Raw genomic sequence first — 72089 nt, forward strand, 5'->3', positions numbered from 1 at the left:
TCTACTTCTGTCCTAGCTGACCTCTCACTGTATTAACTAATCTACATCTGTCCTAGCTGACCTCCCACTGTATTAACTAATCTACTACTGTCTTAGCTGACCTCCCACTGTATTAACTAATCTACTACTGTCCTAGCTGACCTCCCACTGTATTAACTTATCTACTACTGTCCTAGCTGACCTCTCACTGTAGTAACTAATGTACCACTGTCCTAGCTGACCTCCCACTGTATTAACTTATCTACATCTGTCCTAGCTGACCTCCCACTGTATTAACTAATCTACATCTGTCCTAGCTGACCTCCCACTGTAATAACTAATCTATTACTGTCCTAGCTGACCTCCCACTGTATTAACTAATCTACCACTGTCCTAGCTGACCTCCCACTGTATTAACTAATCTACTTCTGTCCTAGCTGACCTCCCACTGTATTAACTAATCTACTACTGTCCTAGCTGACCTCTCACTGTATTAACTAATCTACTTCTGTCCTAGCTGACCTCCCACTGTATTAACTAATCTACTACTGTCCTAGCTGACCTCCCACTGTATTAACTAATCTACCACTGTCCTAGCTGACCTCCCACTGTATTAACTAATCTACTTCTGTCCTAGCTGACCTCCCACTGTATTAACTAATCTACTACTGTCCTAGCTGACCTCCCACTGTATTAACTAATCTACTACTGTCCTAGCTGACCTCCCACTGTATTAACTAATCTACCACTGTCCTAGCTGACCTCCAACTGTATTAACTAATCTATTACTGTCCTAGCTGACCTCCCACTGTATTAACTAATCTACTACTGTCCTAGCTGACCTCCCACTGTATTAACTAATCTACATCTGTCCTAGCTGACCTCCAACTGTATTAACTAATCTATTACTGTCCTAGCTGACCTCTCACTGTATTAACTAATCTACTACTGTCCTAGCTGACCTCCCACTGTATTAACTAATCTACTTCTGTCCTAGCTGACCTCCCACTGTATTAACTAATCTACTTCTGTCCTAGCTGACCTCTCACTGTATTAACTAATCTACGTCTGTCCTAGCTGACCTCCCACTGTATTAACTAATCTACTACTGTCCTAGCTGACCTCCCACTGTATTAACTAATCTACTACTGTCCTAGCTGACCTCCCACTGTATTAACTAATCTACCACTGTCCTAGCTGACCTCCAACTGTATTAACTAATCTATTACTGTCCTAGCTGACCTCTCACTGTATTAACTAATCTACTACTGTCCTAGCTGACCTCCCACTGTATTAACTAATCTACATCTGTCCTAGCTGACCTCCCACTGTATTAACTAATCTACTTCTGTCCTAGCTGACCTCTCACTGTATTAACTAATCTACTACTGTCCTAGCTGACCTCCCACTGTATTAACTAATCTACTACTGTCCTAGCTGACCTCCCACTGTATTAACTAATCTACCACTGTCCTAGCTGACCTCCAACTGTATTAACTAATCTATTACTGTCCTAGCTGACCTCCCACTGTATTAACTAATCTACTTCTGTCCTAGCTGACCTCCCACTGTATTAACTAATCTACTACTGTCCTATCTGACCTCCCACTGTAATAACTAATCTACTACTGTCTTAGCTGACCTCCCACTGTATTAACTCACCGACCACTGTCCTAGCTGACCTCCCACTGTATTAACTAATCTACTTCTGTCCTAGCTGACCTCCCACTGTATTAACTAATCTACCACTGTCCTAGCTGACCTCCGACTGTAATAACTAATCTACTACTGTCTTAGCTGACCTCCCACTGTATTAACTAATCTACCACTGTCCTAGCTGACCTCTCACTGTATTAACTAATCTATTACTGTCCTAGCTGACCTCCCATTGTAATAACTAATCTACTACTGTCCTAGCTGACCTCCCACTGTATTAACCAATCTACTACTGACCTAGCTGACCACTGTCTAAGCTGATCTCCCACTGTATTAACTAGTAATAACTAGTAACTGATTAAGGACTAGAGGATGATGAGTTTTTGTCTCTGACTTTACATCTACAAGTTGGACCAACTTGGTAGGAGCGTCTTAACAGAGTGGCCGGTGAGTGGACACTCGAACCAGCGCAACACACATTAACACTCTTGCCACCATCATGTCAGTGTTACTGCAGTGCTGAGAATTGCCCACCACCCAAATAATACCTGCTCTGTGGTGGTTATAATATGCTGATAGGACTGTGTATATGGTAAATATGTAAAAGTTACCTCTGGTTAAATAATGCATTTTGAGAAGTAGATAACTGTCTCTGCAGCTAACCAAACATAAGACATAATTAGGTACTCTATCCTTCATACCATATAAAATACTGTGCAAATGATTGGCTATTCTAAGCACTGCAAAATCTCAGATATTTTCTTGATCTTTGATTTTATGAAAAGCTCAGACATCAACAAAACAAGCCTGAGGTCGCCAGCTGTAACTATGAATTGACAGCTAAATCACATTTCCAAGCTTTGTACATTCTCTGAATGTATAAACCTTGTCAGAACATTTAGCAAACATGTCTAAAGCAACTGTCTAAAAATGAAGGTAATTTACATTTACAGCATTTAGCAGACACTCTTATCCAGAGTGACTTACAAAAGTGCTTTACTATTTACTCAAGAAAAACCTCAGCTAGTTTGAAAAGACTAAAAGTTAAAGATACCTTTAAGTTTAAACACTACTAAACACAAGTTAGTATGGAGACCATAGTACTCTACTCTTCTTCCAAGTACTTTCAAAAGATGTAGGTCTTCAGTCTGCGTTTGAAGACAGCGAGCGACTCTGCTGGGAAGTTAGTTCCACCACTTTGGTGCCAGGACAGAAAAAAGCCTGGGCGCCTGGACGTCTTCTGTATATCTTTTAATGCCCACCAGGCAGGGTAACATTGTAAGAAAATAGCCAAGCCTTTTCAGCTTGTCAAAGTAGAACTATCTGGCTATAATTAGCAACTGTGAAGCATGAGGGAGGATGTAGCATGCTTTGGGGTTGTGTTGTCGCCAGTGGCATTGGCAGTATAGTGCTGATGATCCTGAATGCAAATGCCAAACCATCTGAAGCTGAAAGAAGGATGACTTCTACAACAGGATAATAATCAAAGTGGATTTATATCATAACTTAATTTTGCGAGATGGACCACGCCCTAACTCGCCCTCCTCAGCTTTATACACAACTTTCTCTCCTGTCCTGCACCCAAGACCACCCCGTCACCACTCTTCTCCTTTTGCGCTCACCTCAGCAGGGGGCTTAGCCACCCAGAACTCCAGCTCAAATTGTCCTGAGTTCGCCCTCGATCTAGCTTCACGGGCCTAGTCCATACTCGCAAATACGGGTGGCCAGTGAGTGAGGGTCCCTGCTTTAATGACCTTTTAAACCAAGCAATTAACCGATGAGTTGAATCAGGTGTGCTTGAGCAGGAGAGCAAAATCCAGCCCTCCAGCACTGGAATTGCCCACCCCTGATCGAAATCTTCGAAATATACCCCCCCATAAACTCCCTAGAGAGACACAAACTAAAGCTTTTGGAATGGACCTCGCAGATCCCTGACGTAAACATCATAGAATATGAATGGATAGATTTTAAACAAGCTGTGCAGTAAGACTACCCCCGAATATCTCAGAACTTGAGGCCTTCTACAAAGATTTTATGTTTTATTAGCTAGCGAGGCTTTGCTCACTTAACCCCTTGAACCCTAGGATTATTATTCAGTTATTAATCCTAATGCAGAAACTGCTGTGAATTAATTGGTAACTGTTGGTAACTGGTTTAGTATATCTTTTGGAGTCCCACAAGGTTCTATTGTGGGACCTATAAAACTGATGGTAATTGCGACAGCAATGTGGTTATGAGAGTGAGGAACTTACATATGTAGGAGTCTGGGCTTACATACAGTGTCTAACAGGTTAATGTGTCATTTGACCAAGGGTGCCCAAACTTTTGCGTAAGACTGTAGGTTTGCCTCTGTACTTTCACTTTCAATTGAGCACTATTACTCATACACTTTTACATTCTTGGTAATATTGTTCATAAGGTGTGTCAGAGATTACAGTGCATGATATTCAGTTTTTGAAGTTAAGTTCAGATTTATGTATAGCCCTTTTCACAATGGGCACTGCTACAAAGACCTTAACAGCAATCCAGGTCTGAGCATCTTTTGAGCGAGGCAACATGAAACTACCACTGAACAAGAGGAAGAACACTGGTGAAGAACCAAGACTCAGACAAGCAAAAGTCTAGTCATGGTTGGAATTATTCAGTTTTTCTTTGACAGTATGGAGGGCAAGTTAGGAAGGTTCCAAGAGCTTGTGACTGACAGGTGGCCTTAACAATGTATTAATTGAGCATTTTGGCCATATTGTGGGACCCAAAATCTCTGGCAGCCCCCCTACCAATCAGTAAATAACCAGTAGCTGCATGGAGTTGTATGGTCCTTGCTGATTGAAAAATAAAGTTTATGCATTCACTAGTCACATTGACATGTTTGGCATCTAGCAGATGCTCTTATCCAGACTGACTCACAAAAACGCATGGTGTGTTCATTCAGAAAAAAAATCCCTAAATAGGAATCCCAAAAGCATAATGCTCCACATATGCTACACTTTGCATGAAGGTCAATGAAATCAAAGTAAGACATAAGTACAATCATAAGCCTGGATTGGGACTTCAGTCTGTGTTTAAAAACAGCAAGCAACTCTGGAAAAGTTCCTTCCACCACCTCGAGGCCAGAACAGAGGAAAGTCTAGATGCTTGTCCTCCATACATTTTGAGGGTTCGTGGGTCAAGCTGATCTGTGCTTGAAGCTTAATGGTCTCTTGGAATGGATTGTGTTTTGACCTCCATTGTCATTATATATGAAGATGCTGGCCCATATTTGGCTTTGTAGGCCAGTGTCAGGGTTTGGAATCTGACATAGGCAGCTATGGGAAGCCAGTGAAGAGAACACTGTAGAGAAATGACATGGCTGTGGCAGCTTTCTGGGCCCATTGCAAGAGCCTGAGGTACAAGTTATCCTCTTATTATACACCAATCAGACACATTGAGTTGGTCCTCCTTGTGACGCCACAACGGATTTGAGCATGCAAAGCTTGGACTCTCTGATCTCTGAAGGCATCCTGTGGTATCTGGCAGCAAGACGTTAAGCAGTAGATCCTTTACGTCCTGTAAGTTGTGAGGTGGGGCCTCCATGGATCGCATCAATGAACATTTTTTGGGCCATTTCTGGTAGAGACTGACCACTGCATAGGACCCATGCTTAGGATGCTTAAGATCTTTACACTTGCCCATGTGTCCTGTTTTTAACATATCCATGTCCATAACCCTAGACAGATGCCACTGTAGTTTTACAGAGTGATTGTGTGTTGGTAATGAAATTGGTTAAGTGTTTAACTTGTGGCTTCTTTATATGGTAACTACACTAATGAGCAAAGGCAACTTCAGCCACAGAATGGGATATCGCAATGCATGTGTTTAGGCTGCACACTTCACCTATTAGAGGCCTCTGTGATTGGCATCATCCCCTATTGCCATATTGCACAGCGTTCCAGTAACGCGTTGTGTCAGTGCTAAGGGTTTGTCTTTAAAAGAAGTAGACAGATTCAGTGATTGGGAAAAATATTTAAAAAATAATAATTTATTTAATTTTCTTATTTTTTTAAAATCTGTGCAAGTTTGAGCATCAGTTAAATAGATTGGGACAGAACTGAGAGGTATTCAATAGTATTAAAAATCCCATTACAAAGGTTTTTAACATGACATGACCAACCATTGTTTGCCAAAATGTAAGAAATACCAATACAAATCTCATAATGTAATAAATAATGTAAAGAATAACTTACTTAGCAATAAATATGCGTACAATACTGAAAGATCCTCTATTTGTAGAACATTGTTTAACCATGAGTGCATAAATACTGAATACAAAATACATAAATCTCTAACGCTGAGAGTACAGTACTTCACAGGTGACAATCGCTACATCTTGCCTGACCCACTGAAGAGGTGCTCTAAGGTGCTGAAGCGAAAAGCTTGCTGAGGTCGTATCAGTTTCCACCACAGTTTGTCTCGTTTTTCAATTGCAGGTGATGTCATTCCGATGATGCCATCCAGTTTCTCTGTAAGCAGCTCCATCCAGAGACGCTTCTCTTCTTCATCTGGGTCATCTTCATCGTATTCCATGATGGAATTATCAATTATCCAGAATATTTAAACCAGAATCCTGGATTGTGTTGATTGTGTTATCCTAGAGATCCCAGCCGGATTGTGATGGATAGTGAAGGTGTAGACACAGAAACTAGAATCAGGCTGTTACTCTTAATGAGGTGTTTTGTTCTAATTGGAGCTCCAGCATTAATCACTGTGCTGATTTACTTGCATTTTAAAATACAGTCGGCACAGTTTATGTATTATGTTTATGTATTATGCTTGTGTGTCTGTGTGTGTGTGTGTGTGTTTGTGTGTTTTAAATGAGCTTGGCTATTACTTGTGACATTTGTTAACTAGCAGTTTCGGGTCACTATCGCTGCTGATCCAGTTCAGAACTGTCTGAAAATCTACTGCCGCATACAACAGCTCATCTGGAGTCAGCTGCCAAAGACACAAAGAAACACACAGTTAGTGATAATACCTTAATGAATGAAATCTGTCTGTCTGTCAAAAAAAAAAAAGTTAAGGCAGGCCTTAAATAGTTAAAGTAACTGATTAGAGAGTGTTTTGTGAGTTAACTCAGCTAAGTGTAAGGTCAGGTAAGTGACAAGTTCTCCTATGTCACAAAAACTGTAAGACTTTTAGCCCCCCCCCCCCCCCCCCAACCAATTCACAAGCAGACCTGTTCATTTTGATGTGGTTTAAACCCATGATAGTGTGTCATTTCACAAGCAGGCGGTTAGGCAGTTGCTCCACTCTAAAGAGCTGTGAAACCATCTACATTTCTGTGTCCAGCAAAAAACCTCAAATGTACATTTCCTCAGAGCTGTGTTTTTATGTAGTGTAAATTTACAGCTCTAGACCGGCCCTACGGTCTAACTGCTGCTTAACATCAAATGTGAGGAGATCATAAGTTCAAATCCCAGCAAGGGCTCAGCGCTCAATTGTCAAAAACCTCCCAGTCTACAGATCTCCTGTGATAGGAGGAGTTCCAACAATTTCAGCTGCAACTTCATTTGTACTGTTGACTAAACTGAGACGCAGAAGGAACAAATGTGAGTTAGGAGAACTTTAGACTAAACTGAGTTAACCCCTTAACACTCCGAGGCTTATGACACACTTACGTGTATTACTCAGTAACTACAGGAGCTTCTGTAGAAACTGGTGGGGCTATTCTCTGGTAATAGAAGGTTATAACACTTTTGGCCCTCTGTCAGTCCATAGACTTTTTAACTCATAGAGTTTTTAACTTAAAGGTTAACTTAAAATACACTCTGTAATCAGTTTATCGTCTGTAGTTGGTCTGACTTCAATTTTCACAGCAGGTGAAAATGGACAAGTATATATCAACAAGCGTCAGATTGGGCAGTGCACCCCGTTCATTTTTGTGCCCCAGTAAAACCAGCAGTCTAGAAACGCTCCTGTAGGTTCGGGTGCACAGGGTCTAAAGTAATAAATGATACTCTGAGTAGCTGCCTGTGTCCAGTGACATACCTACAGGCAATCAGGCATCCTAATATCTTTATTGGACTGAGTAAAAGCTGAGCTGGGAATTTAAGAATATGGATGCTATGAAAGGAGCTTGCTTACCTTTTTGAATGCTTTCTCCATGCTCATGATCGCCTTGTTCATGTTTTGATCAATTGTTGCGTTAATGTTTTCCTTCTAAATCAGCAAATAAGCCATCATTAGTAACATTATTTCACACTTTTTAGTTACATTAATAATAATCATAATAATAAGAAAACGCTGTATATTGGCTTTGTCACATAAAAGCCTTATAGGGATGTTTCATATTTATACATTTACTATTTTTGAGAAAGAAGGATTTTGCATTTTGCATATGATTATGGTGGATATTTTAATCCAAGCAGAAGATAATGAACCAAACTAGCAGCTGTTACTGCATTACTGCTGTATGCCACCGCACCATGCAGGAGGGAACAGGTACTCACACAGCGCTTCACGTAGACCTTTAGTGTAGAGAAGTAAGGTGTAAATTTCCTGGGACCTTCCTGTTCACTCTTCCACAGCCTCTCGAACACATGTTTCTCGAAGATTTCCAGGAGCTTGTTGATGACGGCAATATTCCGGTTCTGCTCAGCGTAATTCAGACCAGTGCGTTTCATATTAATACCATTTAAATGCATATGAGCTGAGATATTAACCGTTTTAACCCTTTCCTAATTTGTTCCTAATGTGAGGTGTAGAGGTTAAAAAATAGAAGCAACAGTAGCAACATCTGAAGAAAGGCATATTAACCATAAAATGGCCTAATGCCGTTTTGCTAAATTCTCTATTCTTTATCTTTGGACCATAACACTTTTCGCTTACCTTGACATGGAATTTTGGCACGTATCTGCGCTTGTTGTCATTCTGGTGGAATAAAAGAACATTAGACATGAGTGCTGATTCATCACGGACCTTCACTTTCACCCACTGCTCAATGTCCGTTCCCCCCACTTACTGGCAAAGATTTGCTGATGTGCTCTATATCGTAAAGCATGTCCTTGATCATTGTTGGATTGATCGCCCTAACCAGGCAGTTCACCTGTGCACACCTCCTCCTCCTCTCACCTGGGCAGGAGCGTATGAGGGCGGCAAAGGTCAGGAGGGTCCAGATCATCCAGCGCATGGTGGCAGAGCAGAGCAGAGGAGAGTGAGCCTGAGTCCAGTGTGACCAGCGCACAGTGAGGTGTGCGTGGAAGGTGATGTTTCATGGCTTTTATAGGCTCAGCCTCTGGGGCCTGGATAATTCCCACCGCTTAGCTCTGATGCTCTTGCTGACGGTGCTTCCATGCTGCGCCCCTGGCGGTCGTGCGCTCATTATCGAGTGAGCGAATGTAGGTTAGACCATGCACACGCTCAAGCTTCCATGCAGCCCACATTTCCTGCTCGCAATGAAGCACTTTTTACAGTCCTCATCATTTACAGTGCGCTTCTTTTACAGTGCTGATCATTTACATTAATCACATACTTCTGAGTCATTATGAGAAGGCAAATGCAGACACCATGAAACCATGCACAATATGTCATTGTATTAAAATTTCATATTACGTAGACACTGAGCGCAACATCATATGATAACTATCAATTAATGTAATATTATCCACTTTTACAATAGATAGATAGATAGATAGATAGATAGATATGCTGATAGATAGATAGATAGATAGATAGATAGATAGATCGATCGATGGATAGATAGATAGATAGATAGATAGATAGATAGATAGATAGATAGATAGATAGATAGAAAGATAGATAGATATATAGATAGATAGGCTGATAGATAGGCTGATAGATAGATAGATAGATAGACAGACTGATAGATAGATAGACAGACAGACAGAGAGACAGACAGACAGACAGGCATATAGATAGATATTTTTAATATATAATTAAGTGCTTGACATCTATTAATGATAGTAATTCTATAAATGAGTGACAGTTGCCAGACATCGTATGTGGAAAATGTGAGTTGTGTGTGTTAAATTGTGAGATGTGTGTGTACTGTACCGTATCAGCCACTTCTGCTGATGACATGTACCACATGAACTGTACGACTGTGCTGATTTTAGTGCTGCAGAGGAGATTCGGGGTCACATGCAGGGTGCTGCTGATTCATCCGTTTATTCTGGGACAGATGGAATTGTTTTACGAGGACAGCTACGTCTGCATGTGCACAACCCTCTTCCAAGCTGCCCCTGCCAATTTCATTTATGTAATCTTTACCATTTACTGAAACATGTTCAGCCAAGCATTTGTGTAATCCAACTTCTGCCCTCTCCCTAAACCAGGTCACCCACCCACCACACTGAGCTTAGATCTTCGCCTGACCCAGTTAGAGAACTTACCGACAGGGTTCCAACCAGAGCCTCCTTCCAAAGACGTATGTTCGTCAGAGTATGAGTCAGTGGGGTGTGAAGGAAATCTTTACTTCAGCTGTCAGGGTGCTCGTACTCTACAGTTGCTGTGTAGAGGGTGGCCCGGCGAGCGCTGTGTCGCCCATAACTGCTCTTCTCTGACAAGCATGCGACCGCTGGGTTCTGAAGGACAGAGAGGTCAAGATCTTGAGCTGAATGGTTGGAGTTTTTTAATAGTTGAGAAAGGGTAGTGCATTGGTTTATTTGATCTTTTTTGGAGCATGATATCACAATGCACCAAGTTTTAGTCCAGAATTTGTCCACTGATGCTGAGATGAGTTTTAGAAAAAAAAGGTGGTTACACCAAACCGCAAAAGGGCTTGTCTGACGATCAACATGCCAAGATTAAATAAATGGAATTTTTGGTTGAAGTAACAAAGTCTATAATTGCTGATATATTGCTGATTGGCAACTGGCAACTTTACAGGAGAAGGAAAATACCTTCTTTTTTTTATTTCAATGCAAATCAATATAAAAACTAAAGTTTGGAGCATTTCTATTGGTCCCTTCAACATGCAATTTTGACACTTGAGCTGCTGGTCTCAAATTATGTCACAAAGTGAAAAACACCAAAGATTGGGGATACAAGTTTTTTTCTGTGTGAGTGACAGCAACAATATGCTTAATATTGATTAACTGAATGGAAATAATTCACATTTTTATTAGTTTTTATTTATTTTTTATTTATTATGTTCCAGCTCACCACAGCCAAAAAATGTAAACCTTCAGACTTCATTTTTTCCTAAACCTATTTTCCTTTTGCTTATTGTATTAAAGTGATGCTAGAGAACAACATCAGGGGAGCTCCCTCGAGAACGATCAAAGAAAGAAGCATAATTACATTGACTGTTTTAGGAACATACTGTATGCCTACTTTACCCCGCATATGACGTAATGGGTGTAATGCTGCACCTGTTCCTAAAAACCCTCTCTTCAAACAACTGGTCTGGAGTTTTAGCTGCCTTTTGTAGGAGGGCTGGACAACAGCCAAAAAAAACGAAACACAATAAGCAAAAATAGCCGAATTTTCCAAGCAGAGACTGCAGATTATGCTGTGGATTTTTTATGGAAACTCTGACAGTTGTGGATCTGCCACAGCCAGGCATACACCTCAGTGACTTTCCTTTCATCATCCTGGGCTTTCCTACTCTCCCACAGAGCAGGAGGCTTACCTGGCTCCGGTGTCAAGCAAGGTGTTGTCTTTCCCTTTTATGATTGGACGGCTGATGTAGTGGAATCCACGCTGCCGCGTCTATTGTCTAGCATGTGTAAATAGGGAATTACACAACTTCTGTTACTCTGCAGTGACCAGCATGACCATTTATTCCCATTTACAATACAATGCCAACCTGAGACCTACGTTTCTCAGTGTAGCATGGAAACTCCAAGAGGCCCACACTGTTTGTAGGTGTTCAGTTCAACTAGCAACTAATAAACATAATACACTAATGCCAATTAAAAGTACAGTAAGTTCAGTAATTTCAGTAAGTAAGTAGTGTGTCGGTCATCAACAGTAGAAAGACCTGGAAAATATAAAACATCCTATGGCCAGGGCCTGCAGAAGCCTGGGAAAAGGCCTTGTGGATAGATGGCATGTGTATGAATGGCCGCCATAGGTCCTGGCGTCCTTCTCTTCCTTGATGATGTAACTGCTGGAGGCAGTAGCACAGTGCATTCTGAGGTGTACAGGAACATCTGCTCAAGTTCCAGTAAATGCCTACATACTCATTTGGCAGCGGTGCTTCCTCCTGCAGCAAGGTAATGATCCCAATTATTCTGCTAAGGCAACACAGGTGTTTTTTTTAAGTAAAAAAATGGAAAGTTCAAGCCAGTCACGTGTTTTGAATCCAATTAAGCTAAAGAGAAATAAATACACCAATCAACAGATCTGACCATTCGAGGCATGGACTCCACAAGACCTCTGAAGGCGTCCTGTGGTATCTGGCACTGAGACGTTAGCAGGAGGTCCTTTAAGTCCTGTAAATTGTGAAGTGGGGCCTTCATGGATCGCATCAATGAGCCTTTTGCCGGTTCACCGGTTGTCCTTCCTTGGAGCACTTTTGATCGGTACTGACCACTGCATAACAGAAAACCCCCACGAGACCTCACTACAGTTTGGTTCTTGTCGAAGTGTCTCAGATTCTTATGCTTGTCCATTTCTCCTGCTTTACCACCTTTATCACCTTCCAGAATTGACTGTTCACTCGTTGCCTGATATGTACATCCAGCCTTTGACAGATGCCACTGTCAGGTTTTTCACTTAACCTGTCAGTGGTACTAATGTTATGGCTAAATGGTGGATAAATGGTGGATTAGCCAGTTATTGAGTGTTAAATTGCCTCGGCCTTGTTGGAAGTGCTCAGTTCTGTTCGAGGTATGGTTTCCAAGCTTTGTCGATTGGCTTGTATCACCTCTGGATGTGAACATGGATTCAAAGCACGTATCTGCTTGGTCCCTTCTTGGCTTTTTTGGCTTTATTGGTACATTTTAATTTAGGTCACCGTGTCTTGGTCAGAGCTTGTCTTTAGGGGATGTGCATACATTTATTACTCTGTTTTTTGACTGCTGGAAATTTCCTGGAACTGGAATTTGTGTGCAACATGAAAATAAATATTAGGCCCATGAAGTGCGCTTCATAAAATCATAAAAAATGGGTTTCTTGCTGTTCCTTGTTCCTGAAGCCCAGGCTCAGAACAGTGCGCCAGACTCAGTAATTCCTCTGTAACACTGCAGTATAGCATGTGTAAATATTGTTCTTGTGCTGGATTTTTATAATGGCTCATTTCTGTTCAGTGATGTTTGGGTCATTGACACAGTTTACGTCTTCAGAAGCAGGAGTGGGTCATGTTTTCACTGTAATAGAAGGGGAAGGGCCTGCACTCTAAAGAAGGAAGTTAAAGATGATTTTTACATTTTATCATCTTTACTTTATGACCAATGACTCCATGTGTGACATCTACATGGCCATCACAGTGATTAAGCAAGTATATTTATTGGCTTTATAAAATGAGCTGTGCCAGATTTGTGACCTTGCGGTAAAGGAAAGTGAACTGACAACAATAAGGTTATGAGTTCAAATCCCTGGACTGGCTGCTTGAAAAAGCTGCTTGGTACCTAAATGAGGGATCACATAGTGCACAATATTACACATAGGGTCAGTAAATACAGTGCCTATGAAAAGTATTGAGCGCCATTGGATGTTTCCCCCTTTTATTGCTTTTCTAAATTGAATCATGGTCAATATAATTTGGCTTTATTGTACATTAAAAACTCTTTCATGTCAAAGTGAAACAGATTTCTTCAAATTAATGTCAATTTAATAAAAATACATAATGTACAATATGTGACTGCATAAATATTCACCCCCTTTTAACTGACCTAATTCAACAGAGATCCAGCAGGCAGTTGGTGCTCGCATTCTCACAGTTAATGAAAGCGATTGTAGTATAAAGACACCTGTCAGGAAGGTCCAGTCACTGGTTAATCAGTATTCTTGGCTACAAATGAAAACACAGTGAAGACTGAAGATCACTCCATGCAGCTCTGAGTAAAGCTTACTGAAGAGTATAAATCTCTGGACATCCTCTGGAGTTCAGTTAAATCCATTATTAAGCAATGAAAAGACATTGGGAGGACGTCCTCACACACACAGTGAACCTGCAAGAAGAAGAGGAAGGCCTTCAGGACACCTATGACTGCTCTAAAGGAGTTACCAGTCAACGGTAACTCTAGCCTCCAGCATAGATGCTATATTTGGAGGACACCAGGATACAGTTGAGACACATTGAGACACATTGACTGCACTGATCTCCATTCACTAACTGCAGTTCAATTCAATATGATTTATATAGACAGCAGTGTTGTCACATAGCAGCTGTACAGAGATCCAGGTCTGAGCCTCTTTTGAGAAAGCTAGTGGCAACAGTGGCAAGGAAAAAGTCCCTCTGTGAGACTACTAGCACCAACAGCCTCACTTTTAGATAGTAGTGAATATTTATGCTTTATTTATACTTATTTTACACTAGATTTCCTATATTTTTAATTGAGATGACTTGGTAGAAATCTGTTTCCTTTTGATATTAAAGATTTTATGTGTAAATTCTTGTGTATATATTTATTTATTTATTTATTTATTTAAGATGTTGTATATTTTTATAGCCACTCTTGTAAGTTTGGTCATTTTCAGATGTTTATTTTAACCTCACTTCTTTTACCTTTTGCATATTAAAACAAATGCATCAGCCCTTTATTTAATGCATTTATTAAATCTTTGACATACCAGTGACAATATTCAAATAAATAATATTTAAAAGTCTAGAAATCTGCTATTTTAAATAAAGCAATCTTTTCAGAATAGAATTCTAATAATTAAATATAAGAAATGCTTTTATGATAATAATTTACATTTCAGTGTCAATAAGCTTTTGAGTTGTGTGGCGTGTTCTTCTTGTCTTCATTTGTAGCCAGGAATACTGATTAACTAGTGAATGGAAAGTTCTTGTTAAAAATAAAAGCAATTATTTTGACCAAAAATCTATTTAAAAAGTGGTAAAAGAGAAAAACATGGAAGGGCTGAATATTTATACTTTTATAGGCAATAAAACAAAACAAACACATCAGCTCTTTTTTTTAAAATGCATTTATTGAATCTTTGACATACCAGTGCCAATTTTCAAATAAATAATATAAAAAAAGTCACAGCAATTGGTAGAAATCTGCTATTTTAAATAAAGCAACCACTTCAGAATAGAATTGCAATAATTAAATTTTAAAAAATCAATAATAAATGCTTTTATAATGCATTTACAGTTCAGTGTCCTGTCCCTGGATGCTCGGTCCAGGTCAGATCATATCTTTGGCCTCCTGTGTGGCCTTACCATGTCATTCACAGCAGCACAGATCACACACTGTGTGAGTGTACTGTCTGTAAAAAAACACTCAAGCACTTAAGTCATAATGTACAATAAATAGACTAAATAAATATCGCCTCAATAAATAACATCTCTCTTCATTTAAATAAGAAAACAACAACGTCTCAGAAACACTTGTCAGGGTGGGAAATAATAAGGCTGAGCACTTGGGACGGCCGGCAGAACCTTCACAGCTTCAGGCCAGGGGGCTTGCAGGTCTCGTAGAGGTAGTGGAAGAGAATGTTTGCCTCTCCTATTGCCTTATTGTGGGCTTTGGCGTTATTCTGGAGGAAAGATCAAAGAGAGCAACAACATGGTTAATTCTATTGAAGCCGATATTTGAAAGTGCGTGGTGTTGCTGTGTCGAACGCCCGAACTCTAGAATTACTAAAACGACGGTTCGGTAACGTCTATAATTGACTGGGTGATGACTGTGAAATGTCAAATGGCATGTTGGAGATGTATGATCTTGGAGCAAAAAAGGGTTGAGTAAAATACTGAAAGGTGTACTAAATTAGCCCAATAGAACCCTATTTGTTATTGGGTGTTATGTAGAACCACTTTAATGTTCTAAATACAGGAGGTTTTCCATCATAGAGAGATAGAGAAAGGCCATTTTACCAGCCTAAGAACTTTTTTCTAAGCTTTTTTTTGTATTGTGGTTCTATATAGAACCCTAACATGTACTCTAGGACCCTTAAAAGAACCTAAATAGTGCAGTTATCAGAATAATGAGTGGATCCACTGACAGATCCATCTGCTACAGTCTGTCGGTTACACTAGTTTTGACTAGTTGTTGAAAAGAACAGGAAGCCTGTTGACTAGAAGCTCACTTCCAGTAGAAGCTAATAGGCAGAAGATGAGAAGAACCTCTGCTGGAAGCGAGCTTGGCATCTCTGCATTCTCTGTTCTTCTATTTCAGAGAGGTTATTGTTGAAGTCATTGCTTATCGATGCCGATGCAACAGATAAAGATGCGCTGATGTGGTTCATGTGGCGAGAAGATATCTACCTTATACATCTCTCCAGCCCGCACCAGGTTCTGGGTGAAGATCTGAAAGTGCTCCAGGTCAACCAGCTGGGAGGTCTGCGAAGAAAGAGCAGCAGAAGGTCGAATGAGTGGGATCGTGAGTTTGGTGTATGATGTATGGGAATCCAAACGGCTTCGGCTTTATTAGGGTGGAGCATCGTGGAGCATCTACTTACACAGTGTGACTCCAGGTCTCTGGCCACGCGGTGAAGGTCATGGCGGACCAGCTGGATGCGAGAGTAGCTCTCGTTGACGGGGTGCAGGATGTCGTTCAGGTAGAACTTGAGGATTCGGATGTTAGGACAGCACATCGTCGCATCCTACACAACACACACACACACACATGCAGTTAGCGCTGCGTTGGAGCTACATGCAGACACCCACATATACGATAATGGTGCTACCAAGGGTTCTTTAAGCGACGCCATAGAAGAACCGCTTTAGGTTCCAAAGAGAACCATATTTGAGGGTGAAGAACCTTTACATTAAGTTCTTATGGAACCAAATATAATTCGTCTGTGGCATCGCCATGTGCACACACACTCACTCACACACACACACACACACGTTACACAGTTAGTTACACAGGTTACACACACACACACACACACACACATCACCCTGACCCTCCTTCCACACTTACTTTTAACTTCTCGCTCGGGATCACTGGGATTAGTCGAGTCTCGTGGTCTCTGTCTCGAGCCTGCGCCTGCATGCACCAAAACAAAAACACACTCATTAGCACACACACACACACACACACAGTCTCTTAAACACTGTCAGTGTGCAGCTGGGTGGTCGCCCATCACTCTGACTTACGTCCTTCACCATCTCCATCAGGTTGTTCCAGGTGGCGGAGCTGTCCAGCGGGGGGGAGCGCGGGGGGTGGCGCAGGGGGCGCGGGCTGGCTGCGCTCAGAGCGGAGCAGAGGAGCATCGAGAGGAGCGCGAGGAGGTTCTTCATCATGTTCACGCGGCGGTGGGCTCACTCAGAAGTTCAACTCTGAAGTGTGTGTGTGTGTGTGTGTGTGTGTTTTTGGAAGTGCTGGCTGGTTCGCCGGTCCCGCGCCTTTTAAGTCCCCGCTACTGGCCCAGATTTACCCCCCCCCCCCACCCACCTCGACGTCACTGCGGTGTGATGTCACCTCCAACACCTGAGTTTATCAGGTCACTCCGGCGCGCGCGCCTGACTCACGTTATTGGTTCTGGAAATTCGCGAAAACGAGGCTGCATGCTCGTGGCCGTAACCAGGCGCGCGCTTATTGCCGCTGCAGGCTATTGTTAGCCTGGGCAAAAAAATCCCCGCCGTGATAACGTGGTGAGGTGGACAGCGCGTGCTGATAATTGCTCGCCTCTCATCCGGGCTCTTTATTATGTTTGCACACCTCAGCACGAGCGTGATTTTTTTTTTTCTGCTTATTTCTTTATTCCCTTCGCCGTCTCGCGACGTGCTGTTGCTAGGAGACCCTCGCGACGCCCTCTGTTCTGTTCCCCTCGGAGGGGCCGTGCGCGAGCTGATTTCAAAACTTGGCAAGAAAATCAAATAAGGGTTGAAGGTAACTCGGGGACGCTCGTTGCGCCGCGAGCCGGTGCGCGCGTGACGTCACCCAGGCGTAGCCACACCGCCTTGTTGTTGTTGGAGAGCCGGACAGACCCGTACAAGCGCCCTGCAGCACAGCCACCAGTGGCCAAGCTGGAAATGTGGGCATTGTGCAAACAGTGAGGTGCGCGTGTGTGCACCTGTGCAGCCAGGCTCCACGGGGGAGCAGCATGTCTAGAGGAGGAGATTCAAAGGCTGACTGCCTTAATATGAATATTAATTATTATTATTTATTCATATTCCACCCTTTCATCTTCTTATCTGCTCCTTCCTGGTCAGGGTCGTTCCTGGGGGGTTCCAGAGCATACCCAGAATCACTGGGTGCAAGGGCCCAAAGAAATATCCCCTGGACAGGGTACCAACCAGTTCATCACAGTGTACTACTATACACACACTCACACAGAGGGGCTATGTTTTGGGGGAGGTGGGAGAGAACTGGGAAGATCTGGGAAGAACACACCAAATGCCTTCGATCGAACCCACAACCCCCAAGGTCCTGGAGCTGTGTGGCCCACACTTCTGGGGAATGGTGAGTCTGGAGCCTACCTGGAATTACTGGGCACAAGGAGGAATACCCTCTGGACAGGGTGCCGGGTACTCCTGACAGACAGTGAGTGGAGCAAGGATCCACATCCCCATGTCCCCGCACACGACCTGCAGTGCCACCAAGCCGCCCCTAACGTACATATTGCTTATCATTGTCCATCTAGTCCATCCATCCACCCTCTTATCTGCTTGTTCTTGGCCATGGTCGTGGTGGATCCGGGACCTACCCGGAATTATTGGGCACAAGGTAGGAATGCGCCCTGGGCAGGGCACCAGTCCATCGTAGGGTACTTCACACCACACACACACATTCACACCTAGTGGGCAACTTGGGCAGAGCCAAATCTACATCATCTGCTTCATCTACCGTGTGTGTGTGTTTTAGAAAGAAACACACACAGACGCAGGGAAAACACACCAAAATCCGGAGACCACCAAAAACGAGACCAGAGCAAAGATTGAACCCATAATTCAATCTCAGGCAATCTTGTGGCATATGCACACTCGCTCCTGACCAGGGTCACGGTGGGTCCAGAGCCTACCCGGAATCATTGGCTCAATGCCCATTCTCTCACACACTCATATCTAGGGGCAATTTAGTGTAGCCAGTTCACTTACTATGTGTTTTTAGGAGGAAACCGGAGTGCCCGGAGGAAAACCACTAAACGTCTCAGAGATCTGAGTAAATCCCGAACCCACAACACTTCACACCACCATGCTACCATATTAATCACATCATTCATCAGAATTCAGCACAGTTCTGGATTCTTTATTTTTGTGCATTCACCCTTTCAGCCTACAGCAGTTTAGCTCCGCCCATGTATGCTGAAGTTATATGTAGTGTTTCAGTCTGGACTACTTTTTAAATTAAGCATATAATACAGGACAGCCAAACAGAGCAGAGCTTATTCATGCAGTATATTTTACTCTTAAGACAAACTGCATTCAACCATTTAAACTTCCTGGAACCTCTGGTGGTCCCAGACTCGCCTTCCTCCCTCTTATAATACTCATTGATAATCCAGCAGGGGCCTTCAGAGGGTCTAAGCTGATGTTTTGATGGTCAAGGTGGTTGAAAGGCTGGTCATCCAGATGAAAACATACCCTATGCTGATAAACCAGCTGGTTAAGATGGTTGACCAGATTGGATCTCGGATTTTGAGTTTAATGGACTAGCTTGAACCAAGCTGGTTATCAAGATGGTCATACTGGTGAACAAGTGTGATCATGCTTGTCCTGCTTAGTCGACTAGCGTGGTCATGCTGGTGATGCTAGCTGACCAGATAAATTCTTAAGCAGCACAGTTTATTCTTTCATTTGAGTTTGATGGGCATGCTCTCAATCAGCGTGGCCAACTCCACCAAGCTTGTTGTCAAGATGGACATACTTGTTGAGTAGTATGGTAAAGCTAGTTGACCAGTTTGGTCAAGATGGTAATGCAGGCCTGGTTAACTAGCTTAGTCAGGTTGATAATGCTGATACACCAGCTAAAACATCAAGGAAACATCAAGGGCTAAGACGGGCAACCAGCTTGACCAGGATAAAAAAAAAGCCAGGCTGTAGAGTAAAAATCCTGGACTTTAAGATGTGTTTTTGAAATGTTGATAGCCTGTCTCACTGTGTTTATTCTGTATTGGACAGATTTTAATAGCACAGCTAACTCCAATATATATATATTTTTTTTTTTGTGAAAGAGATGTGATGAAAAATATCATATGTAAATGATATATACTGTGTAATTTATCACATCATATACCATTTTGCAGTATATTGTCACTGTCCAATAAAAACATGTAACTCCAAAACTGTGACTTTACAAGAGAGCAAAAATGTTCTTTGAATGTTCTGTGTTTTACTTTTGTCAAAGTAAAACACAGTGTATAGAACAGATACAGGGTTCAAACAATGGAGAAAACTAAAAATGGAGATACATGTTTTTCAATGGACAGCAGCGATATATATTTAGTTTATTAAAAGATAATACTTTAAACATAAAATTGTGTCAGTGTGCAAAATCATTTTTTTATTTCGCATGATTACATTTTCAACAGTTAAAACAATTAAAACCAAAACCTGAAGAAATGTGCATTGTTAAAAATCGTTGCCCATCCTGGATTAGTCAGGCCATGACCGTGTGATTCTAATAATATCAAAATATAAAATGACATTACAAATCTATATTCTCTACTTTGTACAAAACTGTTATACATACATACGTCTCATCGGACATCTAAAAAGACACCATATGAACTAAAGAGATCTGATTTCCCATCTCCACACTGCGGGATCATGGGTCCTGATTAACTCTTTCCCCAGAAGTCCTCTTTCCTCCTCTGGGCACGGTCCAGCACTTCAGACGCCATTGAGCAAGAAGCTGCTGACCTGGACGAGATCTGAGACATCCTGTCATCTGAAGAGAAGACACAAAGCCTACATTCAGACATGAATCTTATTAAGCATCCGTTCACTGTGTTTGAAAGAATAGAAAGTGATGCGTTTCTTTAAAAATATATATTACTAATTATGGTGATTTAAGCTTTAATTATGAAAAGGTAGTTACTTTTTCTTGTGAGCAGCAATCTGCAATTTAAGACATATTAGATGCACTCAGCATTTGCACCACATCAAAGGATGAGGGATGCTTAAACTAGGTTGCTGTGCACTCTTGACAGACAACCTGAGTCGTCTCAAGTTTAACCACCGTCTTAAAACGCTGATTGCTACTATTAATGCCGGTTGATTTACCGTTGTCTGATACACCAGAATCGCTGGAAGAGAAGACAAACTGATCTGGCCGATGGAGTCCCAAGTTACCTTATAAAAAAAAAAAAAAAAAAGAGAGATCAAATTATGACAGAAATTAATATCTCTTTGTTATTTATTTTTGGTTTTTATTTTAAATAAATTTATAAATCAATATGTACTGAAAGTGTATTCTTCAGTCACGCATACAAAAAAGCGTATATCCGTTATCATACAAGTAATTATCATAAAGAAAGAATTGGCATTTGTCATGGCAAAAGACATCAAAGCCTTTAGCTGGGTGTAATATTTCAGTGGGTCCAGTCACAGTCAAGCAGTGTAGCTATGCTGTCCCGTGTGAATAAGGAAAAGCGGAGCGGGGATTTCACAACAGAACTTTCCATGAAACTCTGGTTCGGATAAATGATGTCAAACTAATCCCACTGGGTACAACGCTACATCAGATTTCAGCTTGACCAGGTAGGGCAAGGTATTTAGCGGTTTCAGAAGAGAGCATCGTCAGACAGTGGACGGAAAAAAACATCGTATGTAGAAATGCTAATGGAAAAAAACAGACAGAAAGAGAGAAAGAGAGAGAGAGAGAGAGAGAGAGAGAGGGGATGGGAGACTGACCTAAATTACTCTCCTGCCGTTTCTGGCGGTAACTCAACCTCCCTCCCTCTTGTCGTCCTGACAGTAAATGAGTCATTGTCACGTTTCTATGGCCGTTCTGCTTGTCTGGCTTCTATACGCCAGCCATGCGATAGGCCGATCACATTGGCGCAGTAGAGCTCGAGTCAGGTGAACGTCTTGTAATGAGCGCATTATATTGAAGCATGTGAAAACTTATGAACCGTAAGAATTTGTACCGTTATGCTGAAACTCTGGGTTCCTCAGCGTGCCCTGGATTCTGTTGGCATGTGGTGAGATAAGCGTGCCACTGGGTGCTCGTCTATGAGGTGTTCTGGCTGTTTTTTGTTCAGAAGAGGGTTCAGGAGTGTCTCCAGCCCATGTGTCTTCTCTCAGAGGAAGCGGGTCAACTGTGGCGATCCCTGCAGCGGGGGAAGAACGGGGCAAGCTACCGTTTTCAGCCTGTGGAATGACAGAGTTTTACTGTAGACCAACAACACGTTATACAACTATATATATAATTTTTTTTTCTTTTTTATATAGCACTTATATAGCACTACACAGAATTTTCTCCAAAGAGAAAATAATATAAACAAATGTAAAATGTAATACAATTCCAAATAAGAAAATAATAATGGTAATAAAAACAATAAAAAATATGAATAAAATACAAAATACAAAAACTGATAAAACTAAATATAATAGATAAAGACATTGATATTTATACATTTATAGACAAAATATCAAAGATTTACCTCAAATAAATTATAAAATAAAATAAAATTAAAATCTATGTAATTGTAAATGTATTCGAGTCCATTTTTTTAATCTTCATTAATCTAGATTCTGTTCATTACAAACAAACAAAAATATACTATATACACTCATAGAACAAACTTACTTTACTTAGGAATACCTACTCAATCATGCAATTATTAAATTGTTCAATTTAATGTATTCAATTGTGTGTCCAATTCAGTGCAATGCATGAAATCATGCAGCTTCAGATAATTTTTCATAAATATTTCAGATAAATATGTAAATACCGGGTCTTTTCCCTCCATGCTGGCTTTCCAAAACGATTAGGTTTTATTTATTCATCTTATCCATTACTGCTGATCCATGTTCAGTGTATAGTTTTAGTACCTTGCTTTGTGCTCGTGGAGGTGAGCCATGATTGAGATGTTTATAGGGTGAGTAGACTTTGCCAAGGGGTGCTTCAGTCTTTCGAGCTGTCCTTGAGGAATTCTTTTGGCTCTTTGGAAGGGAAACCAGTACAGCACCTCCTGGCAGGTAGAAGCAGAACATCTGTGTCAAACCTGAACTCTCACTCAATTGTGTCGCATACACCAATTAGCCATATCATTAGTACCACTGGCAAGTGAAGGGAAAAACTGATTTTCCTTATTTACAGTGGCGTACAGACGGGGTGGATATCTTCGACAGCAAGTGAACAGTCAGTTCTTGAAGATAATAAAGGTGTTAAAATCAGTTTAAAAAATGGGCAAGCATAAGAATCTGAGCCACACTGCAAAGAACCAAACTGTGATGGCTAGACAACTGGGTCAGAACATCTCCACCAAAACATCAGGCAAGGCACTGATTTGCATGGTCAAAGAATGCACAACCAGAAAAGTAGACAGAGCCATGGGTACCTAAGGCTCACTAATGTGATCCATGGAGGCCCCACCTCACAGCCTGCAGACTTAAAGCACCTGCTGATCTCTTGGTACCAGATACCACAGGACACCTTCAGAGGTCTTGTGGAGTTCATACCTTAAATGGTCAGATCTGTTGTGGCTGGACAAGGGGGACCTGCTCAATATTAGGCAAATGGCTGATCGGTGTATAGAGAAATAGAAAAACATAATGTTAACACCAGATTGTACGTACAATAACAGTAGTCACAGTGGTGTTAGAAGACATAAACAGCCATTCGTGATCAATCATCATTCAAGAAAAACAGATCTGATATCACACTAAAAATCTGGTAGCAGCCAATGTGGAATAAAGCCTTCCTTTAACAAGCTCAAACCAACAAAAAAAGGTAAAATTTAGAAAGAATTAAGGATGACTCACCAGACCACATCACTTTCTTCCATTGCTCATGATCTACACTGTGCACTCATTACACCAAGATACAGTATGTACTGTTCAGTGCTGCGATTACAAGTGGTTTCCCAAAGGATACCCAGTTATTTTAAGCACTGTGATTGTACTGTATTAAAACGATTTTAATTAAATCATGATTCATTTACGGTTATCTGAAATGAAATATTAGACTTTGTACACTGTATAAAATAAATAGTTGAATAGTATCAATAGTTAAAAAAAAATCAAGTTTTCTTTTTGTTTTTTTTTCCAGTTATAAGCAATAAAGCGTTAATGCGTATAAAAAATGTTGGCGCTGCCCAGCTGGGTTCTGTTGAATAACTTTAAAGACAATGTATACAATTTCAATCCAATGAACTTTATGCAAAATTCAGCAAATGTTTCCTCATAGTTTTGTATTAAAAAGGTCTGGTGTTCGTACTCAGCCCTAGCTTTGCCAATGGAAAACAAAGAAAGTGGCTCGGACCAAGAAATATTTGTTTCTGATACATGTTAAACCTCACACATTGTCAAAGAGAGATGGACGATAAACAGACAAAAAAAAGAGATATGACCAAAAGAAAATGTCATAGTTCAGGCAAGGGCAGACGTGTAAACATTGCAGTTTGGATGGTGGAGAGACCTCCAAACATAGAAAGGCATGAAAAGGGATAAGGATGTTGGTTTATTTTTGCTGTTTCACAAGCTTGAAATAGCTGAGTATTGTTTTGTACAGTTTGTGAATGTTTGTTATTAACTAATCACCATGGGTGTTGCAGCAGCAGTTTGCTAACCTGCAACCTAGCTAACATAAAACCTAGCTAAAGCTATTACCTGCCACAACATAGTTTTCTCGTGATATTTGAAGTCCTACAACATTTGCTAAGAGTTTTATGGCCACAAAGATCTGTGGGCAGGGGAGAAGCTTCAGAAATTGCACTGAAGGGAAGGTATGCTTGTTTTGCTGTTGAGTTCAAATTGTAATAGTTGTTCTCCACAATTTAACGTATTGATGGCATTTACTGATAAGACTTATGTCACATAAGTTTTGTTTAATTGGTTTGTTGTTGGGTACGATCTCACAAGAAATGTTAATAATATAAAGCATTTTCTTTTATTTAGTTTTTGGTACACCTAATTTTTTTTTTTACTTTTGGTTTTCATATTTCCATTAATTTATCCAGCCTGATAAACTGGTATGAAATTCCCAGATCTATTAAAACCATTAAATATGTTTATGCTAATTTAAATGTTTGCCTAGTTTTTATAATACTTTTGATAAGAACTGATATCCCGACAACAAAAAACAAGTGCTATCACATCACAAAAATGTGGAATAAAAGTTTGGAGGATCTTCCCTGATGTGTAGGATACCTCAGAGAAAACCCCGCTTCACATCAAAGGTGTCTGCATGGAGTCATTGCATGACAAAGAAGCGAAACATGTGGTTGTTTGCCAAAATGTTAGTTGTTCTTTTAATGCAGAGCAGGAACATCATCCAGTGGGTGGTCTAATGTCATTTATTGTGCCAGTTTTTTTTTTTAATCATAATGAAACTACTGCCAACACGCACAGTGGATTTATGTCCAAGACAATGGTTAAGTTGTCACGATAGTCAAGCTAATGTTTGTTTGGATGTTTTTAAGCTCAGTAGGGATTGTTGGATCAGTGGTTGTGGTGGGTGACTGTGCAACGAACATGATCTTTTCTGGTTACCTATCGTTGGAGTGGTGCGGTCATGATGGGTCCTCTGTGCTGTCAGCATGGTTTTTAGTTTAGGAGTAGGCAACCTGCCCTCCTCAAAAGAGCTTATAGATCCAGCTACAGGTGATGAGGGCTCATTCTCTGGTGCTCTGATCCTGAAAAAGGCACCAGAGGTACATTTCTTTTAACTGACACATACACACACATCACTTTATCTAAAAAATCTAATGAATAGATGTACATAAAAATAAAGCTTTGAATTTACATGATTTCTAAATCAATTTAGTTACATCAGCACATTTCCTGCCAGATGCAGGAAACTGAAAGACAGCAGTTGTGTTGACGGAGCATATTTTATTCACATGCAACAACTTGACATCATTTAATCATGAACCTATTTTTTCTCTTGAAAAATTGTTCTGCGTCAAAGCATTTAGTGTTGCAGCTTGTCAGTCATTTCCGATAAACACTATAGACTATTTAATACAATGTAACAAAGAAAATACAAATATATTAATATATTATATTGTAATTATATTGTATTATATTATATTGTTTTTATAGTTACTTTTATGTTTGTGTTATGTTTGGTGAGACCTAAAGATGTAGACCTACAGACCTATGTACACTCTTACACCATAGAAGAACCACTTTGGTCCCATAAAGAACCATGTTTGTCATAGAGATGTGTGAGTGTAAAGAACCTTTAAAAGACCCAAAAACTGCAACGGTTCTTTATTCATTTAAAGGTCACATCTCAATTACAAAAATGGTTCTTTATTAAACCAAAAGTGGTTCTTCCATGGCATCGCTAAAACAACCTTCTGTAGCACCTTAATTTTTTTTTTGAGTGTAGAGCAGTAGTATTCAACCTTCCTCGTGGAGAGCTATTTTCTCAACAGGTTTCAACTCCTACCCAACATAACACACTCCATTCAGGCAATCACTTCTAAAGGCAGTAATTACTGGGGTGGGGTGGGTTAGCGTTGGATCTCTGCGAGAAAGTAACCCTCCAGGAGCAAGGTTGGAGACCACTGATGTAGGCCACGCTCAAGATGCTACTAATGAACCAATATGGGGGAAAATGTTCATGTTCATTATAATCTCATGACGCATAAGCTTACACATGATGTGCATAAGCTTACCTACTAAACATGTCATGTTCAAAGCTTGTACTGCTCCCAGCACTCCTCACTCAGGATTTCATTAACAAAAGGGAAAGTAATGTTGACAGAAAGTCCATGAAGCTCATACTTATGTCACAGGGGATTTCATCTGAATAGGTGCACATCATGAACAGGAAATAAGAAAGGGTTAGCCACCTACTTCTCCCTTCTCACATTTGGATCTTCTTCCTCATCTGACTCCTCTGGTTGTTGGACAGGTGGCTCCTCCCTCTGCTGCTTTATGTCCACCACGCCGTTCTCATAAGGACTTTCTTCTTCATCCCATGCCAGTTTCCTCTGCACAGGAAGGGTGGGGCCATTGGAAAGCCCAACACCTTCAAAAGAGCTCCGCCTACTAGTTGACAAGGAGACAGATGCCCCAGGACTACAGCTTCCCCTGACACTATCCACCCTTTAATTGTACAGCACACAAAGGCCACACTTAGAAAGCAGAGTCTTATGCATGTATATAAAAAGTAACGGCTAAGACTGGAGCCTTCTATAAACGGACCAGAGGAGACCGTTTTCACATTAAAGCGATTTTCTACACATTTTTACAGATTTAGACAAATTTCTCCTTACCTCAAATGAAGATTACAGCAACATATGCTTCTTTAGTTTCACTTAAGGCTTATAACCCACAAATTAACAAATTAGACTGTGAAATCTATAAGGCTGTATCATTGTCCTTAAACTGGACAAAATTACGTTTGTCCAAAATTGTATAGATAACAGTTGATCTTTTTGGTTTTAGTTGATTGACTTCATCTAGGGTAGGGGAAAATTGTGTCAAACTATCACTTGATGATCTATTAACTATTCTCTGGATGCATTCTCTACACTAAAATGTAGATTTTGGGGTCAAACACTTTAGCCAATGATGATATTTTGAATAAACTGTTTTGAATAAACAGACATAACTCAAGCAAAGGATCAAGAGAGATCAAGCCAGTCTTGGTTTCTCAGTTCACCTGGCCAGGTCCAAGGCCTCAATGATGGGACTGCTGCCCGAGTGACTGTCCTGTTCAGTGAGAGTAGAGGGTGAAGAGGCACTGGAGGCCTCCCACAGGCAGTTCTGTTCCGACAGGATCTGGCTGAGGTGCTGACGAGAAAAGTGTGTTCCCCAGGCCCTTCGCCTGTAGGCCTCTGCCTTCGCCCGCAAATCACGCACCTAAGAGAACAACCAAACCAGGATGTCAGCAAGCAGACATTAAAAAAAAGAGTATATAACCAATGCAAAGAGCCAAAGCATTGATAATTTAGGCATGATTAAAGAGATCACTTCCAACATGCATTAAATGTAATTATAATATAAAACCTCTTTTAACACATTAAGAATAACATTTAACACATTTTATAATGATGATGGATAATGGACACTTAATCATCATATAGCACTGGAATTTCTTGTGTATAAAGCTCACTCCCAACTTCACTGCAAAAGTGAAAATGCCACTTAAAGGTGCCCTAGAATGCAAAACTGAGGAAATAATGTTACACACAGTAACCCCAAACACAGCATAACCAAAAAATGGCTGGAAAATGGGCCAATTCCAATTCCCTATAATTTGTTATGTTACAGTCTTGAATCATTTTATGTAGCCTCAAAAAATGTAAATACACCCAGGCCACTAGCTGCAACGCAGTAAAACGCAACGCCTCCTTTGGGATAATGTAGTTGTTGTTGTTGTTGATACTTGTAGTCAGATTTCTGAGGCAAGCTTTCCTCACAAATGTGCATTAGGACCACTAGAGAGCAGGACATCACTGCCAGAATCTGACAGAAATCAGGCCTCAGGACTGCAGCTTAGCCTGTGCCAGTGGCCTCAAAAGGGGGGGCTCAAAAGCAAATGTGTAACCATGCTACCAAACTCAATACAGTGCCTCTAAAAAGTATTCATCCCCTTTTTTTTCCCCTGTTTTCACAACTGATTGCTTTTAAAAATGGCAACAATGTACAAAAACTATAATGTAAAATAAGTGTAGATATTTTCACTTTTAAAGTGACAGACCTAATGCAACAGAGGTCCAGACAACTGGTCCTAGTAGTCTCACAGTTGTTGAAGTCTGTTCAGTACCTGGTTAATCCGTATTCCTGGCTACCCATGCATCATGAACGCTAAACAGAAAATAGATTGTCTACTTATTCACAAGCTCACCATAAAATCAAAATCAGCGTTGTAATCCTGAGGCAAAATAACAGGCTTCTAAAAATGCATTTTAGCATTTTTGACCACAAAGTTTTGGCCAAAAAAGTCATTCTTAATATTTGTACAATTTAAACAATTTAAAATAATGAATACATGCATTCCATGGCACATTTAATGCATTTTGAAATTAAAATCCTTATTTGTACTGGAATAACTGCAGTGTTAAAATATCATTGGGTCAACACCTTTATAATTATAGCACAAAAACGTCAGATGGTAAAATAGGGAGAGAGCATTAATACACGCAACAGTATCTTGTCATTCACAGAGATGTGAATCATCACAAGGAATGCAACAGGGTATGTTAGCACAGTAAGCAAAGGGATTATAGCACCATTCCGTTTCTATAGGGTTAGTATGGATCTGGCTAAAGGACTAAGGTGTTATTTAGAACGGTCCAACATTTCCATCAAGTGAGGTAAACACAGGAGCTCTGTAGTATACATGCCCTAACATTTCCCCGAATTTTTCATCTTTCCATCTTTAGTGAATTCAATGTTGGCATTAGTTAAAGAGTTTACTGCAGATTATGGAAGTAAATACTTCCTCAACTGCCTCTATATGTAGGAAAGCCAGTATAAACTCCCTTTCCACAGGATATGATGCAATATTCACAAATACGTCAATCGACACAGGACAGCAATAACCTGAGGTTACATCACAGTTCATTTTATAGTGGGTAAAGCTGCTGTAATCTTTACCGAAGTGGAAACGTACAGTCCATAAAAAGTGAGATTAAAATGTAAACTGTGACGCTGACCGAACAGTACCCTAATCTTAGAGCTGTTATATAAATACTATCCAATTTACTAACCTTATAGAAAAAAATGCCAGAAATGTTATTAAAGCATAATGGAGCTGTAGAAACGCAGCTGCAGATTAGCAAGCAACTCATAAAAAGGCATGAAAAGGATTTTTTGTGATTATGGACTTATTATATAAGTCCTTAATATTTACATAATATTTTGTATCTTTGTTTTCATCTCCTGAATGGTGTTTTTAAGGCATTTGAATGATGTTCAGTTCAGTCTGAGGAACCACACCAGAATAAGAACCTGAAATACTCCGTAGTTCTACTGGACTATTTCCTAGTAGAGGAATTTTTCGGGAGAATAATTTTAACAATACTGATGTATTTTATTTTTGCTTGATTTGAAAACATTAGCATTTACATTGTGTAAAACTTTCCTGACAAATGGGCCGAACACAATTTCTGAAAAGCAAGTTTTCTTTTATCTTCTTCACTCTTAATAGTCTATTCGTGTTAATAATAATCACGTAAAAAAAACTTATAAAACTGCACCTTTTCTTTTTTTATTTGTCTGCCAAATTTTCCCCTCTTTTTTCCTCTAGCACTAGATATGCACCCCAAAATTAGTAGGGTAAAAACTTAACACATGTCTCCTCTGATATATGCAATGCCAGCCAGCGCCTCTTTTTGAACTGCTGTCGATGCGGCATCATCAGGCAGCCAATACGCTCGTGGGAAAGCACCAGGTCCCCAGCTAAGCTGCACCAGCTAACATACGCCTGTGCCGCCCAACATCACTTAAGAGTGATGAGGGGAGAGATTGCCATCTACCCACATGAAGAGAGCAAAGCCAATTGTGCTCTCTCAGACTCCGGCCCCTGATGGCAAAGCATCATGGCTCAGGATTCAAACTCTTGACCACCGGCCCATAGTGGTAGTGCATTAAACTGTACTTTATTTAACATTTAAGCTAAAATTGAAGCTACATTATCCTCTGCATAACGTCCTGCTTTGTAGTAGGTACTACTGTGCTTTCAAACCGGACTGCAATTTGTGGAACGATCCCACATACTGTGCTGATAAAAACGTGGCTCAGGTTACCCAAGACTGTTGCCCCACCACCAGCTGTGTTCTTATAGACTAAAGTGAGTCATACCATGCTCTAAACCACATCAAACTGTTGCTGTTAAACAAATAAAGATCTCGATGCACTTTGAGCGAGTTGAGAAATGTTTTTGGGGCCTGTGTTTATAGGAATGAAATTGGTGACAGTCTAAGTTCAGTGTTTATTAGCAACATTAGCCAAGCATTTCTAATTCTGAACTAAAGAAATCATACATACATTTTGGCTGATCGAAATCCTCTGGGTTGACTGATAAACAATGATTTTTTAAGTATTCATATGATTAAAACTGACTTAAAAACTTGCAGAAAACATTGGTTACCATAATTTACATTAAGAGATCAGTTAAGAATATTTCTTTTCTGCTATAAAGTTATTGAAATGGAGGCATTAGAACAGCAACAACATGCTTGTAACTTAAAAGTGGTGTCCAGTACATACATTTCTATCTAACAGATTTTGTTTTCTTCTTTAAGAAAAATAGACTGTTTCTGGCAGCACATGCAATGAGACACTGTAGTTCATGTACTAAACAACTTAGGAAGCAAAAATAAAGTAACCAGCAAAACCACAGACAACCCGAAAGTTCTGTGGAAAGGATGCTGCATACAGAGAGCTTCTTGCTGACTCAATAGCAGCGAAACGCTACGATAAGGCCTAGGCCAGATCATGTGGGCGGGGGTCAAGGAACAGACACACATGGACAGAACCACACAGTCTTGAGTGCTGCAAAAGTGTGAAGGCACCTGAGGGACACAGATACAAAAGAAGGGGGAAATGATACAGCAGAGCAGCCATTTACCTCGTGATACCACTCGTGACCCTGCAAGATCGATGACACAGAGTCAGTTATTAGAGAGACCATGATGCCACATCCTGTAGTTTCTGATTCGTACTTTCATTTGTTAAGGCTTTCACATGATGCGCTTCTTACTTCAGCCTTCCTTAAATCTTTCATGGGTAATAGTAAACCCACAAACTTGCAACAATACAATGTCTGACAAAGGTTTCAATTTCCTACTCTTTCATACATTCTGTAGTAGAAGTCACACATCCTGTCAATGCTCACTAAAACACGACTGGCAGTAGACTTCAAAGATGTCTCAGTCTAGCAGCAGTTTCATTCTTGCTTTTGAACGTTGACCTGTTGTTCTCATTTCTTAGTAAGAATCAATGTTTAAACTTCACTGTTTTTAGGACTTAGAGCCTAAAAGTGTGGATGTCAGTTAGGTCATTGAAACATACACTACATGGACAAAAGTACTGGGACACCTGCTCACATGCCGTTTCTTACAAAATCAAGGGTATTAAAAATGTTTTTGGAGTAATTGTCTCTACTGTCCAGGGAAGGTGTTCACCACACCACCCCACACCACCCCCCAACCTATCCCAAAAGTAGTGGATGGAGCACTATCATTCCAGTTTCACTGTTCCACAGCTCAAAGATGGGGGCTTTATACCCCTCTAGCCTACGCCTGGCATTGGCATGGTGACAATATGTTCTTGTTTTTCATTCAGAGAGTCCTATTCTAATGGCAGTACTTCTCTACAGCGTGTGCATTTGCACATATGTGTCAGCAACTTATTTGTGTTAGCAATATATATATATATATATATATATGGCGGTGAGGAGGCGGGAGAGAGCCACCTCATGCCGCCCTGATGCCTGTGGCGGTTTAGTTTAGTTAGGGCCAACTCAGTCATACACGAGGAAGAGAGTATGGACTGAGTTGCCAAAGACTAGACAGACACATATGCACATGCGTAGAGACTATTAAAGCTATTATTTTTTCTTCGGTTTTCGTTTGGGTGTGGTGGAGGGTGAGTTTAAATAAAGGTTTGTGAGTCACTTGAGCCCTGTGTTTGTTTGTGTTGTCTCTAAACCTAGCTGCCTACCAGGTCACGGTGGTCACGCCCCTTTCCACTGGGGCTTGCAAATATATATATATATATATATATATATATATATATATATATATATATATATATAGTACCTAATACGTGCTCATGACAAGCCAAGACTGGGGGACTTTAGACCAAGAGGCATTACAGGGCTATAACATATTACCTTCTGTCTCTTGACAAGCAGCCAAGACAGTTGTGCCACTCTACAGGTGTAAAATTACATAATATAAAAAAAACGCACTTCCCTGAGTAAATTTACCTTTTCATTATTTCTTGGATTTTGAAATGCACACAGTTTTACAGCCCTAGGGTGGCGCAATGATCATCAGGAAATCATAAATATGAATCCTGGGAACACTGCAGCCCTCCATGGTCAGGACATTCACTCCAAGCTGAAGAAGCTCAACTTGACCTAACTGACATGCAGTACAATATTATGTAAAACATTCACATTTTTATTTCATTAATATCTATTATTAATAATATTTCAAGTAACTTCACCTTCCTTTTTGAATTACTTGAATTTTTATCAAAACTCACAGATGGTCCTGAACTAGTATAGAGTATTATCAGAATACTCTGATATACAGCTTAAGCTTTTCACATTGTAGACTTGGAGACTTACAGTGTAATTTTCTGAGATCAGTCTTACCTCCTCTCCTAAAACCCTGGACCTGACCCAAGCTCCATCTCTGTAGCGATACTGCAGGGGGGAGCGGAAATTTGAGGTATATTCAGTCTTCGCTTTCCTGCCACACAGAGAAGAAAAGAGTTGAAAGTTGATCCATGCTGGTCATGGGTGTACAACAGCCCTTTAGACACATTATTTGTGCATTATTGTATATATATTTACTGATAATAATTTGCAAAAGTATAAGCAGTGATCATGGTTTCATAACAAACACTGCATTAATGTAATGATATGAGGTACACCGTGGACAAAAGGACAAGCTGGAATTTAAAAATAAAGATAAAAAAATCCATCTGAACAAAGTCATAAACAGCACACACCTCAGGACTTTAGGTGACACATCTTTTTGTGGAGCCATCACTTCCTGCTGCAGAGGCTGTGGCTCTGGATGAGTGTCTTCTTTGGGTCTTGACTTCCTGCTAAGATGCTGCTCCCTCCTCTTTTCCCTCTCCTGCTAAAGCCACAAGGAAGAAAGAGGGAACAAAAACTCTATATCTAATCACTCTAATCTATATAACATAATATCTAAAAATAAAATTACTAGACTTAACTCAACAAGTGTTATTACAAACGTATGACCATTTTATACTGGTTATCACTCACTTCAAGCTTTTTAAAACATGCAGATTTTGTGGGAATGATGGATTATATGCTATCATTTGATTCCTATTCATAAGTAAAAAAAAAATATTTTATTATGATTAGAATTGAATAAAAATGTTATTTTTATATGCTTTGTTAAATGATGCTTCATATTTCTGGCTAATATTTATTATTTCTTGACCTATTTTTTATCTTGAAAGTCAGACAATGCAATGTGAACTTGATGATATAAATGTAAATCAATATAAATTAAATAAATTATGTTACTACGTAATTAAATGTGTAACTACATGAATATGTAACTACATACATACATACCTCAATGGTATGCATTAGGACAAATAAAGCAAAAGAGTAACTCTTGACTTCTAAGAGCTAAGGGCTGTATTTTTATAGGCTTATATTGTCTCACACGGATTAATTTTTTTTTTTTGCGCAACTGGTTGGATAAACAGTTCCAAAAGTTTGGACGCACCTGTTTGAAATCCTTTACAGGAACTTAATTTTTAAATATGATTTTTTTTATTATGTCTTTTTTTTTATTATTTAGTTTCTATTCATTTTGCTGGACTTGAAAAAAGCTATGGCATATTTATACATGCCACAATTTTAAATTAAGCAAATAGTAATGTGCACTGCAATATGTAGAGGAGTGTCGTCTGTACTTATGTACAGCAAGATATATTTATTATACATAATTTGGGCACCCGGTCAATATGTATATTTACACTTAACTATATCCAACCACCCTGCAATACCTTTTCAGGAGAGATAATGTCTCTTTGGAACAGAGGAACCTCGTCTAATTCCACGTCTCGCCGCAAGCGTGGTGGTCTGGGTGGGGAGGACCCTTTAAAGCTCCTCTTGTATTCCGTCTCCAGTTCTACTGGATTGACCTTGTGTGGTGGGACTGACCTGTTGCTGGTGTACAACATCTAAAACAAACAAAGAAGACATATAGAACAATACTGAAATCATATTTACTACAGCAATGTGAGTTTGTTAGATCCATTATTAAAAACTATTAACATTCCCTTAGAACAGTCACTACACTGCTCTCGAGATCTGTCTGTGTCATGAAGCGCTCATCATTTAGTGCGGCATAAATAACTCATTGCTACCATCTACTGGTAGAAAGTTTAAGTTTCCTCTTATTAACTTGTCATAGCAGTAGTGCAAATCAGGTTGCAGTCTATTTTAAAGATTTGGCAGCGATATGGTAACTGTATATGCAATTATATATGGTTCATTAATTGCAATTATTAACAATTTATTAACAATTTAGTTTTAGCAACAAGGGTTTATTGTCAATATTGTGCAACACTATTCTCCATAATAAACTGTGTGTAACTGCAAGTATAATTCACTCAGAAGTGATGAATTGCTATGTGCTGTAAAATTTGCCTGTTGTGCAGCAAGAAGAGGTGATTCCTTTGCTTGAGTTTTCCACAGAAACTGCCTCTGGTACTCTGAACTCTGGCGGCCATTCCTCTGCTGCTCTGTCCTCAGGCCTGCCTTCTTCCTCAGAGCGTGGTTTATCTGAGGGATACCACAGAGAACACATATGAACTGACACACAGTACTGTCCAGAGGTTTAAGTGCACTTGGGGCGTAATTTAAAACCACTTGGTAAATATAAATACAATAAAAAAAAGAAACATAAATTTCTCATTTTTAAGAAATTAGTTGATACTATATGGACAAAGCTATAGCGACACCTACAGGAGCTTTTATGACATCCCATTCTAAATCCATAGGCATTAATATGGAGTTAATATGGTTCCACCTTCGCAGTTCTAACAGCAGGTTTGGATTTTTAATTTATGCGGTCTGACATTTTGTGCCTGAGTTGCTGTGGTTCCTAGAATCTTCCACTTTTCAATAATACCTCTCACAGACATTTTAGCAACTGACTGACTTAATAATGTGTGGAAAGGCAGACGGCATGGCTAGATGCTTGATTATTATACACCTGAAGCAATGAGACGGAATGACACATGCATCTGACAAGATGTGCATCTTGTGAGCTATTTTGAAGAACAAAGCTTATTTGCTGATTTCTCTTTCGGATGTCCCCAATACACAGCATTACGAATAAGCCACTACCACTGCTGTGTTGAGAATTATTCACCTCCTAAAAATATCTGGTCAGCATGTTGCTTATGGGGTCTATTTAAACTGATGGTCAGGGTAAAGGATGGTTGACAACTTGTGCAGCAAAAGATGGACTACAGCATTTTAAAACTTTCTGTAATAGTTTTCTTGTATTTGAAGAACCGAACCCGTACCCATTTATGCATTCAAATGGTCCGCTGACCTGTCATGGTTCTACTGTATAAAGACCTTTGCTATTACCAAAAATAAAAACATAGAAGAACTCTTTTTACATTATCTAGAACAGCACTCACCCCGTTTGAAGGATGCCCCTGTTCCTGCTGGTCAGCAGAAGGATTTTTTACTTCAGAAGACGGAACATCGTCCATGTGCTGTTTTGTTTTTATGACCCTCTGTGGTTTCACTGTTCTTGGGGCCAGAGGGGTCTCTACCTTCTCTGGACTGCTGGTTCGTGTCACATGGACCACAGCTGGAGGGCTACCAGGCCTGGCTTTGTCCTGCTGCCTCTCTGAATCCCTCCACTGTAGAGAACTAGATACTTGGGGTGGGTAGAATGGGACCCTCCTCTTGGACTGGAACTGGGGTTCTCTGCTTATTCCTTTAGGCAAATGGAAACAATTGACTGATCATATAGTAATAAAAGCATATGGTGCAGTACATGCAAAACATGCAAGAACAGCAAGAACAGTTCTGAATATGACAGGGTTTTTCATAGTCCATGCTTTTCAGACTTTCCAGGCTTCCAGGTATATCGAAAAATCAACATTTTTAACAATTTTGGTTGACGAAAAGACATCCAGACTAATTGTGTGCACAGCTAAAGCAGAACCACAAACCAAAGGGGGCACGTGGGACACCAAACATGACTTGGGAATCAACACCATACTGTGCTGAATTGCACTGCAGTGTATTGTATGACTGTGCTGCAGTATATACATAGTTTACCACATTTGCTCGAGGCTAACATTAATGGCTTGTTGCTTGAGGGTTATGTTGAAAAACTATAAAAGCACAGTTTTAAATTTTTAGCTTTTAGTTATAACTGCAAAGGTGAAACCAACTCCACATTAAAGCCTAGACATTTACAATAGGATGTAGAACTGGGCAATATGACAATGTTTTATCGTACTGTGATAAATATTGTTATGATGATGATACACAATATCCTAGTAGTGATCAACTGCACATTTCATTACAAACAGTGTAATTAGACTGGTTTAGTTGGATGAAGTGCAGCAGATTGCAGTTGAGTACGAATCACTGTACTCGAAATGGGAGAGTATCTGATGTATTTAGTCTGTGATTACATGCATAATTACAATTACATGCATGATATTGAGTATTGTGAAAATATCTTTAAATATCGTGTTATAGTATTTTTACCATATCGCCCAGTCCTAATAGGATGTCATGAACGCTCCTGTAGGAGTCATTTACATTTACATTTAAGGCATTTAGCAGATGCTCTTCTCCAGAGCGACTTACAAAAGTGCTTTGCTATTTACCCAAGAAAACCCTCAGCTAGTTTGAATAGGCTAAAAATATAACTCTAAGATAACTCTAAGTTTAGACTCTACTAAACACAAGTCAATAAGGAGACCACTCTGCTATTCGCCCATGTACTCTCAGAAGAGGTGGGTCTTCAGTCTGCGTTTGAAGACAGCGTCTGGTCGCTTGTCTTCCATGGATTTTGAGGGATGGCGGGTCGAGCCGAGCCGTACTTAAAGCTGGAAGGGCTGTTGGTGCGGATCGGCTTTTGACCATTACCATCAAGTACAAAGGGGCTGGTCCGTTCTTGGCTTTGTAGGCCAGCATCAGGGTTTTGAATCTGATGTGGGCAGCAGCTACAGAAAGCCAGTGTAGAGAGAATGCAGCAGTGGAGAGACATGGCTGAATTTCGAAACGTTGAAGATGAAATTCTTCGGATGTTGTACAGTAAAAATCTACATGACCGAGTTACGTTTGCAACATGGCTTGAGAACGATAACTGATGATCCATGACTACACCAAGGCTTCAAGCTTCTGTAGATGGAGTGACCAGCGAGTTCTCAAAGGAGATGGCAAGTCCTAATACTTGTGTCTACATACATTGTGTATTACATCAGCATAAAACAGGGATAATACAATAACAATAAAAGGTAAAGGTAAAGGTGCACGTATTTGTCACTGTACAGCGTCCTCCGCATTTAACCCATCTGTGGTAGTAAACACACTCACACACTAGTGAACTAGGGGAAGTGAGTACACACACACACACCTCCAGAGCGGTGGGCAGCCAACTCCAGCGCCCGGGGAACAGGGCAGTGGTGGCTCAGCGGTTACAGCGCCGGGATATCGATAACAGGGTTGTGGGTTCGATTCCCGGGCTCGGCAAGCTGCCACTGTTGGGCCCTTGAGCAAGGCCCTTTACCCTCTCTGCTCCCCGGGCGCTGGAGTTGGCTGCCCACCGCTCTGGGTGTGTGTGTGTACTCACTGCTCCTAACACATGTGTGTATGTGTGTGTGTGTGTTCACTACCACAGATTGGTACAGTGACAAATAAAGGGCCTTGCTCAAGGGCCCAACAGTGGCAGCTTGCGAGCCTGGGAATCGAACCCACAACCACTGTCCACAAAATAATAATAATAATAATAATAATAATAACTAATAAAAGCATAAAGTGGTAAAGTGATGTCCCAGCTAACATCTGGGCTGGACAACAGGGCTGGACAACAGTCCATCACTGTCTCTCTCTACTGCATCTCACCCAGCTGGTCAGAGCGGACTCCAGCCAATCGCATCCTGCGCTGCGGTGACGCGCTCTTCACCCGCCCGGGTCGAGCCTTGTGCTTAGTCCGGTACTCGCTGATCCCCTGTATGATGTCGACAACAAGCAAAAACAGCAATTAACGAGCGAATTAAGTCATTAAGATCATTTTGGGCTGTTCTGTTCTGAGCTGTGCTGAGCTGTGCTGTGCTTGTGCCTGTACACACAAGGGGTTTACAACGGGTCAAAGGTTTAACGTGGCTAATCCGCCCTTATCCTCGAGGCAGGGCGTTAATAAGCTAAACCATGTGCATCTCAAGGTCGCAAAGTAAGTTCAGGGGCTGTTATCTGAACTGTAGCCGCTAGTTCGTGCTATCTAGCTACAGCGCAGGTGGACTAGGTTAGCTAGCTATAGCTAGGTTGGCTAGCTACTATGTCGAGTCGCTTCGGGGCTACCCAGTCAAAACACGCGAGTTTAATCATAGCTAGTGCTTTAGCTATAACGATTGCAAGATGCTGTACGGTACCCTCTTTCGACTCAACACACACACACACACACACACACACACTCCTGTTTATTTATTAAAGCGAAACCGTTTCGTGCAGCTTTGCTCTGGCTGGAAACGCGGTGACGTCATCAGAGCGCGCTCTGTTTACAGCGGTCCTCGGCGCTGCAGCTCTCTCGCTCTCTCTCGCCTTCTCTCGCTCTCAGCCCGGGCTGTGTGTGTTTCTGAGCGTTATCCTCGCTTTAAGTAAGGCGAACAACAACTTACCTTAAAGCGAACAGTCATGTTAGCTAGCTAGCTAACTCTGAAGAGGAGCGGGTACGCGAGCAAAGTGAGGAGGCGGAGGAGGCGGCGGCGGCGGCGGCGGCGGCGGCGAGGAGCCAGAGTCGGTTGCGGTGGACGCGGGTTGCCTTGGTGACAGCTGAAGCGTCCCTCGACACGCGCCTGCGCACCAAGCGCGTTCCCTAAGCCGCTGTAGTTGTACGGCTTCTGCACAACGTGCGTTTCCCTAATAGGCCGGTGTCTGTGTCAGCTCTTACATGGGCTAGACCTGGTTTTAGACCCCTCAGAGGCCGTCAGCTGTGCTCTGTGCATGTGTTAGCGTTTACTGTCCTCTATAAAGGCTATAATTTTGCTCGTTTCTTATGCATCACTTGTGTGGTCTGGTTTCTGCAGCCAAGCTGCATTCTTTACTGCAGCACGAGTGAAGTGCACTAGCTATATGTGCAAAATGATTGTGGATATCCATTCTAATGAATGCATTCAGCAGCTGTATTCACAGATGCGCAAATGCACAAAAACACCTTGTCTAGTTCCTGTAGAGATGTGTCTAATGCCAGGTATGGCTTAGAGGGGTACAAGCCCCATCAGCAGTGGAGCAGTGAAACTGTGTCCTCTGGAATGATGTATGGATTTTGGGATGGGTTGTGAGTTGGGGATGATGATGAGGATGAGGATGATGATGAGGGTGGGGTGGTGATCATCCAACATCCGGATCTCACTAATGCTGAGGATGTTAAATGCAATCAAAACCTCACAGCAATGCTTCTTAATCTAGTAGACAACCCTTGTCCCTTGACAGTAAAGATGAACAGGATGAACTTCTTTCTTTTTAATATGCTTGATTTCAGAAAGTAATAAGTGGTGAGCAAGTGTCCCAATACTTTTGTCCATATAGTGGATGTCGCCCCCTTTTGGATGAAAAATGTACAAAACATCCTAGATTCATTCCCCCCCCCCCATGTTCAGCATCTCTGTGGCTGCAATGTGATGAGTATGCACATTATAGATGTCCTTGAGCCACTATTTAGCATTAAACCAAGCGGTTTATGAAATATGTGATGTAAAATCAGTTTAGATGATAATGTCAGTGTAGACAAATGGTTGTCGTCTAGAATTATTGTGATATCATGACGATATCACCATGATCCAAATTCAGTAGTAAAATACCATGTAACTAACTAAAATAGCTTTGATTATTAGTTAATATTGATATAACGATATCTATATTCAGCACAGACAGTACATATTACTGTTCATGTCCATTTGAGCAGGTGTGGCCTAAAGTTTAAAGAAGTGGGCTTGGGACCAGGAGGTTGCTAGTTCAATATCTAGCAGGAGCTAAATAGGGAGCTCTGGAGAAGCTGGCTTGGGTCTGTAAGGCTGCTGTTTCAAATCCCTGGACCCTTGAGCAAGGCACCCTCCCAAATGTTCCCTCGGCCCTGTGTGCTCTGCTGGGTGCGTGTTCACTGCCATGTTCTTCTGGACAAGCTAGTCCTTTTCCTTCTCTACCAGAGAGTAGATCTCATGTAGTAAAGCTTCATCGGTTATTTTGCATGTAACCCAGCATTCTTTCCTTCACAGAAAATCTAAACTGTGGACAAAAGTATTGGGACATCTGCTGTGAGAATAGCATTCAGCGACAAACATGTTAGTGAGGTCAGGATGTTGGATAATCACCACCCCAAAACACTTTTAAATATATATATATATATATAATATACTTTTTTGTTTCATTGTCAAGCCTCATTGCCACAGGTAGATGAAAATCAAGCACCCAGCGCCTGCAGTCTACCTTTCCACACATTACTGTAAGAATGGGTGGTACTGAGAGCTCACTGAATTCCAGCATGGTTCTGTAATAGGAGTCACAACAGAAGTCAGTTTCTGAGTTGAATTCCCTCCTAGATATTCCACCATTAACTGTGAGTGGCATTATTGAACAGTGGACGTGCTTAGGAACCACAGCAATTCAGACCACATAAAGATATATAGCGGGGTCACTGAGTGCTGAGGTGCATAGCGCGAACGTCTCCAGTGCTCTGCCGTCTCAAACCTGCTGTTAGAGCTGCAAAGGGGGGGCAACTCTAAGGTAATGCCTATGGGTTTAGAATCGGTTGTCATATAAGCTTTAAGTCTAATGTAAGGTCCCAATACTTTTGTCCGTATAGAGTATGTGCATAAATGATGGCGAACTTGGACCTGGGCCTAAAAGAACCAGCAAATGAGGATATCTGTGCCTTTTCTTTCTGCTTATACTCATTATTACTTCAGCTATTTATATAATTCCTATGGCTAGTTAATCAGCGGCTCTAACAATAATTGACTTACTTCTGCCAAATCTTCTCAGCAAGGAATGGGAAATGAGATGGTTGGTCTAATCACATTGAAATCAGACTCTCCGGCAGATGCTGGCGTGGTTCACAATCGCCGATCAATGGTTTCAATTGATCATCCCATTGCTGAGTCACATTGCAGTGCTTTTTTAAGGCTGTAAGCTCTTTAGGTTTCGGATCAGGATTGATTTGTGTTCAAGTTCAGATGGCGATCCAGTATTATGTCTAAGCCTGGCTGTCTTTTTCTTGAGGTAAGCTCTGGTTCGGGACTAGATTTAGTGTTAGTCTTCTCAATCCTAACCATCCAGATTTAGAGATGTTTTTGCTGCTGCCCCTTCTCTCTCTCTCTCTCTCTCTCTCTCTATATATATATATATATATATATATATATATATATATGTGTGTGTGTGTGTGTATGTGTTAGAATTGTAAATAATAATAATAGAATATATATATATATATATATATATATATATATATATATATATATATAATAATCATTTCTGTGACGAAATGTCAAAGCACCTGCTCATGTCACCCCGCTGTTCCATTTGTGTGATCAATAGGCTACTAAGAAGGCTGCAGTCTAGGCTTTGGAACACAGCGATCATGTGGATGCATTGGTTTTTGTGACTGCACCTGTTGTAATGCTCTATTAAATGCTCTATTTTAAAAAATATATATATTTAGTTAATAGCTATTACACATTAATAGCATTTTAATTTATAGTGGTTGAAATGAGCATTTGTGATATTGCACACTGGCCATGTCACTTGAACGTCACTAGGCTACTCTTACTGCGCCAAGCTGACCTCTTCTGGGCCCCTATCAGTGTAACAGGGTCAAAGTTTACCCGCTGTCCATGGCCCCTCAAATATAGGTCTACCGGTGAGGCATGAAGAAAACTTCACCTATTCAAAGCACCATGTTTGCACTGCTAATTAGCGGTGGGTAATTAGAGTGGGAAAAAGAAACGGCTATTGATATGCATTGGCTGTCTCCAGGCAACACACGCTTTAATATATTCCTGAGGCGCTGAGTGACCACAACACCAATGGTCATCTTCCTCATCCTCTTACCAACTGCCCCTCAGTAGACCTCTTCTTAGCTGCGTCAGCAGCCTTTGTGGCTCCTGCTCTTGATCTACAATCTGCTCTTTTATTGTTAAATGTAATTGAGATCATATTCACTGCAGAATATTAGATAATCTGTCATTTTATTTAGTTGTGGCTAACGCTGACAATACACCATTCCATCCAAAGATGCATAAATAAATCCTAAGCTAGAACTGCTCCACTGACAATGTGCATTTAAACCTGCAACATTTACTGTAAAGTGTGTTAGAAAGTAAGATGAGCTCAGCTTTTATTGGCTTGTTCAGCTGCGTAGACTAGACTAGCATAGGCTTAAACAAGTCTTACTGGATGGATCCTCTCAGTGTCCAGTCAGCACAGTTGGCTAGCTAATTGTAGTAGTAGGATCTGGTAGGGTTAACTTAGCTTAGCACCTGGCTAGGACCTTCTTGCTTTACCGGTTTCCCGGTCATCGAGGTGCAGATACTGCAGCGGCCCTTTCTCTAGACTGCCCTACTCTAAGCAGTTCTTCATCCAGTTAAGCACCCATATTCTTATACGCCTACTATATGGACAAAAGTATTGGGACATCTTGTTTCAGGATCCCAAATTATAATAGCATCTTTACACTGCAATGTAGTCACAGACAAGGCTTTATATACACTATATGGTTTATACTGCTTTTGTTGGGGCAGCTGTCTCCACTTTCCAGGCTTTCTACTGGATTTTGGAGCATTGCTGTGAAGATTTGATTGCATTCAGAGATGTTAGTGAGGTCAAGATGTTGGATGATCACCACCCCACCTCATGCCCAACTTCTCAGTTCATCCCAAAAGTATTGGATGGAGCACCATCACTCCAGAAAACACAGTTCTCCTGCTGCACAGCTCAATGCTGGGGGGCTTAACATACATCTAGCCCACATCTTTATCTGCTCCAGAGAGCAGTACTTCTCTACAGGGACTAGACAAGCTGTTTGTATGCATTTGCACATCTGTGTCAGCAATGGGTGCAGTTAAGGTAGCTGAATGCATTCATTAGAAGGGGTGTCCACAAAATTTGCACATGTGCTGTTTATTAATATAACAGTGGGTTCCTGCCGTTGTTTGAAGTTTTGAAAGTTCTCATGGCTTTGCCAGCCAGCAGACATCACAGAGAATTTCTTGCTGCTATTTGCACATCAAACATGAACGCAGCCCTGATATCTGACATATTTATCTCTCCTTCACCCATAATTCACCAGTGTATGAACTTCATATGAAAACTTTGTCTTTATTAATTGCAGGAGTTTCCCATTTTGGTTCCACAGCAATGCCCTGCAGAGTAATCATACAGAGCGAGGTAACTCACTGTGAATTTGGCCGGTGTAAGATGATCTAATCATTCTGCTCTCAGCGCTAGACTGAAGCACACTGTAACCTTTCATCAGCAGAACAAAACCCCATCATCATTTCCACTCCCTTCACATTTTACCCTGCTCCCTGCTTTACTGACACAGTCCTTGAAATGGTAATTTAGGTGGGAATGGTAATGTGAGCAGGACAATGGCTCAGTTTTGCATTCATAAGCACACAAAAAGCAATAGGCTCAGATGCGGCAGGCAATTAAACAACAGGCCGGTGTGGGTGGGTGTGCGTTGGGGGTGTTCATTGATGTTTGTGCAGTAGGGGATTTAGCAAGGGTGGGTTAACAAAGCCTATAGACACCTGTTGACCTTTCTGTGTACACTGAAGAGGGACTACATCCACTTCAGTGTGTAGTCCTGTAGATGTGTGAGCTCCAGGAGCTTCTTAAAGTTCCTGACGACAGTGTGTGTGTGTGTGTGTGTGTGTGTGTTTTTGTCAAGTGCTCTAGAAGCCTGGTCATACTGGGTTCCACATAGAGAAAGAGAACCTCCAGGGCCCCTGATGTGGGTGTCAGTCGCCCTCTTTGGGTAACATTCCACCATGGCTTTGTCACCATTGCCAAACCTATTGTGCTAGCTGAGGATAGTGTTTCTATTAAGTCCTACAACTCTCTCCATCTCTTTTGTCCTGAATGTAGACGCAGGGAGTTGCTGTGTTGAAAGCATATGGACTTGCCCTTTGGCTTGAGCAGTATCTCTCTTTGTCCTTTATCAGATTCTGCCCTCTGGTGCATTATTCCATTCTGCTGTTGCCACGGTCTGCCAAAGGATCTGCAAGAGCTGCACAGTTTCTGTAGACATTTATTGAAAAGGCTGAAGACATTTATTAAACATTGTTCGTATATTCCTTATTACTTGCTTTGCACATGCTTACATTCACATCTACAGCATTTAACACACACTCTTATCCGGCTTCTTCAACCTTGCTAAGGTACCTGAGACTAAGATACCCTTGAGCTAAGACACTGCCAGAGCATAACCAGGACTGAAACTTAGCTAGGATGATACACAGTAAACAAAAAAGACAATACACTATATGGACAAAAATATTTGGACACCTGCTCGTTCATTGCATCTTCCAAAATCAAGGAAAGAAAAAAAAAGTTAATCCTCTACTGTCTCTACTGTCCAGGGAAGAAGGATTTTTGCTAGATTTTGAAGGAGCGTTGCAGTGAGGATTTGATTGCATTCAATGACCAGAGCATTAGTGAGGTCAGAATGTTGGATGATCACCACCCAGGCTCACCCAAAATGTATTGGATGGAGCACCATCATTCCAGAGAGCACGGTTCCACTGCTCCACAGCTCAGTGCTGAAGGGCTTTATACCCCTGTAGCCCATGCCTGGCATTAAATATTGTGCCGATGGGTTTATCGGGTTTATTAAGTTTGCAACATGAGCTGAGACCAATAACTAGTCATCCAGAATTGCACTAAGACTCCATGCATCTTCAAATGATCAAGAAGGTCAAATAAGATGGCAATATTGTGGTGGGGACCTGTAGCAAGGATCTATGATAGCTCAGTCTTGCTGGGATTCAGCTTTAGTTGATGGTCTGCCATACTGCAAAGCTTAGTGGGCGGCTTCACATATTAGAGGGGGGGACCGGATTCCCACCACAAAGCAGATGCCACCTGAATTGCAGCCCGAAACTTGAAACCCCCTCTATTACAGTCTTTTCCAAAATAATCATGAGCTGAAGGTCCAAACTAGCAAAAAAGATAAATGACATCGCCAAAAGAGCGAATGCAAAGAGTAAAGAGAAAATGGCCCATCACTGACCCTTGTGGGACTGACCAGTAGAGATTCTGATCCATCTCAAAGAGTGTGATGTTTTCACCCTTAACCCTTTGTTTTCAGCCTTAACTCTTCGTTCCTGAGCACTAATCCATCGCTAATGCATCATGTCGTTGAGTTTTAGCTGTATTGCTTAGGTTAAAACCCCTCCGCCCCCCTGTGGACTGCAGCATTCAGGCATTGAACTGGAAATCAATATTAACTCATTTTTTATACTGAGCTTCATTGATTGACCTAGATTTAAGCCCTAATTGAATTTAATTATTAAAGGTATCTCTTTTATTGCCTGATTGCCCTCTCTAATGATACTTAGCAACCCAAATTTATTCTGTTCTTTCCATTTCTTTCTCATTTCTGTCTTTCTTGCTTTCTCTCTCTCTCTCTCTCTCTCTCTCTCTCTCTCTCTCTCTCTCTCTCTCTCTCTTTCTCTCTGTGAAGTAAAAAGGGTGTAAACCTCTGACCTCACACTTTGCTCAGTTATTCAGTCTTTAGGACATGATTCACTACACCATACCATCTCGAGATTTCATGTGATTGCATTTGATTGGATCGTTTTCGTATGAATTATTTAGGAATTATTTTTTTATAATGTACATGCTAATGTCTATCCTTATGTGATCCTTAAGGTATTCACTATGTAGTATAAACCATAAATGTAAAAAAAAAATATATATATATATATTACTTTATTTAAACTTTATGTTAAAACTTTATTTTCTTTTTAATACCTTATGTAATTGTTTTTAGCCAAAAAATAAGCAAGTATTTTACTGAGTATTATTCATATATTTCTTTCCACAACATTACAGGAACACTACACCACAAAGTCTTAGATATAATATATAAATATATAAATATATATAAACGCACACCCACAGCTTGTCTAGTCCCTGTAGAGAAGTATTGCAAATAGAATAGGACTCTCTGAAGCAGATAAACATGACTAAACTTATTGGCACCATGCCTAATGATGGATGGTGCTCCATCCAGTACAGAATGAGTTGAGGAGTTGGGTGGTGATCATCCAACATCCTGACCTCCCTAACGCTTAGACTTTACTTTAGGATTGGATTTTCTTCTTTAAGACACTGCTGTGGATCCAGTCCCTGTGTGTTTGCCTGAGTCTAAGATACCAAGATAGCAAAGACACTTCCAGACCCATAGAAAGATTGACACTGTAAAGAAATAAGACAGTAGTATGTATATATGGACAAAAGTATTGGGACACCTGCTCATGTATTTCTTTTTCGAATGTCCAATGCTGGGGGGCTATATATGTATATATAGATAGATATAGATATAGACATAGTTTAAAATATGTTTTAGAAGATTTTCTTCTTTAAGACACTGTTGAGAATCCAGTCCCTGATCTCAGAGCAGGCTTTGAAGACTGTGCCGGCAGCTGTTACACACTAGGCCAGAGGGCGTACATTGTTTAGCCTCCTGTGGCTGCATGTGTTACACTGGAAACAGTAATCAGAGGCATTCCGGAAGCCCAAGACAAACACTCTCTCACTCTTTCATTCCACGAGTGCATTTATAATCACTGTTTGCCTCTCCACATCTCCACATCTGTCAGAAAGACAAAAACTATAATAATAAAGAATCCCACCCTGCTCCCTTTCCGTCTCTGACTTTTGTCCCCGTGTCTTAGCATGTAGCAGTTAGCTTTACTGTATTGTAACCTAACACAAAATATGCAATATTTGGACAAATGTATTGGGACACTTGCTCATTCATTGCTTCTTCCAAAATCAAGGGTGCTTTTGTTGGAGTAACTGTCTCTACTGTCCAGGGAAGAAGGATTTCTGCTAGATTTTGAAGGAGCATTGCTGTGAGGATTTGATTGCATTCAATGACCAGAGCATTAGTGAGGTCAGAATGTTGGATGATCACCACCCAGGCTCACCCAAAATGTATTGGATGGAGCACCATCATTCCAGAGAGCTAGCTCAGTGCTAGTTAGCTTTACTATATTGTAACCTAACACAAACCAATTGGACCGTTCCCCATTTATCTATTGGGTTCAACTGAATATCCAGAGGTTGGGTAAGTGTAGACTCTCAGTCTTACCCAGGCTCTGCTGCCATGTTTGAACATGTTGTAATGTGTGTTTGGAAACCTCTAACATAGAGCTGAGACGGCTCATGTGTCGCCTCGTGTTTTTCCCGTTGCTTGGCAAAGTGTGTCATGTGACACGTCTTTTGTAATTACCATGTAATGCAGTCAACACATCGTGGCCACTGTACTCTCAAGCTTGCTGCGCTGAACATATTTTACTGAGCATGTTTTAGGGGGTTGGACATGGAAATCCTTGGAGACCTGGGGCTCATTTACAGCTGCGCACAAACAAAAAGCAAAACCACTGTAAGCTCTAACCACACTGCTATTTTGAAATGCAGGACTGTATCCTGTATAGTCATAACCATGCCCTATGGAACAATCAAATCCTCTTTGCTCGGTGCAGACGTTTGTTTCCAGACGCCTTCTCTGGATTATTCTGGAAATGTGTCATTCTTGTTCACGAATTACGCAATTGAGTGACTTGCAGTATCCCAGAACCTAAATCCCACATTTTCCCCCTGAAGTCTACTATGATGTATCTATGATTTATGTATCAAAACAGTCATAATTTCCAACCTCCCTTTATCCTTTATCCATTAGAATCAGCCTGACATACAGTGTGTTAATAACCCCTGTGTGGGAATGTGTTGGACATCACAAAAACATTCAATTTTAAAGGTTTTCTTTGCAGGTAAACTGTTGAATATGGTATGGCTGCACACACCAATCTCAAGTCTCATCGATCTCCTTGTTCATTCCGCCTCTCTTACTGAGAGTGGTCAAACCACAGAGACTAAAAGAAAGTAAGCTTGCAAGAGAGCCAGTACTTTGTTATTACTGCATGTTCTTCAGTAAAGAGCTTTTCTATCATTCATTCAGCTAGCTTAGCTAACGCTTACCATGTATATGTTTAGCCCGTAACAGCTGTCAATGGGCTACTTGTACAATGTATCACTTCAGTTCAGACAGTACAGTTTAATTCAGCCTAACCACTGTGGCTGAATGTAAGCGTTTAGCTTTACTAGATCATTTGAACATTGTTCATATAGCTTCCACAGACACAGACTTGTACACAAAAGGGTAAATGTCAGTCATTTTGTTAACCCTGTTTGGTTTAACATTCATGCAATTTGTGTTATTATGAGTCTATACCGTTTCAATCAAATGCAGGCTGTCAGGGGAGGTCAAGGTGAGGGTCATGACTCTCAAACCAAGCCCTACTGTCTAACTAAAGGGTTTCTTACACACTTTACAAGCATGTAACATGAAAGCTCACAGGAAAATGCTGGTAAATCTTTAAACTTACTCTCGTAAGTGAAAACATATAGACATCTCCTGTTAAAACCCTTCTGGCTAGATGTTGATATCTGGATGAGTGTAGGTTGTGATGTCGGGTGACCAAAATTCAGGACAACGTCTAATGCCATCGTCGGTTCGCCATAAAATAATGACGACAGCTGTCTTTCAAACGTCACATGCCAACGTCATATTGACAGAAAATAAGAATTAGTTGTGAGGAATGGTAACCAAAACCCAACATCTGATAATCTGCATGTTTACGTCTAAACAGCGTGAATTTCAAACATTGTTAGATGTTGATACGTTGTTGGTTTCAAGTCATGGTGTTAAGTGTCTGACTTTGAAGCTTATTGTCAACACAATGTTTTTTTTTGAAGGATATGTGACTTTGGAGATGAGATTTTCAACCAAACTCCAGTGTCTGTACAGCGCTCATCCCATCGTCATCCCGAGTTTCATTTTCTAACGAAAATTTGATCCAACGTTGGAATCCAAAATCTTTCTGATGTGAAACTGACATCCAGTGCCTGCTAAGAAGCTCCCTAGCTTGTCCATGTGGAGCCTGTATAGGTAGCACAACTGGGAACCAGAACATTTTGTGTACGGGTTCCATATTTGCCCCATAAATGGATGCCCACCAGGGTCAGGAATTGGAACAGGAGGGGTTAAACATGGGTCCCATCTGGGTTGCACACTGCATATGAAGCCTAGATGGGACCCCTATGAGATTAAGATGGGCTGTAGTGATCGGGCCCATTTGGGAAGCCCCACTGGGTCCTAGTATAAATGTAAGTGAGCCCCACACGAGCATGTTGGCTGGGTCTTCTCCAACAGCAATGTTAGAGCTTTACTGGTCTTTACTGATCTTTTACTGTCACGTTTGCTAGACAGTAACAGCCAGCCAGGCGGCTAATGTTGGTGCTACATTGATTAGGCTAGCTAATGTTGAATGAACTTGAGCTTATATATATTAATGCTAAAAATTGCAAACAAATATGAATGCTAAAAGTGAGCTACGTAGTAAAATACGCAGAAAATGACTACAATGAAATTGGAATCTTGCTCATTGATAGTCAGGTAGGGGCAGGGCTGAAGGAAAAGGAGACCCTGACAAAAAATAATTACCCAAATTCTTACAATTTCCAACAGAGATGTCAGATAAGAGTGCAATGAATTTGCAAAGAAATCTATTACTGCTATCATAGCAGATGCATAGAGTGAGGTGTTCACATAAGCGTGGTGCTAGGGAGCCATGAAAGTAGCGTCTGCAGCCTTACACTATTGCCATTTTCCTGTTCTGGGGAGTAAATGCCACATTTGGCAAACTTTACCAGTGTTTACATAGTAGACGAATCTCTGAAATCACTGACATTTGGCTTTCTATTGCCCCCTTTACAGCAAGCGATCATTAGCCTGTAAGTGGCCCATTAATTGTTGTGTGTGTTTGTGCATGTGTGGAAATAGAGAGAGAACACTCCCAGAGCAAAATGTCTCACAGCAGTTCAAGTTCCTCCCATTAGCCAAATTTATCACTCAGCTCACACAAGATGAGCCACTGCTATCATGAAGAACGCAGCAATAATCTATTTCTGTTGCGCTCTGGTTTAAGAGACCCAAGGTGAGGCCTATACAGTCACATGACAGCACAGCAACATGACAAAGACTCTGACCTTTTACGTTTGGCCTGCTAATCCTGCCTTCCACTGCTGCTGCATCAGGAATGTTCGTACGTCCATTTATTGTTACTGTAACTCTCTGAAGGCTTCCCAAACACTCATGCTTAGCTGTTTTCCCTTGTTTGGCTCTGTTGACCTCAGGCGGCGTCTTGATGTCAGGGGAAACAGTTGATGGTGCACAATCGTCATGAAGAAACTGTGAAACCCCACCCAAGCAGGAAAGAAACGGCTAAGAATAGACCCTCCGCTTGAGTTTCCAGCCGCCCTCACTCGTGGGAGTTCCTGTAGCCTCTGTTAGATCTGGAGAGATGCTTTAGCCTCCCTAGGTCTGGAGTGGGTCACAGTAGTAGGTCATAAGCCTCAACCAGCATTTCATAATAGAGATTCTAATTACAGTGACCAATAATTGCTTGTTAATGGGCTCGTAAACTGCCTGTTATGTGAAAGTTATTTCTAATATGTGACCTTCTTGTGAAGGCTGTGGAAAAGTCATAAATAGTCACAGCGAACAGGCCACTTTTTAAGATATGATAAGTGATGAATGAGTGATGTTTCTAGAACATCTGAATGGAACAAAGTTACCCAACATTTAACTGCGCATTGAGGATGATAAATAAAGGGCAGATTAAGCTCAAGATTAAATATGTTAAATAGGACATCGCAATGAAGCCTAATGCCTGAAAACTGGCTCTTAGATTGGATTGTAGTGTTGGTTCCTCCTAGCTATGCTGGTAGGATTATTTAATAGATTTAATGGTGCAAGGAGACTACAGCCTAACCAATATGTTGGTTGGCCAGCATTATCGGTCATAATTGATGGGTATCACCAAAATGCAGGGATAGATCATGGCCTCCTGAAGGCTCTGGGTGGGCTTAGGCTGTTTTTAAAGGTCCCTGACCCAATAACTGCTGGCCACAGCATTGCTGGCATTCAAATTTGCACAATATGTCCAAATGTTTGTGGACACCTCTTCTGATGAATGCATTCAGCTACTTTAAGTTGCACCGATTTCTGACACAGAAGTGTAAATGCACACATAGCTTGTGTAGTCCCTGTTGAGCAAGTATTGCCAATAGAATAGGACTCTCTTGAGCAGATGAATAGGAACCTATTGCACCATGCCTAATATATACCTGGCATGGGCTAGGGGGGTATAAAACTCCCAGCATTGAGCTGTGGAGCAAAGGAACTGTGTTCTCTGGAATGATGGTTGGTGCTCCATCTAGTACTTTTGGGATACGTTCAGGTGTGGTGGTGATGGTCCAAGGTCTTGACCTCACAAACGCTTTTGTCGCTGAATGTGATTAAATCCTCATAGCAATGCTCCAAAATCTAGTAAAAAGCTTTTCCTGGATTGTAGAAGCAGTTACTCTTTTTTAATGCCCTTGATTTTGGAAGAAACAACAAATGAACAGGTGTCCCAATACTTTTGTCCATATAGTGTTATGTTCATACTGGCCAGGCCTTGATAGAGATACGTTTAATGGTGATACACAAATGGCTACTCCAACACTGTTCACGCTGGTTCAGCTAAATTCTGTAGGGGTCAGTCCACAACTGTCCATCTCAGTGTCTACAGCACAGATGTAGGAGCTCCCTAGAGGCTGTTTAAACTAAACCTACGCTGACAGGAAAATACAACCTTACACATACAGCACATGCCCACAAATTCATGGTTAAGTCATTTGGGTCAGTGCTTTCTTGTAAACATGATGAAAGTACTGGTACGTCAGTGACCCTGTGTGGTCCACGGTCTGTGGTTATGTAGGTTTAGCACACTGGCTTGTGTGCTTCATGAAGCATGGTTACTGAACTAGCGTCTGGGCAGCTTCCATCAGAGCTCCTATATGTCTGTACGCACAGCTGAGGGCCACATGATCGCTGCTAGCCGGGAGGGAAGGGTGGCCTACGGTGGGGAGTGGGCTCACATTCCTGATGCCAGAGCATATTTGGCATTCCTGGCCTCTTGCAGCCACTCTCAATGAGCCATTTGATTTCTTCAGAGTCCTTTTTCTGAGGCAGTGGAGCAAGACTGTAAGAGATGAGTAACGTGGAGAACAGGACATCATTCACACCAGGCGGGGAACAGAATGACAGCATTCAAAATTATTCACAGAGGCTCAAAAGCAAAAAGTGGGATGTTTGAAATTAGCATGTAGTGTGAGGTTGGATTAGAGGAGTTTGTTGTGGCAACCGTTTCATGGATCTTCAAACATGTAATAAACACCATAGTTTGTACCATATTTTATAAGATACACATTACATATGGTATCATTTTAGCTAGTACTTTACTGTATTGACCTCAACCCCTAAGGTATCATTAGAAATAGCCATATTTGCTATTTCTGTGTTGCTTACTGATCCTGAAAGTAAAGCAAAGTAAAACTCTGGTAATCTCTGGTAAAGGCCTTCAATGGTGAGACACAGTGGTAGGCAACAGGAAGCTTTTGAACATTGATGCATGCATATAGCTACAAACCAAAGTTCATGACCCAGATTAAGTCTAAGCTTAGACTAAATTGGCTTTTTAACACTATTTACATTAACTGAACTTTACTGTCTTCCAAATCAGCCCAGCCAATGTTACCCACTTATGGAGCATGAATAGAGCAACATCCTCATTCCTTTTCAAGCCTTTCAAATTTGCGGAGGTCTCCCAACGTCCAAATGCCTCACCAATGTTTACACGCGCCGTCGCCCTCACCTGATCTTTGTTCAGCTTTTGTTCATCAGATCTTTTCCTTTTTGGCTGTTTCTCTGCCATTTCTCCCTGACAATCCGTGTAGCTTAACATGTTGCATGTCCCACCCTGCCCCTTCCCCCCGTCCCATGCACAAGCACAAACACCCCGTTGCTGATTGGCTGGAATAGTGTTGTGTTTCTCGGCCTGAGCCACTGAGTCCAAACACCTGACGTTTTTCTAGCACGTAAACAGACTGGAGAGCCAGTGAGCCGCGAGGAAACAGTTGCTGAATTTTACAAAAAGTGTATTGGACTAAAATCGTATACAGTGCCTTTAATTCATGCCATTTCCCAGACATGGATTAAGACAAATCTTTAAGTAAATGGCAAATTACTATTAGAAATTATGTTTTAAACTTTTAAAATGTGATAAATTGGAGTAAATTTTGTTTCTGACTCTGTTAAAGTTTGAGTTTAATACTGATTAATTTACTGTTGTATTTGAAAGCAGTTTATGTACAGCATTGGAGCAGTAGCTAAACAACCCTGAGAAAACATTCAATGAATTTTACAAAAAAGTGTATTGGACTGAAATCGTATACAGTGCCTTTAATTCGTGGCATTTCCCAGACATGGATTAAGGCAAATCTTGAAGTAATGGCAGTGGAGATTACTATTGGAAATTATGTTTTAACCTCTTATACAATTTAATTTAATTAAATTCTGTGGAAGTTTGAGTTTAATACTGTTTAATTCACTGGAAGCAGTGTATGTGCATCAGAATTTTTATTTTTACATCAGTATTGTAATGGAGCATTGGAGCAGTGGCTAAACAACCATCAGGTAAAATTTAATGAATTTTACAAAACAGTGTATTGGACTTAAATCATATACAGTGCCTTTAATTCATGCCATGTCCCAGACATGGATTAAGGCAAATCTTGAATTAAATGTCAGCATTAGTGGAGATTACTATTGGATATGATGTTTTGACCTCTAAAACAATTAGATTTAACTAAATTATGTTCAATGCTGCTTAATATACTGTTATATTTGTAAGCAGTACAACATACAGAATTAATGCATATATAAATACAAGAACTGTAAGGTTCACCGGAGCATTGGAGCAGTGGCTAAATGCTATCAGCTCTCTCATATTTCCCAGACATGGATTAAGCCACATCCTGCAGTAAACAGCAGTGTCAGTGGAGATTATTGATAGCTAGCTATTGATAACTAACCAAATTCTGTGGGAGTTTGAGTTCAATACATATGTAAGCAGTTCACGTACAGAATGCATAATGCATATAGATGCATTGTGAGGTTCACAGGAGGGTCTGAGGGAGGGTGTGCAGCACACTTCCCGCTCCGTGTTGAACAGTGGGCTGAGCTCCGAGCAGCGATGCTGAAACCGAGGCTGCGACGTCACGCGACAAGCTCGAAACCTCACCCATAGAGCGAGCGCACTGGGGGAGAGACATAGCGCGAGAGAGAGAGAGAAAGGGAAAGAGAGAGAGAGAGAGGCAGAGGCAGAGAGAGGCGTACATCGGGTTGGAGCTCCGGAGCAGATCAGTGAGTATTTCTCTGCCTGTCGCTGCCGTCGTCGCCGTCGCCCACAATCCGCCTCGCGGTGAACGGTGTAACGGTGTAACGGTCATCCGGTCGCCGGAGACGACTTAGCTAGCTAACGGCCGGTGTGCTTCCGCGCAGCCGTGCGCGAGAGCACCGAGACCGGGTAGCTAGCTAGCTAACCTAGCTATATATCCTAGATTATTACACACGGTTTGCGGAAGCGAGAGAGAGAGAGGGAGGTAGAGGGGGGTGCAGGTCAAACGGCTCGAATATGGCGGAGCTGGAGTCAAACAATCCAACTTATAGCCGCCGAGCCCCCCCCCGGGAAGTTGTCCGGGGGTTCCCGGTGGTCTGTGGTAGCCTAACTGCGCAGACCTCGCTGTGTGAGGAATGGCGTTTCCCCCCCCCCCGTCTTTCTTCGCGGCTCGGTCTGTGTGGTGAAGTTACAGCGGAAATGGAAAAGTTGCACGAAGGAGTGATAGCTAGCTAGCTGGCGTTATATACGGGGGACTGGGCGTGTTGGCTCGGTAACACGACGAAATGTCGTTGAACGGCCGTTGCCGTTGCCGTTGCTGGACACCGAAGCCCATATGCTAGCGTAGGGGCTCCGCGCGCGCTTGTAGCGCTAGCCCGCGCGCGCTAAACCGGGTTATGTAGCTAAGGGCTCGAGCGCAGTCTCCTGGCTCTGCATGTGTCTGAGCAGCGACCCCGCCTAGTTCAGAGCTGAGCTGGAGACTAGCTAGTTTCTTCTGTGGAGAGAGAGGAAGAGATGACCCAGGACGAGGGCAGTGGACTAAATTGGAGTGGAAGTGGCCTGCTGGCGCATATTAATATTATTATTAATAATAATAATAATAGTATACTGCTGCTGAGACCTATAGCTCTCAATAGTAGCTGCTAGCTAGTGGAGGGAGCATACAGCTGACCAGCATGCTGCCTTCCCTTCCCTGTCTGATCACAGTCTACATCAGTACTGTTGATATATTTCAGTGAGAAACTGCTGGGATTTAGCAATAGGGAGAACATCCAGACGACCAGCATTCAGATCCTAGCTGCCTACACCAACACTGTAGTCCTGTTATTGAGAGAAACTGCTAATATTAGTATTAAGGAGCACGTAGAGATGGCCATCATTTTGCAGAGCCGTCTACGGTCTCTTATACGTACTGTCTATGTACATCAGTGCTGCAGTTCTGTGAGACACTGCTGTGATAGAAATGAACAGTGGCTGCCAAAGGCTCATCGATGCAATCCATGGAGGCCCCACCTCACAGTTCGGCGAGGGTTTGAAGGATCTGCTGCCTTGTAAGCGCTCAGATCTGTTGTGGCGGTACAAAGGAGACCTGGTTAGTATTAGGCAGGTGGTTTTAATGTTATGGCTAGTTGGCGTATAGCTCACACAGCTCGCACAGCTCGCACGTATAGGAACCCACACCCACACCCAGTCTCGTCGGTCTCCTCGGTCCTTTTCTCTGTCTTTTGGTTCCAGTTGGACGTTGTAGGTGGCTTGTGTCCCTCTAAGCTTGTGGCAGGCATATTGAACTGTTTCTGAGGTAGGGAAGTCGTTGTAGGTGGTAAGGAGGATCCTGTTGCCTCTTCATTTATTTTTAATAGCATAATCTTTTATCACTGCGCTGCTGGTTCCTGTCATATGGCAAGTGGTCCAGTTGTAAACATTTTCCAAGGGGGATGGCTATGAATTGTAGGTGTTTACTGGATAAGAACGGGGATCTCATCTTATCTTATACTGTGGTTGCCTGAACAACAGTCAGATGTCCTTTAATGGCATGGTATTAGGTCCCATATAAACAAATACCAATGCAAACAGAGTGTGACGGGCGTACAGTGACTTTCTGTTGGTTTCTTTGTATGTTCAATTACAGCGAGATGTATAGATATCACATATGGATGGAAATAAAGTGTCTATTAGAAATCTTGATGGTTTTAATCCGAAGAAGAGAGAAGGGGGAGCTTAGACTCTGTGGTTCTTGCTTTAGTTGTAGATTAGCTATGCATATTTTATTCTCCTTAAGTCTCCGTGCTCTATTGCATGTTGCTAAATTGTGTTATCATGAGGAAAATTGGTATCACTTCCTATTTTGAGAAGGCCTTAAGCACACAACTGACTTTAAGGAACCTGGTCTAACTAAGGAAGAGTGTGATAATATGTCAGTGTTCAGGGCTGATAATTTCATACATGGCACAGACATTTCCTGAGACACTGGTTAGATAAAGTTTTACAGGCACTTCTTTTTTTTTTCCCTCCCCACAACTTCTGTTGGACAACTACGGAGAACAAGCCCACATTGCGTTCTGTAGCTTATGTAGATTATGACCTCCTTTGACATTTGTACTCGTATGTTTGAAAGACCACTTCATGGTAGGTGCATGCTGATAGCAGTTAGCGCTGGGTCAGGACGACCTCACCCTCCCGCGGTCTGACCCCGGTTCTGTCCCTCTTGGAGTGAAAGGAAGGAAATCCCCGTGATAGTGTGTCCTCTTGGGCACTGAGGAATGCCGGTTTAGAGGCTCCTTTGGAAAAACAAAATGAAGAGTATTCGGCTTCCTTTCAGAGAGGGACGGTTCACAGTTTGTGTTGTCTAAAAAGCTTGGGTTGGGCCCAGTGTCCAAGTTGTGAGTTTTAGTCTTGGCGGTAGGGATGGCTGATGGGATCGGATTGCATTTATGTGAAACGCTAATCCAGGTAGATGTAGTCCCAGTTTCTGTGTTTTATAGCTATTTATGTATCTGTATCTATCTGCAGATACGTGGGTGAAAGTATTGCATATTGGCCCACAGTTATCATAATGAGGAATTTCAAGTATGTTCAGGAGTGTTTTTTTTATGGTTTGGTGATCATCAGGTTTTATGGTATCTAAAGTAACCATTCAGCATGTTCTTAAGGGAAAACTCACAGGGATATATGACACAGAGTTGTTCTTCAGATCTGGACCTTGAATCCAGTTTCCGTTCCTGGACTTTGTGAACTTTGGTAGGCGTGACGCTTAATTCCGCCAGCCAACCAGTTACATCAGTTTTCCCCCTTAATTTCCAGTGATTACTAAAGCCAGAAAAGGAAACTGGATTCAGATTCCAGATTGGATATCCTATAGCTCTGGAGAATCCATGTTGCACCTTTTTGTTTATAAGAATTTAGACAAAGGAAGCTCCAAACGCCTCAGCTGTCTAATGCGTTACCACTATGGCCCAGGGATCGCAAGTACGAATACTGAGCCACCACTTTGCCATCTGCGACCGGAATCCGAGAGCGCACAGTTGGCCGTGCTTCCTCTGGATGGGTAGATGACTGGCAACACTGCATCAGCAGCAGTTGGAAAAGAGGCAGTGGTTGGGTTTGTACGTATTGGTGCATCGGAAATGTCCTTACTGACTCTAATGGTAGCGGGAATTATAAACAGGTGGGTTAATTGCCAGTACCACATTAGGAGAAAAAGTCGAAAAATGTGATAAACAAAAACAAGCTTTGTGGTGGTGGACTCAGAAACTTCTTCGGAGACTATTGGAGATGAATAGCAGGCCCAGTATTTAGGATGTTCCCCAATGGGGCGGTGTCTTGCTAGTCCTACAGCAAGCATGGCTGTCATGTCAATGATAAATTATTGTATTGAGCTCACAATAACCTCAGATATATCAGTTTCTAAAAGTCAGTGATTTACTGATATGGGGATTGTTACCGGTTAGGGCTGTGCAATTGATCGTATCATTTCTGCGATGACCAAAGTGAATAAAATTGACTAAAAGGGCCATTCCAGAGTTGCACAATGAGACTAGCGTAATGTGGCATTGACTTGAACACTGCTTTTCCATGTGGAGAGCTTTGTCAAGCAGTATTTTATGTCCATTTGGTGTGTCCCTTAAGGATGCCAATACCAATTTTAAATATTTATACCATGAAGAATTTGGGACAACATTACAGAGAATACGTAGAGGGAATATGAAGCAGACATTTCCAGTGCTCTGTTTAAGTAAAGTAAATGTGTCCTATAATAGTCTGAGGCTGATTTGGTTGATTTGGTAACACTAAAAGATGGATTACTGTAAATTTGTGGGACTTTTGGAGAAATTGAAAGAGAGAAAAGAGGAAAGGTGAAGCTCTGGTGAGGAAAAGCGGGAAATTAAGGGGGTGGGAGGAAAGAAGAGCAGTGGGTGTCCCATAGCGAGTTGGCCCACTTCCTCTTGAGGCCAAAGGGCCTTGTGAAACCTGTCATGCTTTCCTTCCTTCTTTCGTTCACATGACCGAGGGCACTGAGGGAAACCAACAATGCATCTGGGGTATCAAGAGATGGCCAGCATATGATGTACTATCAACTGTCTCGATTCACTAGCTTTAATTGAAGTTTGTTTATCGGCTCTGTGTCGCTGCATGTGTCAGATATTGTCCTACAACTTGTTGGTGATGCTGTGTTGCTTGGTTCTGACGCTCGCAGACTCCACCATTTTAATCCCTGAGCAATTCCCTCACATCATTGTCTTCGTTCAGGCGTGTAAGCTGTGGCTGATTACTGTGGCCACTATTTGTGTCTCTCTTCAATAAAGGAGCTCTCCTAAGCTGAGCACGAGTTGAATGGCCTTAGGAACTTCAGTGTGATGTAGTTGTTGTGCAGGTTTCAGAATGACGTTAATGAATTACTCGTCTGTGCATTTTAATGCACAATTACACGAATAGCACGTTATTGGCCTTTACAATGCCAATTTTCAGAAGGCCGATGGCATGGGTGTATGACAATGAGCCCTCTGACCAGACTGCTGCGAGGATTTATGAGCTACATGTCTATCGTTACACACATAATAATTTTCAATGACATTACGTTACGTTGCATAGTGTTCTGCCACCGCAGTGTGCAGTAGTATAAATGCAAACGTGAAGAACATGGACTACCGATTGAATAAAACAATGAGAAATCTGAGTAACGATGAACTGTAGATATATTGGAGTCTCCAATATAGAGGTTACGTATGTGAAATCTCATCCCCCATTCCCCGTGTACAATCCTAGCCCCGATGCCCTGCCATGATTTGACATTTGACACTGAGGTTGGCCAGTTTGCATTGATCTAGTCCCCCGCTGCCACTTTTCCTGTCACAGTCTGCACCCCAACCAGCTGTTTGTCACCAGCTAAGCTGCTTACAGCTTCCAGCTTTCAGCGTTGGAGACCATGCCTTTGCATCAGCTTTAAGGGCCCTTGTTTCTGCTGGGAACGTACTGCAGATGTGCCCTTTGAGTGTTGGGTGAAGCTGGTGGGGGTTGGTCACGTTAAAGGCGTTACATAATTGTTCTGGACATCACCCACCCAGTAGGCAAGCAGAAGCAGGTCTGAAGTGGGTGTTAGGTAGGCGAAGCACTGCAGGCATTAACTCTGCACTGCTTGATAGCATTGTTTATCTGTTTATCTCACTATCTGTTTGATTATTTATGTGGCCACGTTTACACTGGTTTGGATGTGCATCTGCAGATGCGAACCATATAAATACTAGTGACTTTGTGCGTTAATAAAGTAGATTATTAAAAAGAGAGTAAGTACTGTCTGTGTGCAACATGCCTTTTTTTTTTCCTTCGGCGCCTGAAAGGATGTCCTGCAGCAATTGTGTTTATTTGTTGACGGATGTTTGAAATGCACAAACTGGCGGCACAGATTACCTCGCTGGTCCCTCTGAAGATGAAGTTTAAATGGAGTATCTATTTCCTATCAAGCTGGGGCTAATTTGCATGCATCTTTGCTTTCCCCATGCTCTTGTAATACATGCAGAGATTCTCGTGCAAGCAAGGTGTGCGCTGCTCCAGCACAAAGCGCATTGATTTGTTTAGTTCTTTTGCATCGTTTAGCGGCAAAACACTGCTTGCGCGTAAAATTGAAATCTCTGGATCCACCTAGTAACTCTTTTATAATTGTTTTTCTTGTCTCCCTGACAACCTGTAACCTAGGTGAATTGATTGACTTGCAAATGACATGTCAGCCTGTGTGCGCTTTCCACTGATTGACGGTGTTAACTTATAGGTTACCATTCAGGGACACAAAGCTGGTGTTTTGCTCGCCAAGCGATGCATACTGTGGTTGTTTGACAATGACTTGTTATCGCAGTGTTAAAAAATATGAACCCCCTCAAAATTAATTTTCTAAATTAGCTTTATTTTACATGATGGACCATAAAAATCTAGTGTGCAAAACCTAGACTGGTGCATTCAGTGCAAATAGAGTTGGATCAAGGGTGATGTCCATCTCTACTAGTGCTTTGAGCAAGATTGGCTGAGGCGGAGGTGATTGTGGCTTCCATGAACGTCCGTGGAGCAGGCCACTGTCTAAGCCACAATTACACCAGACAGGTCATCAGCCAGAAGGGCGACTCCTCAGTAGCATGGGAAGTATAACAGTAATACCGTATACCATGGTATTTCAAAATGATGACCTGTCTGATGTGTCAGATTTCTGTTGTATGAATCTAGTACATGACCAAATAAGCTTTTTTCCCTCCATGTGCATTTAAAAGAGCCACAGGGCGGGGGCACTGTGGGCAATCACTGATTGCTGCAAGCTTGGGGACACTGAGCACTTATCAAAGCCTAGAAAGCCGGCTATGAGTCCAAACACTGTAAAACCAGCCTCACCTTTCTGTTACTCCCAACAGTCACTTGAATTAGCGAGTGGGCTACCAATCCAAAACCACGGGAAAACACTCAAACATTCGATCAGTTGGTCACGGTCGGTACCATTTAAACGTTTATAAGTGGGGTTTCTGTCAGCCTTGACTTGAATTTGTTCAGTGGTGAGTGGATTGCTATCCTGCTAACTAAGCAAAACCACTCCCCATGGGCGTTCATGGAAGCCACAGTTACACCAGACAGGTCATCAGTCAGAAAGGTGACTCCTCAGTAAGTGATCTTACAAGCTCTGTGCTGCTCTGGCTATTAAGATCCAGGCTATTTGCGTAGGTTTCTAACTGGTTAAGTGACATCAAGACTCCAAAGCTCACATTGTAGACTTGGTCTTTTGTCTTTACAGAGATCTTGCATTTATTTCTATAGTCTTTGAGCAGTGGTGTCTCATTTCCAGCAACCCATTCTGACACATCTGTTGCAGATGTTCTGAACAGTATTATCCTACAGGCTTTTGCTAGAAGCAGCAAATTTACAAAGAAGCAAATATTCCATGGCAGGTAGATAATATAACCAGTCAAAGCTCACTACAGGAGTGAATAACAAGGTCTGATGGGCGACAGACACCTCATTGTGCCTTTTTTATAAGCCGTCTGCTTCTGATGTAATGGCCCTGGCACTTCTTTCTTTGTGATGATTACACAGTGTCGTCTTGACCCAAGTTTGAAACGAGGTCTGGAAAGGGCTTGCCTGGCAGCAAAACAGTCTGAATTAGTATTCTAACCTGCTGTGGTTCCTGTTAATAACAGGCAAGAGTCACGTTTCATGCGGCCATTACAGTGTCGCTTTAAATGTTTACCTGTGGGCCTTGAGCTAGTCTGGTAAAACGGCATGCGTCATTATGGTGTTTGCATTTGACTGCTGTCGTTTGAGCGTTTGGTGTATTGTCTCCATTCTCCCTACAGGACCACTTTCTGTGTGCGCTGGTTTTACCAGTTCAAGCAGCATTTTCACATTTTTTTTTTACATATATTCATTCTTCTCCAGAACTCTCAAGATGGTCCACCGCTTGCAGTTGTTGATTTCTAAACAATTATTTTTTCCAGAAGCACCTTGGGGGTGCAGTAGATTTTTATCAGTATCTGGTCTAGTTTCATTTTTGTTCAAAAATGCAGAGAAGTCATTAACTAAGGCAGATTGCTTTCTCCTCATCCTGCTGCTGACACATCCATCAGTCTCCCCCTTTCTGACACCACTTCTCAGAAACGCTATCTTTAGAGGAACATGGGAAGCTTTACTTTTTTTTTTATGTTTGGTTTCTTTTTCTTTTTTTTTTTTAACCTGACAGAGCCTTCCTCTTAAAGCTTCTCACGTACCATACGTTTTTATGTTCTGCTTCATAACCTCAGTTATGATCAGTTATCAGTCTTAAAGCTCAATGTTTTTTGAGGCCTCTGTTTCATAATCTTCTGACACTCCCTCACCAGGCTGCAGGAAAACAGTGTGTAGAGGAACGATGTTCAGTAGATGTTGAAAGACTGAGTTTTAACTGTATCGCCAGTACAATCCTCAACCTCCTATGAGGGTCTCTTATGCATCGTTTTTCATGGAAACCACTGTCAACAAGGAATCTGGGTGAAGCCAGTCGGAGTTGAGCAGGCAAGGGGGCGAGTTATGTTTAAATAACAAAGACCCCTTTAGCACCTGGTCTCTTCATGCATCTTGAGTATCAGGGTTGTCTAGATAAGGCCCACAAGACTCATTTAAACCAGATACAAATCTGATCGCTTAAACCACTTCAGGAGGTGGTCTAAGATGCATTTCAGCCACATGTTCTACCGATGCAAATACATCCGTCCCTCTAAGACGCGTTTGTCAACCAAAACACCTCCCAGAACGATGAAACTCCAGTAATAATTGCTACACAACGAGTGAATTGGCATATTTTGTCCCACACATCAATCGGATTTCAGTCTGACTAACCGGAGACAAGTTTGACTACCCAGTTTAAATGCAAGTGGCTAAAATCTTATCAGGATATAATCCAGATATTAGTGACCAGGTGTAAACTGGGTCTAAGTTGCTACAGTTCTACAGCTTATGATTTTGTTAGAGGGTTTATTTTAATGCGAGGGTGATGTGGCACTTAAAACGTTCTGTTAAAGAACTTCTAATTAAAACAACCAGGCCCCAAGTTCCCAAAAGTGTCTCAGCTGTTTAATAATATTCTTTGTGCTAAGATTCTGTTGGGAAGATGCTATAGCTCTGTACGATGTAAAGTTGGATCTCAGACCTCAAAACCTTGCATCATATTATTGTGTGAACACTAGGCACATATTTCGGCTCTTCTGATGTTCTGAGAACGTTCAGTTAAACCTGACTAAAGCTTAAAGGATTTACCAAGTTCATCAGGTCTCTCATCTAGGGTCTCTATCTCTCTCACTTTGTACTGAAGGTATAAAGAGGTGGTTGATGTTAACGTTTAGAGAATCTTTTGGAATGAGGAGTTAAGCTGGAGTCAGAGGAGCAGGTTAAAGGCCTCCCATGTTTATGGGCTTACAGGTGAAGACTGAGGTCCTGAGGGTCATTGACACACAAGCATAAAAGTGATGGATAACGTCGTGGGAAATGTGGAATGAGGAGGTGCACCCTCATGAAGAATTCTCAGCAGTATGTTGTCGGAATAAACATAGATTTTAGGGGCCGCTTTTCCAAGACTGGGATTGAGGCGAGCTCTGGACTGTATTTTTTCTTTAATGAAGAATTTCCAATTAAAATGGTGTGTAGTCCAGGACCGGGCTTAACCTCCTGTTTAAGAAACCAGCTGTAAAAGTGTATTCCAGCGGTTTTGCAGTCTATTTTGTTTTATGCTTCTAAAACAGAAGACCAATAACCCTGGGAAATCAAAATGTACTTCTATTAGAAGCCAATAAGCAGATTCATAGTAATCGATGGTACAGTGTGGATATAACAGATGGAGATTATGTTGAAAAGCATCAGAGTGCTCCTCCAAGAGCTGTAGCTTTGTCATGAAAAGAAACTGGCAGTAGATATTCTACAGATAAAGGATGCCACTAAGAAAGCAATGCAAGGTCTCTCTTCATTGGCTACAGTATCTACAGTATTTAGGAGAGTTATGTCACCTGAAGCTCGGCAGGATATTTTTAGTGCTCACGTTCATGTGCCTTTTAGCGAACCGGCTGCGCCATTGTAGCACACACAATGTGTGCTTTGGCTGGCTGGCTTCATTCAAGGCCCTGTGTAATGGGCACTGTAGCGTTGCAGCACTGCTAGAGTGGAATTCAGTGCAGAGCCATGACCTCAGAGAAATGTGTGCTTGATTACGGATGCCTTTGATTCCACAGGATTGTAAGCGCCCCTTCTCAATAGCTGTTTGCAGATGAGAGCATGCACCTCTGTAAGATAGCCTAGAGCTTGAGCCAGCTGTAGTGCTTGGTGTGTGTGTAGCTCTATCAAACAAGATTACAGTAGTGACAGTTTTGTCAACCCATTGCATTTATGTGGATTTCATAATTTTTGATGGAATCTGATCTTCATGCCTTATTTGAGAAACTTGGGGCAAAGAAAAAGCCAGTGACTGTGGAAAACATGGATGCCATGATTCGAGTCCCTTCCGTTTTATAGAAATGTAGAGGCCAGAGCCAAACTCGCCTACTCATTTGGTAGACTCCTCTCACTCTCCCAGATCAAGCGTGTCTCAGACCACCTTCGTTGAGCTTACGGCCCAGAAGCTAAATGGATTTCCCCCTGGGATTCCCAGTTTGTCCAGTAAGTGGAATGGTTCAACAGTAAAAGTGCAGCTCATGTAAGTTCCTCTACAGCTCAGCTACTAGTCAGCTACTACATGTAATGAGCAGAAAGGGCACCAAGTCCTGCAGATGACTAATCTCTTCTAGCCAGGGCTGTCAATCACTTAATTCCTTATAATGTCCAATTCCCATTGTCATTGCAACATATGGGATTAAGCAGAGCTACACATGTCATACCACAACCAGACAGCAGAGTAATTGGGTGAAGCAGTCCAGGTCATTGATGAAGAAACTGTATGAGCAGTGCTGTTCAATATCTTTTGTCATGTGCTAGAACAACCTTTAATCAGAATGCTTCATGCATTGGTTGCAGTGCTTAGGAGGTGATTCGGCCTGTTTCTGTATGCTGAACTGTTTAGTTCATACATTTTCTTGGGATGTTTTGCTCAAATGGCTTGCTTGAGATTTATATAATGGTATTTCCATGGGATTGGGGTCAGGAAACTAGCATGCATTTATATTCTCTAAATATATCCTTTACCAAAAAGCTGGTAGAGCCCTCTTAAAAGTAAAGAGTACAAAAGGTTATTTGAGTGATGCTGTAGATGAACCACTTTCAATGAGCGCAAAATCCAGGACTGGGAACTGGATTCAAGGTCCAGATTTGAAGACCTGCGCTCTATGGAATCACTCAAAGAACCTTTTGTAGCAACTAAATCTTGCAGCGAAAAAGAGTGTGGAGATGGCCTGTTTGTATCAATGGGTATCGTTATTGGGCTGAAGGAAGGAAACACTGGAAATCGGAGTTGGGGGTAGGAAAGAACGTGTCCGATCAAATCTGGCCTGACCTAGCACACGCTAATAATGTGTTTTTTTCCGGTGTTTGTTCCTGTAGTAGCGTGTTGGGGAAGTTTGAGCACGATGGCCTACTTTTAGATTCTCATCTTGTGTGAAGTGCTTCAGTTAAAAGCAGCTGAATAGCTTTGAAAGCTTCAAAGAAGGCAAAGCATTTGGGTCGCTCTTGGTGTTGAACAGTACATATAGTTAAGGTAGTGCTATGGAACGTCTAGAGCATCTAGTAGCCTTGTAACCATTAGCTATATTTTGGAAGGATGATGGCTTTCCCCATGGAAACCATCTATAAAAGTCATGCTTGTTCATTGTATTGCTTGGTAGACTCATGAATACAGTTATTATCCAAGTCCAAGAGATACATGCCCACATTTATGTGCCATCCAGTTTGTCATTTTCTTTAGAGGAATCTACAGAGTGCTCTTGTGCAGATCTTTGGAGGACATTATGCTAAAGAGGTTCACATCCGTTTTCCGTCGATTACGTTGCTAAATAAGGCGGTCTTTGCTTATTGTGACTTGACCAGGTCTTGTTTTACCAGCACTTCTGTGAAATTGCAGAGTTTTACACATTTTCTCACAACTTTATGTCAGGAAGGTTATTCCAAAGGCCCTCAACAAGATATTTAGGGTGTGTATGGCTGCTGTATGCCCATGCATCTCTTTAAAGGCTTGAACTTACAGGTTGGTAGATAGTATTTCAGTAAGCTTCTAAGCCATACTGATGTCTAAATATGTGAGCACGTGCTTAAGCATGCGGCACCTACATGTCTGTTCGTATTACACTGTGCACCTATGCTCGTGCTCAGGCTCTGCCTCACTTGTCGAAATATTTAGTTGAGTTTCCCACAAAGTGACATGTGGAGACTCCCACTGCTGCGTCCCAAAGGAGAGATTGGAGCCTCGCGATAAGCTCCTGTGAGCAGCAAGCTAGCCATCCCTGCAGCTTTGAGAGAAAATGCGCTCCACATGCCGGAGTTGTCACACCAGCTTACTTCTGTCGTCCTCTTCATTCCAGCTGCTCGGATACTAAATCAGCGGCACTATTAGTTTTATGTGTGATCCAGCCATTGTTTGCTAGGCCTGATTTATTCAGATAGAAGGCAGTTACTGGTTAATTGCCTTCCTTCCTGGAAGTGGAATTGATTTTTCATTTTTTCCCCTCTATAATTAGCCAGATTGATTTGTTTATTATTTATTCATTTTAAGCACAGGACCTACCTGCTTAAGTGAACAGTATCTGAACTGGTCCTCAAGCTTTTACCTCTGGGCTTATGTTTGGAGGCCTGCTTACATAGGCCTAATTGTGGTATCTGATGAACTCCATTGTCTGACCAAACACCAATCCTGCCTAATATTGTGTAGGTCCCCTGTGTAAATCCAAAACAGCTCATAACTGTAAAGGAATGGACTCCACAATACATAGCCAGCATTATCTTTTTTAGCAGTTTGGGCTACTGTAGCTCTTCTGTGGAATCAGTCCAGACATCAGTGAGTCTTGGGCACCCATGACCCTGACGCTAGTTTGGAGATGTTCTGAACCAGTCATCTAACCCAGTTCTTCTCGACCTGCTCTGCATGTTTTAGTAGTTTCCCTGCTTTAACATAGCCGCTGCAGCTCTGAAAGAAGCTGTTCATTAACTGATTAGTTGAATCAGGTGTGTTGGGAGAAGGGAAACCAATATATGTGCAGGGCAAAGAGCCTCCAGGTCCAGGGTTTTAGAAACACTGGTCTAGCCATCATTAATTTTCTGCTTTCAACAAAATTGACTTCATGAGCTGACTGTTAATGTTGCCGCCTGTTTTGTACTGTCCCATCTTTTGATGGGTCCCATTGTAACCAGATAATCAATGTTATTCATTTCACACATCAGTGGTTTTAATGTTATGGCTAATCAGTGTTATATATTCTGACTTTACTGATGAACTAGACATATTTCTTTTCCACGTTGAAATGATAAACTCGCTGAACTGGGCTCCCAGTCCTAAGGTTTTAACTATTTTGTGGTCTTTTGTTGGCGTACTGGGTGGTGTTTGCCTGATAGCTATCTTTCAGAAGTCAATTACTAGCTGTTTGTTCTTCCAATATCTCCACCCACTTTACTACACCAGGTAAATGACCCTGAAGGTGACTATAATGTTTAACTCCTGAATGATTGGATAAGAGCTTTCTCCTTTGGCAACAGGCTTTTCACATTAATTCCATAAATCAGACCACGGTATTGAGAGAAATGCACTGAAGTCACACACCTGTGAACTTTCACCCCTGCACCTTCCCTACAGGGCATACCATTAGGCCTTGTTTTCACTTTTTAGGTAGAGCTAGCTGTGGCCGTCTCTTCAGTTTTGTCTAAAGCAGCGTTATGCGGGAATTGGTATTTTTGCTCCTGGGCTCACCCTACAGTTGGGCAGTGTGATTCACTTTTACTCCACAGCCAGAATAACTAATATAAGCAGATAACGTTTTGAGTGCCCTCTCATGCATTTGAAAGATAAAGAAGCATGTGGACTGAGGCGGTAGAGTAATATTACAGGATTTTGCACTAATATGACTAATTACACAATTCTCCCTCTATTACGGTCAGTGGAGCATCAACATGACGTTAAAGCTGCTGTTTTGAGGTAAACAAGTTACATAATGTTGCTTTAAATAATGTAACTATACTTGAAAATGTACATTGGTACCCTAAAGCCCTCCCAGTTGTATGGCTCTGGGTCCTTTTTGACATTCTTTAAATTGAAAATAGTTGTTGATTGGTGGTATAACGTTTTTATTTATATATTATTTGTATTATTTATTTTGTCATACTTTATTGTTCAAACGGTGCAATTATGTCCCATGTCAGAACTAATACAACACCCAGATTCCCTGATGCATGACTGATGCTTTTTAGAGCGTTGTGATCTCTAGTTAAACTTCTCGAGTGCACATCTTTTCACTCCTGGCAAAACTGCTGGCCGAATTTAAAACCCAATCCTCCTCATCTGCTTTAAACAGAATCTTTTCATCATCTTGCTCAGTGGGAGGTTACCTTAATCAGGGTGCAAGTAAATGCCAGTCCACAATGTCACTGCCAAGATAAGGTCTTCACATACCCCCCTTTAATCAGTCTAGATCACTCTGTGGAGCATCTTTCCCTGACATTCTGCATCTGCACCCTGTCCCTGATCACGAATCTTAATGGTGTATACGTTCTGTTGGGCTTTTGAGCAACCATAGTGTGTTTGCTCCCCCCACTTATATTAATTTGGTTAGCTGTGAGCTTCATTTCTCAGTGCTGGTCTACGCAGGCCTGCCTGAGGAGCGTCCTGCTAGTCTGGATGTTGAAGCAGAGGGTCTCAGGGTCAGGAGATGAGATGATGGTTATAAAGTTGGATTAAAAAATGTCTAGATTTAATGTGGCACAGAAACAAAATGAGGAAAGTTCAACACTAGTAATGTTGTGTTGATCTTAAAGGAGAATCTTGTGAAACAGCTCCTCATTAGCTTCAGCACCTCGTTTAGAAAGAGCCCAGTTTAAATGCCAGCACGTTGATCTCGTTCGTGCTGCCTCTTTTGTTCTTTTTCTCTCGCACTTTCTTGCTCTATCGTTGTCTTTCTCTCTACCGCTTCTGCATTTGCTTTTCGTTGTTTCTCTTCTGCATTCCTGTGGTGTTCTCATCTTGGTGGTTTAGTTGTTCAGAAGGCTGCAGAGCAGTGGTGGGCTATTGATTGCAGAGCTCATCTCCTTTTTGAGAGTTTGGTTTTAGGGTCTCAGGTGTGCGCACGCATGGAGCCTACTTTCAACACCCTATTTTTGTGATGTCCTGAAAAACAACACATTTACATACACTATATGGCAAAAGTATTGGGATGCCTGCATGGTTGCTGTTTCTTTTCAAATAAAAGGTGTTTAAAGGGATGAGAGGATGTGTTTATTTATTTATTTGTTTATTTTTTGGCGCATTGCTGTGAAGACAGGGGCATTAGTGAGGTCTTATTGTAGACATATCCCTGGACAGTAGAGACAGTTACTCCAGCAAAAGCAGGACCAACTCTTTAATGCCCTTGATTTCAGAGGAAATTCTGAAGGTGTCCCAATACTTTTGTCTATTTAGTGTGTGCATGCCCTGACATTGTATAAAAACACTCTTGAGTGAGTGTGTGACGGAGAGAGAGAGAGAGAAAGAAAGAGAGAGATTTGCTTTGGCTCAGAATTGTTGTAGGACCCAGGCAGCCAGCCTGACTCATGTATGGTCACGTTCCCTCTGATGACATCACCTTGAGGAGGTTTGCATGCACACGCTCTGCTATGTTTGGCATGCTCCCACTCACACACACTTGGAGAGAGATGTCGGCAGGATAAAGACAGCAAGACGGAGCAAAGCACAAAAGCAGTGGTGGCACATGATCATGAACTGTCATCGTGCTCCTCTTAATTTACTCCCATTCCTGCTCTCTCGCTCCCTCTCACTCCCTTGCTCGTTCTCTCATTCATTCACACTCTATTTCCCCACTTTTTCTCACCCCCCCATCTCCTTTCATTCACACACTCTTCAGGTCAGTGTGTTAGGTGGGCTGACTGGCAGCCAGAGGCTGGAGTGAGGTGAGGACTTTGAGATGTCCCCTACAGACCGGAACACCCATTGGCTGTTATAGAAGATACACTTTTCATATTGGTGCCATTTGTAGGATTAGAGTAACTGACTGAAGCCCATCTGTTGATGCATATTTTGTCAGCTGCCCTATACTCCAGGTTGTGTTTCTGTGTTGAACCAGTTGGTGGTTGGTAGCATTTTATGGTGCTTTCACACCTGCCTTTTTTGGTCCGGACCTTAGGGCATTTTTAGTTTGGTCCGGACCAGTGACCGTAGAAAACCTGGACAGTGCAGAGTCACTCAAAAGTGATGCCACCACAGGTCTAGCGTCTCTGCTGGCTGGTAGCAGTATGATGTGTAGCCCCGCCCATCTCTTTGTTTCAATGACAACACAATGATTAAACATTTGCCATCTCATTTTCCTACTCTAACCGGTCTCTCCATCTCCAGTCTAGTTTTCCCTGTGTTTTTCCCTTCTAATATTGGCCCACTTTATTATTTTCCCCCAGAATTTCGGCGGGGTTACACTTGGAAATGAAGTGATTGATGGCCTTAGCTGGAAGAGGCCGATGCAGGTCCTGCAGACGCACCCTTTCTGTTCATTACATGGAGTAGCCAAGTTACACTTTCACTGTTGTAACGTTTCTGGACGTTACTTGACTAAGCTCATCGACGGCTGTCTAAGACCTGCTTGGTCTGGGAGTAGGTGGTGGGTCTGGCTCTGCCTCTGGTCTCTACTGTGTCTCACTTTTGGTTTAAAAAGTGGTTTTACAATGGCTTTGCTCGAACCTTTTGAAACCCTTTTGTTTTGAAGAGTTTAAATGGAGGTGGAACTGGTAAACAGCCAGTGGGTTTAACATTACATGTAGTGTTTTCTGCTATTGTTCTACAGCCTCTGTAGGTTGACCTGCAGAACCAGATAATGGTCAAGTTGTC

The 72089-nt window shown here is 41.6% G+C and overlaps 3 protein-coding genes across 7 annotated transcripts in view; 1 reads left to right on the top strand and 2 right to left on the bottom strand.

Annotated features, from left to right (window-relative positions):
• Positions 1 to 14905: 14905 nt before the first annotated feature.
• Positions 14906 to 16996, bottom strand: il22 (interleukin 22). The gene is made up of 5 exons (XM_072673483.1): positions 16850 to 16996; positions 16674 to 16739; positions 16207 to 16350; positions 16013 to 16087; positions 14906 to 15285 (listed from the first exon to the last, which is right to left on the bottom strand). The coding sequence occupies exons 1-5, from the start codon at positions 16994 to 16996 to the stop codon at positions 15190 to 15192; spliced, it is 528 nt and encodes a 175-aa protein (XP_072529584.1). The 3' UTR covers positions 14906 to 15189.
• A 3176-nt stretch (positions 16997 to 20172) lies between these two features.
• On the bottom strand, positions 20173 to 39490 carry mdm1 (Mdm1 nuclear protein). Of its 5 annotated transcripts, none has more exons than XM_072673130.1 (15): positions 39425 to 39490; positions 38652 to 38757; positions 36200 to 36504; positions 35196 to 35330; positions 34550 to 34726; positions 33509 to 33639; positions 33150 to 33246; positions 31395 to 31415; positions 27480 to 27679; positions 26669 to 26920; positions 25355 to 25497; positions 22694 to 22833; positions 21787 to 22009; positions 20921 to 20989; positions 20173 to 20585 (listed from the first exon to the last, which is right to left on the bottom strand). In XM_072673130.1, exons 1-15 carry the CDS (start codon positions 39440 to 39442, stop codon positions 20476 to 20478), a joined length of 2127 nt encoding a protein of 708 aa, XP_072529231.1. In that variant the 5' UTR covers positions 39443 to 39490; the 3' UTR covers positions 20173 to 20475. The 5 variants fall into 5 exon arrangements, with proteins under 5 accessions (XP_072529231.1, XP_072529234.1, XP_072529233.1 ...); XM_072673133.1 differs by having other exon boundaries at positions 26669 to 26860; positions 33509 to 33642; XM_072673132.1 differs by having other exon boundaries at positions 26669 to 26863; positions 33509 to 33642.
• Positions 39491 to 55220: 15730 nt separating this feature from the next.
• rap1b (RAP1B, member of RAS oncogene family) overlaps positions 55221 to 72089 on the top strand; it is a 66188-nt gene continuing 49319 nt past the window's right edge. The window contains exon 1 of the mRNA XM_072673134.1: positions 55221 to 55341. The gene's annotated coding sequence lies outside the window, so the exon portion shown is untranslated. The remainder of the gene's footprint in view (positions 55342 to 72089) is intronic.

The sequence above is a fragment of the Salminus brasiliensis genome, chromosome 2 (assembly GCF_030463535.1).
Source record: "Salminus brasiliensis chromosome 2, fSalBra1.hap2, whole genome shotgun sequence".
NCBI classification, from domain to species: Eukaryota; Metazoa; Chordata; class Actinopteri; order Characiformes; family Bryconidae; genus Salminus; species Salminus brasiliensis.

Bases quoted from the DNA above. Each gene is read 5' to 3' on its own strand.
- il22 (XM_072673483.1), bottom strand. From the start codon at position 16,996: ATGATGAAGAACCTCCTCGCGCTCCTCTCGATGCTCCTCTGCTCCGCT. The intron at 16,351-16,673 runs GTAAGTGTGGAA...TGTGTTGTGTAG, and splicing joins TCCCGAGCGAGAAGTTAAAA to GATGCGACGATGTGCTGTCC. The intron at 16,088-16,206 runs GTAAGTAGATGC...CTTTCTTCGCAG, and splicing joins GAGACCTGGAGTCACACTGT to ACCTCCCAGCTGGTTGACCT.
- mdm1 (XM_072673129.1), bottom strand. The intron at 31,416-33,149 runs GTAAGACTGATC...TCGATCTTGCAG, and splicing joins CCAGGGTTTTAGGAGAGGAG to GGTCACGAGTGGTATCACGA. The intron at 25,498-26,668 runs GTAGGTGGCTAA...TGCCTTTTTCAG, and splicing joins CCAAATGTGAGAAGGGAGAA to GATCAGAGCACCAGAGAATG.